This window comes from Triticum aestivum, chromosome 2A (assembly GCF_018294505.1).
Source record: "Triticum aestivum cultivar Chinese Spring chromosome 2A, IWGSC CS RefSeq v2.1, whole genome shotgun sequence".
Lineage (NCBI taxonomy): Eukaryota > Viridiplantae > Streptophyta > Magnoliopsida > Poales > Poaceae > Triticum > Triticum aestivum.
In genome coordinates, this window is record NC_057797.1 from 693,256,831 (window position 1) to 693,328,919 (window position 72,089).

General features: G+C 46.0%; 1 protein-coding gene across 1 annotated transcript; it reads left to right on the forward strand.

Annotated features, from left to right (window-relative positions):
* Positions 1-25,362: 25,362 nt before the first annotated feature.
* On the forward strand, positions 25,363-31,113 carry LOC123190295 (F-box protein SKIP28). Its single transcript, XM_044602909.1, has 3 exons — positions 25,363-25,798; positions 29,782-30,098; positions 30,535-31,113. Exons 1-3 carry the CDS (start codon positions 25,451-25,453, stop codon positions 30,824-30,826), a joined length of 957 nt encoding a protein of 318 aa, XP_044458844.1. The 5' UTR covers positions 25,363-25,450; the 3' UTR covers positions 30,827-31,113.
* Positions 31,114-72,089: the final 40,976 nt, after the last annotated feature.

A 72,089-nucleotide genomic window follows, 5' to 3' on the forward strand; every position in this document is an offset into this window, starting at 1 on the left:
CCATGTCCGGATCCAACCTTCAAGGTCGGTGGGTACCTTCCTCTGTCACAGAGGAAGACATCAAGAAGCTAAGAGAGGCCAGGTATTTGACCGGCGAAATCTCGCACAGGTTGCCTGCTCGGGGGCAGGTCATTCCCACTCCCGAACCCGGCGAGAGTGTTGTATTCATCTCTCACTTCCTCCGAGGGCTAGGCCTTGCTCTAGATCCCTTTGTCAGAGGGCTCATGTTCTATTATGGGCTGGATTTCCATGACCTGGCCCCGGATTCCATCCTTCACATCTCGTCGTTCATCGCCGTGTGTGAGGCCTTCCTCCGCATTACCCCACACTTCGGCCTGTGGCTCAAAACTTTCAATGTGAAGCCGAAGATGATTGAGGGGCGACACGCAGAGTGAGGAGGTGCCATAATAAGCAAAGGCGTCGATGTTCCATGGCCAAAGGGTTCCTTCCCGGAGGTGTCCAGTTTATGGCAACAGGAGTGGTTTTATATCACAACTCCCTGGGGTACCAAGTGGGTGGCCGCCCCTGCCTTTCGCTCGGGCCCCCCACCACAACTGGCGTCAGGGATCAACAAGGGGCTGGACTGGAGGCCAGTAAATGATGTGCCGATATTGCAAAGTCGCATCCGAGATCTCCTCGAGAGAGATGTCGGCCTGGTCACGGTAATGCAAGTCATGCTAGTTCGTCGAGTCCTGCCTTGCAAACGCCGACCCCTCCGTATGTGGGAGTTCAACCCGGAAGGACCGCGAGCCATTCAGCACTTCCTCAGCATGATGCTCAAAGAGATGTACAAATTGTTCTTCGGACCACAGGTAAGGTGTCTGGACACCACCGAGGATGCGGGTCTGAGCTGCAATCATCCAGATACCCAAGTAAGTAATCCCGTGGCCGAATACGTTGTCTTTTTATTTATCACAACATCATTCTGAAAAGTCGCTCTTTGGCCAGGACTGGGTAACAAAGGCAAACATGATCAGGTGTTCGGCCCCCCTTCCCGAAGGCTCAGCAGATCCAGTACTGGCCAGAATGCTCGAGCCGGCGCCTTATCAGGCGCCCTCAGGGGAAGATAAAGGGGGGAATAAGGAGGATGAAAGTGGGCCTTGTTCATTATTCATCCAAACCGGGGGAATTAGCGCCTCCGCGAAGGAGGGTAACCGGGAAGAAGAATCTGAAATTCCCTCTCCCCAGGGAAGGAAGAGGACCACCTCTGAAGACTTGGAAACAATGGTTTCCAAACGAGGGAAGAAATCTTCGCCAGAGGGTCCTGCCCCGGAGGGTACCCTTGCTGCACAGTGTCCGCAAGGGGATCAGCCCTCCACCGAGCTGTAAGTAAACAAGAAGTACTTAATAGTAAAAATATCCTGCTTTACCTCTGAGGACAATAACCGAAGCATATATCTTGTAGTTCGGATCGTAGCCCTTCTCGACAGAGTTCGTCTTCGGGGGATCTTCTTCCGGGGATGATGGAGAGCGAAACACCTCCCCATGCCTCCCCGCCTCATGAGGCGGGCGACCCTGAGGTGTCGTCACGGAGGATTTCTCCTGATCCTCCAAAGCCAGAGGGTAATTCTTCGACCACCTGAAGTCCGGAGTATTCGGCTCCTAAGGAGAGCAACAGAAAGAGTCCGGGACCGTCCGGTGCGTGACCCGACGCACTGAAGGATCTTCTGGAGCAAGCGGCTATCTCAGAAGCGCATCGTACGCTAATGGGTACAGTGGTTGAGAGGATTTCATCCGCCGAAAGCGGGCTGCATGAAGCTTTTATGAGCCTGCTGAGAGGCTTTGAGGTACGCAAAGTAGTATATGTTTTTGATGGTACCGCAGACGCTAAGTGTGCCATATGCAGATAGTAGCCCCTGAGACATTGGTTGCTGAAATCGGTGGCAAACAGAGGATCATAGTCCCAGGTAATAATCATGTCGCCTTCATGTGCAGGTGGCTGAAGGTCCGGTGGCTAGCCGGACTGGTGAGTTTGCCGAGCTGAAGTGGCAACTTGATGCGGCAGATGCCGACATCGTGCTTGTCAACAAGCGGCTCGACGAGGCACGGGGTATGTGATTTCTCCGGTGATCAACACATAGTAAGAGGAGCATGATGCTAGTATTTTTACTATGTTGTGACTGCAGATGGAGCTGCCGTCGTGAAGACCCTTCGGGCGGAACTTGCCCGAGCTAAGGAACAAGCCATGAATAGTGATGCGGCCGCTCTGAAGGCGGTCGAAGAGCTGAGAGCCGAACAGGCTGCGCATTGCCAAAGCAAGGAAAAAATAGCCAAGATGGCCGTTGAGTTGAAAGATGCCGCCGACCATTACCAGCTTCTTGAAAAAGAAAACCGAGTGAAGGCGACGGACCTGGAGAAGGCCATGGTAGTAGCCAAGGAAGCCCGCTCTAAAATCAGAGCGGCGAAGGAGGAGCTGCGTCAAGCTGGAGATATCGCGGCTGGGAAGCCCTTTTTGTTGCAGACAAAGTTCGGAGATCCGAAGTATGCCCCTCTTGATCAACTATGGAGTTCTGCAGACGCATACGTGGATTTGGCAGCCAGTGCTACTGATGCGGCCGAGTACTTCAAGGATCAAAAAGATCGTGAAGTGGAAAAGTTGTTCTGGTCACAGTTCAATGTTCCAGTGTGTTCGCCGCTGTTGAATGAGCAAATGGCCGAGTGGGCCGAGCTCCATAGATTGTCCGGGCTTGCCATGAGGTCTGTTGTGGATCATTTGTGGCCGGAAGGGCCAAGGCCGAATAGTTATTTTAGTGTGGTGCAACAATTCCTTGGTGCTGTGCCGCACATCGATGCTATGAAGAGGTCGGCGTGCATAGAGGGTGCGCGGATGGCACTTGCCCATGTCAAGACATACTGGGCAGAGATGGAGGCCACCGCTATTGCAACCCAGAGTTCGGCCGTGGGCCGAGTATCTGCCGAGCACTACTTTGAAGAAGTCCTTGAAGGCGCTCGTTCAATAGAGGCTCAGTGCTCGAAGAATATTATGTTCTAGTGACATGTATTCCCATTGTAAAAACAATGTTTTATTGAATTATAAAGGTTGTGTTTATACTTTTGCCTAAAAGTATTATGATGCCTCATGTGCGGCCGTTTATGTATATATATATGTATATAACCTAAAAGTTTGTAGTCATCGGCTTCAGCCCCCACGCATATAATGCGGGGGTGTTCGCAAAAAACGCGTATTCACACTTGATCCAACGTCTTGTTCCATTAAGGAGGTGGTAGCGCAGCGAACGAGGCAATCGGACTATATTGCTTTAACACTTTCACTTAGTCATAGGAGTTTGACGGTGGGACTACTATATAGCCCCTGGTACCTCCGCGCTCGTCCGAATATGGGGCGCGTACGTACATGACCGGAAAACGACCCTTCGTTAATGCGGAGGAATCCCGAAGATTCCGCTAAGTCATTGAGTGGTTGACCAGTCTCGCACTTTACAGTCAGTTTTTAGCTTTCTCTACTGAGGTGCTCATCCGGATGAACCAGGGCACAATCGCAGTAGTTCTCTCGGTGCCACCTTAGCTGATAGAGCGGAACGTAAGGTAGCAAAACACGGGAGCCGGGCAAACCCAACATTTGACCAACGACATGATTTGGAGCTGATGCATATAAGGCCAAACTCGCGACACCGAACACTCCCTAAGGTATTCGGTCTTTATAACATATGCCGGGCTGAGCGATGCCCTTCATAATGAACCCCGAGTGTCCAGGTACGTGCAATGCTCTAACGTGGCGAAATGCCAATAGCGTCAACATCCTTCTCGGTTATACTAAGTATCCGGAGGATGTGAACAACAAGAGACAGTAAAAAAAGTTTATGCAGGGTCTTATCTTAAAAGAAACCTTTGAGCGGGTCCCTGCTGCACGTATGCGCCTGTGTCTCCATTGTGCCGTATCCTGGACGGGTGTGGCACGATTGTCATCTGTAAAAGAGAAGAACTTAGGTGCACTAGTGCAGAACCGGGCAATAGCACCGGTTCGTAAGGCCCTTTAGTGCCGGTTCAGGAACCGGCACTAAAGCCCCCCCCCCCTTTAGTACCGGTTCAACACGAACCGGTGCTAAAGGGGAACCACGTGGCACGAGCCAGCTCCGGGGGCCGGGAGCCCTTTAGTACCGGTTGGTAACACCAACCGGTACTAAATGGTTGTGGGTTTTTGTTTTATTTTGTATTTTTCAATTAAATTTGTGTTATCAATTTAATTTAGGATTGTTTTACGTTATAATGAGTTGTAGTCGTCATCATCATCATCATCATCATCATCATCGCATATTAATAAATAAATAAACTCTAGCTAGCTAAAAATCATCATAGTCGTCTAATTACCACTATTTAATCATCATAGTCATTACCGCTAGCTATCTAATCATCATCAACGCTGGCTAGCTTAAAGAGGAAACATTCACTTTGTAACAAAAGCAAAGATATCATCAAGTTCAACATAATCATCACCAACATCGAAGTTCAGGACACGGACATGAGACAAGTACTAATTAAGAGCATGAACTAGTAGCTACTGATCATGCTGCTCCCTCTCAGGTAGAATAGCATAGAACATGTATAGCTCTCCTGATTCATCATACTGGAGCATGCAGATGAATCTGTCTCCTAATCTTGGGTTGCGCTTCTCCTTACTGCCCCCTAGTACTTCTCTGCGATCGTTAACAATTTTGCTCCAATCTTTCACTATTAAGCATTCTTCGCTTTTAGAAATCCTGAATGCACTCATGTGCAATGTAGGAAATCTTGGTAGTAAGCTAACCATTGACATGCGACCTTTTGTCTCGATCCACTGAGGCACAACTATCATTGGAAGTCCCTGTTGAAGAACATCGTATAGTAATTAATATACTAAGCAATGAAAGTTTAGCTTCAAAAATAATGTATGCAAAAGATGCACTAATTAAGGACAAATATTTAAAATCTTACCATCTTTCAATTATAGATGTGACCGTAGTTCAATACGATCACCATTGGTCGCACGTTTTGAGTACTAACATTTCTAAGTTTAGGAAAAAAAATGTCTTGACAGTATTAAGATCCTCAAGCCATAAAACATAATGACTTATCTCCTCGCAGTTTAGTTGAGCCCCGGAGTAGTAGTAGGTCCTGTCTACCAAGCGCCGGACATGTTTGCTTGAACCGAAATAAGCTGACAATACAAATTAGTTGTCAACTATTTTTGAATAAACTGTATGAAAGACATAAACATATGCATGCATGGTTGAGAAAAACTCACTAAATGGTAGAACTGGAGGCGTTTGCACATCGACCCAGATGTCTATATTACCTTCAATATCATCTTCCGGACGAATATCAAAAGTGATAACCATATCAGGCTCAAATGCATAAGCCTTGCATAGTGCTTGCCAAGTTTTGCATTCAAAATGGGTGTATTTGTCTCCATTATATAATTTGACGTTGAAAGTATACCCATGCTCCGTCTTCAAGTAAACTCTCTTTACCTCCATATCATCTATAGCACTAAAACATATCTTATCCAAGACAAAAATTCTTGCATGGCAGGGGATGCGCTAGTAGAATAGTGAAAATTTAAAATTATAAGTTAAAGCAATTGAAGCATAAGTTTTGCATTCAAATAATAATTGACAAAGTGACTTACTGTATCAACTTCGAATGTCTCATCCAGCTTGATGCTGAAGCGCCTACCATCAACAAGGAAATTTTGGTCGCACAGGCCGCGCTGGTCTTCACAGTGTTCGCACATAATGAAATCTTTTTCGTCGTCAAATGACATTTCCTATGTTCATATAGGTGAAACATTAAACACCTATATCTAGCCAAATATATATTCATCTAACATTTGACATTAATATATCTAACTATATATTCAATTAAAATTACTATATATTTAACTTTTCTATCTAATTCATTTAACATTCGACATTAATCTAACATTTATATAAACTCAAAATATATAAAAAATTAAATAAACAGAAAAACTCATTAACAAATAATATTTTAATTAGATCATCAAATCTCAGATACCTAAATTTTTCTTACTAAAAATAAACTAGTTATATTAATTATTGAACTAGTTCAAATCTCATATACCTAAATTTTCTTACTAAAAATAAACTAGTTATATTAATTATTCAACTAGTTCAAATCTCATATACCTAAATTTTCTTACTAAAAATAAACTAGTTATATTAATTATTCAACTAGTTCAAATCTCATATACCTAAATTTTCTTGCTAAAAATAAACTAGTTATATTAATTATTGAACTAGTTCAAATCTCATATACCTAAATTTTCTTACTAAAAATAAACTAGTTATATTAATTATTCAACTAGTTCTAATCTCATATACCTAAATTTTCTTACTAAAAATAAACTAGTTATATTAATTATTCAACTAGTTCTAATCTCTAGTTCGACAATTTTTCTATCTAACTAGCTAATTCATCTAACATTCGACATTAATCTAACATTCGATCATCTAATTAACTTTTCTAAAAAACAAAAAATAAGAAAAAAAATGTGTGTGTGTGTGTATGTGTGTGTATACGTATATGTGTGTACGTATGTGTGTATGTGTGTGTGTATGCGTGTGTGTGTGTGCGGCCCCGTACGCCGCCGCCCCGTACGTACGAGCGGGGGCGGCGGCGTACGGGGCGGGGGCGCCGGTGTGTGTGTGTGTATGTGTGTGTATGTATGTGTGTGTATGTGTGTGCGGGTGCGAGAGAGACGTACGGCCGCGGCGATGACGACGGACGACGACAGCGTTCGGGGCGGCAGCGCGAGACGACGACGACGACGGGCGGCGGCGGGGACAGTGACGATGACGACGGATGACGGGCGACGGGCGGCGACGGGCGGCGACGACGGGATCGAGCGGCGCGCGCGGCGATGTCTCGCGAGAGGTTGGAGACGAAGTGGGGAGATGAAACTGAAATTTTCGTAAGTGCTATATATATAGGATGGGCATTTAGTACCGGTTCGTGGCTCCAACCGGTACTAAAGGCCTATTTTCGCCAGGCCAAGCGGCGGGAAACGAAGGTTTTTAGTACCGGTTGGAGCCACCAACCAGTACTAAAGGGGGGGCCTTTAGTACCGGTTGGAGCCACCAACCGGTACTAAAGGCCTTGCGCTGCCACCCCAAAGTTTAGTCCCACCTCGCCCGGCGAAGGGCAGCCGCACTGGTTTATAAACCCAGCCGCGGCTACCTCTTCGAACTCCTCTATATAGCAGGCTTCTCGGCCTAATTAATTAGGTCGCGCTGCCCTGTGAGCCTGCTGGCCCTTCTGGGCCTGCATTAGCACACCCTAGGTCTGGCAGGCCCACTGGACAGCGCGCCAACAAATTTTTTTATATAGTTTTTTCTTTTCTGCATTACTTATTTTCTTCTATTTATTTTTGAGTAGTTTTTTATATAGTTTTTTCTTTTCTGCATTATTTATTTTCTTCTATTTATTTTTGAGTAATTTTTTGTATAGTTTTTTTATTTTCTGCATTATTTATTTTCTTCTATTTATTTTCTTCTGGAAATTGAATGTTGCATACTGAACAATTAGGTAAATGATCGAAAAACAACAAATGATGTCAGAACATGTTGGAAATTGATGACATCGCTTTAAATGCTGGATACTGAACACAAAAGAAGTCTTGAGTTCAAATAAGTTTAAAAAACATTGAAGTGGCCATGTAACAGATGAAGTGCGTCCAGTTTTTGCCGTGACTCTCTCTACTCTTTCGCGCATGCTATGCGGGTGATATGATGATACCATGCCAAGTTTCAACATTTTCAGGATTCATTTTGTAGTGATTTTCAATTTCACGGTCATTTAGCTCTCTAAACAATTAGGTAAATGACTGAAAAACAACAAATGATGTCAGAACATGTTGGAAATTGATGACGTCGCTTTAAATGCTGCATACTGAACACAAAAGAAGTCCGGAGTTCAAATAAGTTTAAAAAACATTGAAGTGGCCATGTAACATATGAGTTCTCGTCTGAAACCCTGATACTCGGAAAGGGTATGTCCAGTTTGTACACGAAGTGCGTCCAATTTTTGCCGTGACCCTCTCTACTCTTTCGCGCATGCTATGCGGGTGATATGATGATACCATGCCAAGTTTCAACATTTTCAGCATTCATTTTGTAGTGATTTTCAATTTCACGGTCATTTAGCTCTCTAAACAATTAGGTAAATGACCGAAAAACAATAAATGATGTCAGAACATGTTGGAAATTGATGACGTTGCTTTAAATGCTGCATACTGAACACAAAAGAAGTCCGGAGTTCAAATAAGTTATTAAAAATAAAAAAGAGGTGCAATGCTGGTTAATTTGCTTTAAGCCATTCGGAATAGTATAGACTGCACTGCACATAGCTCAGTGCAATCTATGCTATTCCGCAAGGCTTGAAGCTAATCAACATGTAGGTGAGCATTGCAACTCTTCGTCATTGTCTGTGCACTCACGGCTTATAAACCGCTCATACTGCCTCTCTCTTGGCGAAGATCACAAGATAGTTTGGTTAAATTGCATTACTTGTAAGTCCAGTTAACATGGATACTTATGATGCAAGAGCAACAGCAAAAGTGAAAATTTGGCACAAATAGGTAGTTGTGTAACTAAAACAGGTAGGAGGAGAGATAGCTCTTATGTCACAGAAAAGAAGTTGTATCAAACCTTTTATGTCGGATCTAGAACAAACCAATCGGTATCGCCATCATACAGCCCAACCATGGCTCGTGATGCATATATATGCATATCAAATGCACGGTTGGACGTATGATGGCGAATCCGAATGATTTGCATTCAGTCGATGAACTGGTAGATATATGCAGTCGATGAACTGGTAGATGTATGTAGTCGATGAACTGAAAGACTTATGCAGGGAAGGTCAGAGGTGGGCTATATATAGGGTCGTCTGGCTCACAAAGTGATTGTGGTAGTTTCGATCCAACGACTCACATGAGCTAGGAAGAAACACACCCTTGATCCAACGACTCGCAAGAGCTAGAAAGAAACACACGATCCATGCGATTCTTCCTGATTGGTGGGATGCACATTAGTACCCACTCCGGACTCCGAAACCCTGATACTCGGAAAGAGTTTGTCCAGTTTGTACACGAAGTGCGTCCAATTTTTGTCGTGACCCTCTCTACTCTTTCGCGCATGCTATGCGGGTGATATGATGATACCATGCCAAGTTTCAACATTTTCAGGATTCATTTTGTAGTGATTTTCAAATTCACGGTCATTTAGCTCTCTAAACAATTAGGTAAATGACCGAAAAACAACAAATGATGTCAGAACATGTTAGAAATTGATGACGTCGCTTTAAATGCTGCATACTGAACACAAAAGAAGTCCGGAGTTTAAATAAATTATTAAAAATAAAAAAGAGGTGCAATGCTGGTTAATTTGCTTCAAGCCATTCGGAATAGTGTAGACTGCACTGCACATAGCTCAGTGCAATCTATGCTATTCCGCAAGGCTTGAAGCTAATCAACATGTAGGTGAGCATTGCAACTCTTCATCATTGTCTGTGCACTCACGACTTATAAACCGCTCATACTGCCTCTCTCTTGGCGAGGTGAGACTAAAAACAGCTTGCCATAACCTCATTAGTACCGGTTCGTGGTACGAACCGGCACTAAATGGTGATGGTGGGGCCATAGCCTGACCGCAGGCTGACACAGCCTCTTTAGTACCAGTTCGTGGCATGAACCGGTACTAAAGGTTCGCCACGAACTGGTACTATTGACCGCCGCCACGGACCGGCACTAATGTACACATTAGTGCCGGCTCTAATTCAAACCGGCACTAATGTGCTTCACGTTTGACCCTTTTTCTACTAGTGGTGAAAGTTGTCGTGCCAAAAAATTGGTTATTCTCAATAAACCATTAAAATTCAAGATAAGTCAAGTTGAGCCAAACTAGCCCTGATTACACGCGGGAAGCCCCTGGTGCCGTCTATGGGGGTATAACCATCAAACCAATCTCAGGTTTATCTAAGCTGTTATAGCTAGTAATGCGCCGGACTCGTCTAGACGTGTCCGCGGTCTTGACGACCGATCCTTTATTCTGATTGGAGGGGCCATTTAGTGTTCGGCTATTAAAGCCGTCGCACATTCTTCCGCTCGTAAGGAACGTTCAATGTTTCCGCTAATGGTGATGATGCCACGTGGACCGGGCATCTTAAGCTTGAGAGAAGTGTAATGAGGTACTGCATTAAAACGAGCGAAAGCTGCTCTTCCGAGTAGTGCTTGATAGCCACTTCGGAATGGAGCGATGTCGAAGGTTAACTTTTTGCTTCGGAAGTTGTCGGGAGAACCGAATACAACCTCTAGTAATAGAGAGCCCGTGCAGCGGGCCTCTGGGCCTGGTATTACTCCCTTGAAGGTAGTATTACTGTGGCTGATTTTTGTCGGGTCTATCCCCGTTTTGCGGACTGTGTCCTGATATATCAGATTTAGACTACTGTCGCCATCCATAAGGACTCGTGTGAGATGGTTGAAGGAAATATGCCCTAGAGGCAATAATAAAGTTATTATTTATTTCCTTATATCATGATAAATGTTTATTATTCATGCTAGAATTGTATTAACCGGAAACATAATACATGTGTGAATACATAGACAAACAGAGTGTCACTAGTATGCCTCTAATTGACTAGCTCGTTAATCAAAGATGGTTATGTTTCCTGACCATGAACAATGAGTTGTTATTTGATAACGAGGTCACATCATTAGTTGAATGATCTGATTGACATGACCCATTCCATTAGCTTAGCACCTGATCGTTTAGTATGTTGTTATTGCTTTCTTCATGACTTATACATGTTCCTATGACTATGAGATTATGCAACTCCCGTTTGCCGGAGGAACACTTTGGGTGCTACCAAATGTCACAACGTAACTGGGTGATTATAAAGGAGCATTACAGGTGTCTCCAAAGGTAGATGTTGGGTTGGCGTATTTCGAGATTAGGATTTGTCACTCCGATTGTCGGAGAGGTATCTCTGGGCCCTCTCGGTAATGCACATCACATAAGCCTTGCAAGCACTGCAACTAATATGTTAGTTGTGAGATGATGTATTACGGAACGAGTAAAGAGACTTGCCAGTAATGAGATTGAACTAGGTATTGGATACCGACGATCGAATCTCGGGCAAGTAACGTACCGATGACAAAGGGAACAACGTATGTTGTTATGCGGTCTGACCGATAAAGATCTTCGTAGAATATGTAGGAGCCAATATGGGCATCCAGGTCCCGCTATTGGTTATTGATCGGAGACGTGTCTCGGTCATGTCTACATTGTTCTCGAACCCGTAGGGTCCGCACGCTTAAGGTTACGATGATAGTTATATTATGAGTTTATGCATTTTGATGTACCGAAGGTTGTTCGGAGTCCCGGATATGATCACGGACATGACGAGGAGTCTCTAAATGGTCGAGACATAAAGATTGATATATTGGAAGCCTATGTTTGGACATTGGAAGTGTTCCGGGTGAAATCGTGATTTTACCGGGTTACCGGGAGGTTACCGGAACCCCCCGGGAGCCATATGGGCTTACATGGGCCTTAGTGGAAAGGAGAAAGGGGCAGGCCAAGGAGGCTGCGCGCCTCCCCCCTTCCCCTAGTCCTATTAGGACTAGGAGAGGTGGCCGGCCACCCCTCTCCCTCTTTCCCCCTTGGGAATCCTAGTTGGAATAGGATTGGGGGGGGGAGTCCTACTCCCGGTAGGAGTAGGACTCCTCCTGCGCCTCTCTCTCTTGGCCGGCGCCCCCTCCCCCCTTGGCTCCTTTATATACTGAGGTAGAGGCACCCCAAAGACACACAAGTTGACACAAGTTGATCCACGTGATCTATTCCTTAGCCGTGTGCGGTGCCCCCTGCCACCATATTCCTCGATAATACTGTAGCGGAGTTTAGGCGAAGCCCTGCTGCTGTAGTTCATCAAGATCGTCACCACGCCGTCGTGCTGACAAAACTCTTCCCCGACACTTTGCTGGATCGGAGTCCGGGGATCGTCATCGAGCTGAACGTGTGCTCGAACTCGGAGGTGCCGTAGTTTCGGTGCTTGATCGGTTGGATCGAGAAGACGTATGACTACTTCCTCTACGTCGTGTCATCGCTTCCGCAGTCGGTCTGCGTTGGGTACGTAGACAATACTCTCTCCTTGTTGCTATGCATCACATGATCCTGTGTGTGCGTAGGAAATTTTTTGAAATTACTACGAAACCCAACAGTGGCATCAGAGCCTAGGTTACTTATGTTGATGTTATATGCACGAGTAGAACACAAGTGAGTTGTGGACGATACAAGTCATACTACCTACCAGCATGTCATACTTTGTTTCGGCGGTATTGTTGGACGAGACGACCCGGACCAACCTTACGCGTACGCTTACGCGAGACCGGTTCCCTCGACGTGCTTTGCACATAGATGGCTTGCGGGCGACTGTCTCTCCAACTTTAGTTGAACCAAGTATGGCTACGCCCGGTCCTTGAGAAGGTTAAAACGGAGTCTATTTGACAAACTATCGTTGTGGTTTTGATGCGTAGGTGAGATTGGTTCTTACTTAAGCCCGTAGCAGCCACGTAAAACATGCAACAACAAAGTAGAGGACGTCTAACTTGTTTTTGCAGGGCATGTTGTGATGTGATATGGTCAAGGCATGATGCTGAATTTTATTGTATGAGATGATCATGTTTTGTAACCGAGTTATCGGCAACTGGCAGGAGCCATATGGTTGTCGCTTTATTGTATGCAATGCAATCGCGATGTAATGCTTTACTTTATTACTAAACGGTAGTGATAGTCGTGGAAGCATAAGATTGGCGAGACGACAACGATGCTACGATGGAGATCAAGGTGTCGCGCCGGTGACGATGGTGATCATGACGGTGCTTCGGAGATGGAGATCACAAGCACAAGATGATGATGGCCATATCATATCACTTATATTGATTGCATGTGATGTTTATCCTTTTATGCATCTTATCTTGCTTTGATTGACGGTAGCATTATAAGATGATCTCTCACTAAATTATCAAGAAGTGTTCTCCCTGAGTATGCACCGTTGCCAAAGTTCGTCGTGCCCAGACACCACGTGATGATCGGGTGTGATAAGCTCTACGTCCATCTACAACGGGTACAAGCCAGTTTTGCACACGCAGAATACTCAGGTTAAACTTGACGAGCCTAGCATATGCAGATATGGCCTCGGAACACGGAGACCGAAAGGTCGAGCGTGAATCATATAGTAGATATGATCAACATAATGATGTTCACCGATGAAACTACTCCATCTCACGTGATGATCGGACATGGTTTAGTTGATTTGGATCACGTGATCACTTAGAGGATTAGAGGGATGTCTATCTAAGTGGGAGTTCTTACGTAATATGATTAAATTGAACTTAAATTTATCATGAACTTAGTCCTGGTAGTATTTTGCAAATCATGTTGTAGATCAATAGCTCGCGTTGTTGCTTCCCTGTGTTTATTTTGATATGTTCCTAGAGAAAATTGTGTTGAAAAATGTTAGTAGCAATGTTGCGGATTTGATCCGTGATCTGAGGTTAAATCCTCATTGCTGCACAGAAGAATTATGTCCTTAATGCACCGCTAGGTGACGGGCCTATTGCAGGAGCAAATGCAGACGTTATGAACGTTTGGCTAGCTCAATATGATGACTACTTGATAGTTTAAGTGCACCATGCTTAACGGCTTAGAATCGGGACTTCAAAGACGTTTTGAATGTCATGGACCATATGAGATGTTCCAGGAGTTGAAGCTAATATTTCAAGCAAATACCCGAGTTGAGAGATATGAAGTCTCCAACAAGTTCTATAGCTAAAAGATGGAGGAGAATCGCTCAACTAGTGAGCATGTGCTCAGATTGTCTGAGTACTACAATCGCTTGAATCAAGTGGGAGTTAATCTTCCAGATAAGATAGTGATTGACAGAATTCTCTAGTCACCATCACCAAGTTAGTAGAACTTCGTGATGAACTATGACATGCAAGGGATAACGGAAACGATTCCCAAGCTCTTCGTAATGCGGAAATTGACGAAGGTAGAAATCGAGAAAAACATCAAGTGTTGATGGTAGACAAGACCACTAGTTTCAAGAAAAGGGGCAGAAGGAAGAAGGGGAACTTCAAGAAGAACAGCAAGCAAGTTGCTGCTCAAGTGAAGAAGCCCAAGTCTGATCCTAAGCCTGAGACTAAGTGTTTCTACTGCAAAGGGACTGGTCACTGGAAGCGGATCTACCCCAAGTGATTGGCGGATAAGAAGGATGGCAAAGTGAACATAAGTATATTTGATATACATGTTATTGATGTGTACTTTACTAGTGTTTATCGCAAACCCTCAGTATTTGATACTAGTTCAGTTGCTAAGATTAGTAACTCGAAACGGGAGTTGCAGAATAAACAGACACTAGTTAAGGGTGAAGTGACGATGTGTGTTGGAAGTGGTTCCAAGATTGATATGATCATCGTCACACACTCCCTATACTTTCGGGATTAGTGTTGAACCTAAATAAGTGTTATTTGGTGTTTGCGTTGAGCATGAATATGATTTGATCATGTTTATTGTAATACGATTATTCATTTAAGTAAGAGAATAAATTGTTGTCCTGTTTACATGAATAGAACCTTATATGGTTACACACCCAATGAAAATAGTTTGTTGGATCTCGATCGTAGTGATACACATAATCATAATATTGAAACCAAAAGATGCAAAGTTAATAATGATAAGTGCAACTTGTTTGTAGCACTGCCGTTTAGGTCATATTGGTGTAAAGCGCATGAAGAAACTCCATACTGATGGAATTTTGGAATCGCTTGATTATGAATCACTTGATGCTTGCGAACTGTGCCTTTTGGGCAAGATGACTAAAACTCCGTTCTCCGGAACAATGGAACGAGCTACTGACTTATTGGAAATAATACATACCGATGTATGCGATCCAATGAGTGCTGATGCTCGTGGCAAGCATCGTTGTTTTCTGACCTTCACAAGATGATTTGAGCAGATATGGGTATATCTACTTGATGAAACATAAGTCTGAAATAGTTGAAAGGTTCAAAGAATTTCAGAGTGAAGTGGAAAAATCATCGTAACAAGAAAATAAAGTTTCTGCGATCTGATCGCGGAGACAAATATTTGAGTTACGAGTTTGGTCTTCAATTAAAACAATGTGGAATAGTTTCACAGCTCACGCCACCTGGAACACCACATCGTTATGGTGTGTCCGAACGTCGTAACCGCACTTTATTTGATATGGTGCGATCTATGATATCTCTTTACCACTATCGTTTTGGGGTTATGCATTAGAGACAGCTGCATTCACGTTTTAAAATAGGGCACCATCTAAATCCGTTGAGACGACACTGTATGAACTATGGTTTAGCAGTAAACCTAAGCTGTTGTTTCTTAAAGTTTGGGGCTGCGATGCTTATGTGAAAAAGTTTCATCCTGATAAGCTCGAACCCAAATCGGAGAAGTGCGTCTTCATAGAATACCCAAAGGAAATTGTTGGGTACACCTTCTATCACAGATCCGAAGGCAAGACATTCGTTGCTAAAATGGATCCTTTCCACAGAAGGAGTTTCTCTCGAAAGAAGTGAGTGGGAGGAGAGTAGAACTTGATGAGGTAATTATACCTTCTCCCTTATTGGAAAGTAGTTCATCACAGAAATCAGTTCCAGTGATTCCTACACCAATAAGTGAGGAAGTTAATGATGATGATCATCAAACTTCAGATCAAGTTACTACCAAACCTCGTAGGTCTTCCAGAGTAAGATCCGCACCAGAGTGGTTCGGTAATCATGTTCTGGAAGTCATGTTACTAGACCATGATGAACCTACGAACTATGAGGAAGCAATTATGAGCCCAGATTCCACGAAATGGCTTGAGGCCATGAAATCTGAGATATGATCCATGTATGAGAACAAAGTGTAGACTTTGATTGACTTGCCCGATGATCGGTGAGTCATTAAGAATAAATGGATCTTCAAGAGGAAGACGGACGTTGATAGTAGTGTTACTATCTACAAAGCTAGACTTGTCGAAAAAGGTTTTTGACAAAGTTCAAGGTGTTGAATACGATGAGATTTTCTTACTCGTATCGATGCTTAAAAGTCTGTCCGAATCATGTTAGCAATTGCCGCATTTTATGATTATGAAATTTGGCAGATGGATGTCAAAACTGCATTCCTGAATGGATTTCTGGAAGAAGAGTTGTATATGATGCAACCGGAAGGTTTTGTCGATCCAAAGGGAGCTAACAAAGTGTGCAAGCTCCAGCGATCCATTTATGGACTGGTGCAAGAATCTCGGAGTTGGAATATACGCTTTGATAAGTTGATCAAAGCATATAGTTTTTGTACAGACTTACGGTGAAGCCTGTATTTACAAGAAAGTGAGTGGGAGCACTACAACATTTCTGATAAGTATATGTGAATGACATATTGTTGATCGGAAATAATGTAGAATTATTCTGCAAAGCATGAAAGGATACTTGAATACAAGTTTTTCAAAGAAAGACCTTGGTGAAGCTGCTTACACATTGAGCATCAAGATCTATATAGATAGATGAAGACGCTTGATAAGATTTTTCAATGAATACATACCTTGATAAATTTTTGAAATAGTTCAAAATGGAACAGTCAAAGAAGGAGTTCTTGCCTGTGTTGCAAGGTGTGAAGTTGAGTAAGACTCAAAGCCCGACCACGGCAGAAAATAGAAAGAGAATGAAAGTCATTCCCTATGCCGCAGTCATAGGTTCTATAAAGTATGCCATGCTGTATACCAGATCTATTGTATGCCATACCACTGAGTTTGGCAAGGGAGTACAATAGTGATCTAGGAGTAGATCACTGGAGAGCGGTCAAAATTGTCCTTAGTGGAATAAGGATATGTTTCTCGATTATGGAAAAAGGTTCGTCGTAAAGGGTTACGCCGATGCAAGTTTGACACTAATCTAGATGACTCTAAGTCTCGATCTAGATACATATTGAAAGTGGGAGCAATTAGCTAGAGTAGCTCCATGCAGAGCATTGTTGACATATAAATTTGCAAAATACATGAGGATCTGAATGTGGCAGACCCGTTGACTAAGATTCTCTCACAAGCAAAACATGATCACACCTTAGTACTCCTTGGGTGTTAATCACATAGCGATGTGAACTAGATTACTGAATCTAGTAAACCCTTTGGGTGTTGGTCACATAGCGATGTGAACTATGGGTGTTAATCACATGGTGATGTGAACTATTGCTGTTAAATCACATGGCGATGTGAACTAGATTATTGACTCTAGTGCAAGTGGGAGACTGAAGGAAATATGCCCTAGAGGCAATAATAAAGTTATTATTTATTTCCTTATATCATGATAAATGTTTATTATTCATGCTAGAATTGTATTAACCGGAAACATAATACATGTGTGAATACATAGACAAACAGAGTGTCACTAGTATGCCTCTAATTGACTAGCTCGTTAATCAAAGATGGTTATGTTTCCTGACCATGAACAATGAGTTGTTATTTGATTAACGAGGTCACATCATTAGTTGAATGATCTGATTGACATGACCCATTCCATTAGCTTAGCACCTGATCGTTTAGTATGTTGCTATTGCTTTCTTCATGACTTATACATGTTCCTATGACTATGAGATTATGCAACTCCCGTTTGCCGGAGGAACACTTTGGGTGCTACCAAACGTCACAACGTAACTGGGTGATTATAAAGGAGCATTACAGGTGTCTCCAAAGGTAGATGTTGGGTTGGCGTATTTCGAGATTAGGATTTGTCACTCCGATTGTCGGAGAGGTATCTTTGGGCCCTCTCGGTAATGCACATCACATAAGCCTTGCAAGCACTGCAACTAATATGTTAGTTGTGAGATGATGTATTACGGAACGAGTAAAGAGACTTGCCAGTAACGAGATTGAACTAGGTATTGGATACCGACGATCGAATCTCGGGCAAGTAACGTACCGATGACAAAGGGAACAACGTATGTTGTTATGCGGTCTGACCGATAAAGTTCTTCGTAGAATATGTAGGAGCCAATATGGGCATCCAGGTCCCGCTATTGGTTATTGACCGGAGACGTGTCTTGGTCATGTCTACATTGTTCTCGAACCCGTAGGGTCCGCACGCTTAAGGTTACGATGACAGTTATATTATGAGTTTATGCATTTTGATGTACCGAAGGTTGTTCGGAGTCCCGGATATGATCACGGACATGACGAGGAGTCTCGAAATGGTCGAGACATAAAGATTGATATATTGGAAGCCTATGTTTGGACATCAGAAGTGTTCCGGGTGAAATCGTGATTTTACCGGGTTACCGGGAGGTTACCGGAACCCCCCGGGAGCCATATGGGCTTACATGGGCCTTAGTGGAAAGGAGAAAGGGGCAGCCCAAGGAGGCTGCGCGCCTCCCCCCTTCCCCTAGTCCTATTAGGACTAGGAGAGGTGGCCGGCCACCCCTCTCCCTCTTTCCCCCTTGGGAATCCTAGTTGGAATAGGATTGGGGGGGGGGAGTCCTACTCCCGGTAGGAGTAGGACTCCTCCTGCGCCTCTCTCTCTTGGCCGGCGCCCCCTCCCCCCTTGGCTCCTTTATATACTGAGGTAGAGGCACCCCAAAGACACACAAGTTGACACAAGTTGATCCACGTGATCTATTCCTTAGCCGTGTGCGGTGCCCCCTGCCACCATATTCCTCGATAATACTGTAGCGGAGTTTAGGCGAAGCCCTGCTTCTGTAGTTCATCAAGATCGTCACCACGCCGTCGTGCTGACAAAACTCTTCCCCGACACTTTGCTGGATCGGAGTCCAGGGATCGTCATCGAGCTGAACGTGTGCTCGAACTCGGAGGTGCCGTAGTTTCGGTGCTTGATCGGTTGGATCGAGAAGACGTACGACTACTTCCTCTACGTCGTGTCATCGCTTCCGCAGTCGGTCTGCGTTGGGTACGTAGACAATACTCTCCCCTCGTTGCTATGCATCACATGATCCTGTGTGTGCGTAGGAAAATTTTTGAAATTACTACGAAACCCAACAATGGTATCATTGGGTCTAAAACCAAGGCAACCAATCCTTTGTGCCGGATGCTTGTCGGGTGATCCCTGCGATCAAAAGTGATCGGGCAGGCCAACCAGGGGTTGAACTTAGGGGTGACGGGCTCTACGGCGCGTGTGTCTCAGAGTACATGTTTGCTTCTCCTCTTCGTCACGTGGATCATGTTTACTGTTTTAACCTTTGGTGGGAATTTTTTCTGTCCCCCAGTGCTTTGCTGGCGAGGTTCGTCCTCGTCTTCGCTTGATGTCTCCCTCCCCTTGTGTTCGGCGTTTAGCTTACCGGCCTGCTTGAAGACCCAGCATTCTCTATGGGTGTGATTTGCAGGTTTGTCGGGGGTGCCATGAATCTGACATAGTTTGTCTAGAATCTTGTTTAGGCTGGACGGTCCATCTCTGCTGCCTTTGAAAGGCTTTTTCCGCTGACCCGGTCGAGAGCCCCTGAATCCGGCGTTTACCGCCGTGCTATCTGGGTTGTCTTCTTATTTCGATGCTTGCTTTTACTGCGTCGTGGTTTTCCATTGCCATCCCTGACTTTGGATGTGCCTGGGTCGCTGGTGCTACTACGGGCTAGCCAGCTATCTTCGCCCGCGCAAAAGTGGGCCATGAGGCTTGTCAGGGCTGCCATTGTTCTCGGTTTTGGCCGAGATGTCTGGCGAGCCATTCGTCTCGGACGTTGTGCTTGAAAGCTGCTAAGGCTTCTGCGTCCGGACAGTTGACGATTTGGTTCTTCTTAGTGAGAAACCTGTTCCAAAGCTTTCGAGCTGACTCTCCGGGCTGTTGTATTATATGACTTAAATCGTCTGCATCCGGAGGTCGGACATAGGTCCCTTAAAAATTAGCCCGAAAAGCATCCTCGAGCTCCTCCCAACTTCCAATTGAGTTTTCGGGGAGGCTTTTCAGCCAGTGCCGAGCTGGTCCTTTAAGCTTGAGGGGCAAGTACTTGATGGCGTGGAGATCGTCTCCGCGAGCCATATGGATATGGAGGATAAAGTCCTGAATCCAGACTCCAGGGTCTGTGTTCCGTCGTATGCCTCTATGTTCACTGGTTTGAATCCTTCTGGAAATTCGTGGTCCAGCACCTCATTGGTGAAACATAGGGGGTGTGCGGCACCCCTGTATTTGGATGTGTCATGGCATTCGGACGGTTGTAGTATTCGGTTTTGATTTTGTGCCGGAGCGCGCTTCCTAGATCCATAGATGGATCTGGTCGCGCCGGTCTTCTGATGCAAGTCGTCATGTGAAGCGTGTGTTGACTTATGTGCGGCCTTGTTAGCCGCTCTATCGCGGCCACAAGGTGGTTGATCCAACCGGTCGGCCGTTTTATTTTTCGGCTGTGTGGGCTCTAAGGCCTAATCATCAAATTCAGGCAACAGCTTGCGCTTTGGATAGCTCTTTGTGTGGTAACTACCACCATACTTTTCTTCATTGTCGAGCACTTTGTTCCATCTATTGTTGAGCGTATTCTGCGTGGCCTTAATCCTTTGCTTCTGCTTCTTCAGACTCCTCGCGGTGGCAATAAGCCTTCTGCGGAGGTTCGCTTGTTCCAAGTGCCTTTCCGGGATGATGTGTGCATCTTCGTCCGGACTGTTTTCCTCTCCGGAGGGAGGTTGATGAGCTTTATCCTCGGCGTCGCCATGTTCGGACAGCGGATCCATACTATGTTCGCCGTTTGCTGGTTCATCCTGCTCTGCCGCTGGGTCAATGTGGTCGTCGTTTCCTCTGGAGTCAACTGGGGTGTTATTTTCTCTTTCGCTGTTATCACTGTTTTTGCCGAGGCGGGATTTGGAGCGGCGCCTACGCCAACATTTTGTTTGCTTCTTGATGGAGCTGTTCTTCGCTGCTTCCTTCCGTTCCTCGTCATTGTTTTATTTGGGTGTATCCACCATGTATATGTCATGTGATGAAGTGGCTGTCCAGCGCCCTGTGGGCGATGGTTCCTGTTCTTCTCCTGCATCGTCGTCCATGCCGTCGATGTCTTCTGAGTCGAAATCGAGCATGTCGGTTAAATCGTCGACAGTGGCTACTAAGTGGGTGGTGGGTGGGCAGCGAATTTCTTCGTCGTCCGCATCCCATTCTAGCCGGACATAGTTCGGCCAAGGTTCTCCTGACAAGGAGAGAGACCTTAACGAATTCAGCATGTCACCGAAAGACGAGTGCTGAAAGATATCCGCGGAGGTAAACTCCATGGTCGGATTCGATAGGCACGGACGCAGGAGGCTCGGAGTCCGTGGCCGGAGACGAATCCAGTGATTCGGCAACACGGCTCTCGTAAGGGGTGAAGTCAGTATCCGGCTCTATCGCCACTGAGAGTGCGGCCTCCATGGCGGGGTCTATCCACCCGTCCTCGGATGGCGCAATTTGCTCCGGATTGAGGGCCGGAGTAGTTGCAGGTGTGATCTTCCGAACACTGTCCGACGACAGAGCTAAATCATGCTCGTCGTGATCGTGCGGCGCACCTGACATGGGCTCGAATCCGTCGAAGATCAAATCTCCGCGGATGTCGGCAGTGTAGTTCAAGTTTCCGAACCTGACCTGGTGGCCAGTGGCGTAGCTCTCGATCTGCTCCAGATGGCCAAGCGAGTTAGCCCGCAGTGCGAAGCCGCCGAATACGAAGATCTGTTCGGGGAGGAAAACCTCACCCTGAACCGCATCGTTACCGATGATCGAAGGAGCCATCAAGCCTTATGGTGGCGGCACAGTGGAACTCTCAATGAAAGTACCAATTTCGGTGTCAAAATCGGCGGATCTCTGGTAGGGGGTCCCGAACTGTGCGTCTAAGGCGGATGGTAACAGGAGGCGGGGGACACGATGTTTACCCAGGTTCGAACCCTCTCGGTGGAGGTAATACCCTACTTCCTACTTGATTGATCTTGATGATATGAGTATTACAAGACTTGATCTACCACGAGATGGTAGAGGCTAAACCATAGAAGCTTGCCTATGGTATGATTGTTGTTGTCCTACGGACTAAACCCTCCGGTTTATATAGACACCGGAGGGGGATAGGGTTACACAGAGTCGGTTACAAGGGAGGAGATCTACATATCCGTATTGCCAAGCTTGCCTTCCACACCAAAGAGAGTCTCATCCGGACACGAGACGAAGTCTTCAATCTTGTATCTTCATAGTCCAACAGTCCGGCCAAAGGATATAGTTCGGCTGTCCGGAGACCCCCTAATCCAGGACTCCCTCAAAGGGTTAATTAGATAAATGCCACTCCAATTCTGATGATTTAAAAAAATGGCACTGTAATTTACAAACTCCAAAAAATGCCACTCCCAAGTATTTTATAGTACATTGAAGTGGCATTTTTAGAAGTTTGTAAATTACAGTGGCATTTTTCTGAATCACCAGAATTGAAGTGGCATTTATCTATTAACCCTTTTATGAAATGTAATACATATCTTCTTAGTCAATTGAAGACCTAAAAATCCGTGTCCGATTTATAAACCCAACCGGAAAGAGATAAAAAGTCTGTACTACTTATGGCTTTTCCCTTTGAATTGACTACTCTTTATGACATGCTTAGTGCCTACCTCGACCCCTCTAGTAAATCTACTTGCACTGTTTCCTTGTAATCCGTCTAAACAACTAATCACATCTTTAGTACCATTGTTGCTCTATGGACTAATTTTCATTTTTGTCTTCACCCAAAAGAAAAAGCAGAATATTGTGTGCATGCAAAAAATAATATGGTCAACTCCCCAATATCTCCGCAGTTCGTGCCTCTGGCACCACATGGCGATCCGAGAGGGGTTAGTCTTCCTAACCTTCAGGAAGTGCCGCATTTATCTTTTTGCGTTTCTGAAAAGGGGGTTAATGCCAAAAAAATGGCAAGTTAATCTTTAGTGAGGCCAAAATGTTGACTATTGATTGGTTGATTGCTAAGGTGTGTTGGATTCACCGGCTATCCCTTGGCGGGATAGGATTAGTCAGTTTTTGGATGGTCGCTCCACATTTGATTCAAAATACGAGAGGGGTGAGCAATCACATTCCCATCTATTCCAAACCTAATTGAACTCATTCCATAAAATCTACCCCACAGGGCAACCACCCTAGTATCGCTCCACTTTTCTCATCCTATAAATGTTCCGCTCACTCCCGCGCATCCTCCTGACCCCCTGTTGCCCTCCTCCTCCGACGTCATCGGGGGAGGGCATTTTGTCATGCAAGTTCGTTCCCCCGCTCTCCGTCATCTCTGACTTGGAGTTCGACTAGGCGCTAGATCCATGTGGAAACAGAGGTTAGATCCACTCGAGCCCCGCATTACTCGGTTAGTCATCCTTTGTCGGAGAGCCAACATCGTTAGCGGTTGGGGCGCAAAGATGAATGTGAGCAACCAAATTCTCAACCTATTCCCTCTACCCCTGGTTGATCTCATTCAATAAAATCTACCTAATAGGGGCAACCACCCTAAGTTTGCTTGGCTCGTCTCGCCCTAGAATTTTTTCGCTCACCCCCCGAGCGAACCAAATCTATCACCAGCACTGCCCCCTTGCCCCTCTTACCACTCCCCGGATGAAGGTATCGACGATGATGGTTGAAACAGGGGGCAGCGGTGGCTAAACTCATCTTCCAGTCACATCCCTCCGCGTCCTAAGTCACCCCTCTCCTCCCGCTATATCCTCTGGAGCTGCAGTTCAAGCTACCATGCATGTGATTGATTCGGACAGGGAGCCCCCCACCATGTCATCTATTTGTGAGGAGAGCCTGAATATGGCATCGGTAGTCGGCGGCGGCTCATTGGTGTTCTGGTCCAATGTATGCTCATTGAACGAGCACACCACTAGTGGACTCTATGGCGTCCATCGATCGTCAGCCCATTCGACCTCATGCAATATCATTGAGGGCATGTCATTGGGGTACCAGCTGAAGAAGGATGTAGTTATTGAGCTGGCATGATCCTGAACACCTTCAGAAGCAAACTGATGTTTAAATTTTCTGACAACCTGTGTGAGCTTTGAAGGGTAGCATGTTAGACAAAGATTTTTTTGGCTTCTTGACCATAAGCTAGAGATGACAATGAGAAAGCACATCGAAGAAGAAGATGAGATGAGAAGATTGGATGACTAATCACTAAACTTATTGACATATTCGTTATTTCTCTTTGATTTGCAAATATGTTGAATCAATCAGGACTATAATGAAAAATGCACGATTATTCAAGTTCCTAGTATTTCCTAATATGAACACCACAAAACATTCATGAGATGGGACACCACAAACGATGTGCGGGTCTTAGAAGTGTACATCTCGTTGGTGAATGTTCATGCTTCTCCCCTTAGGTCGGTTCCTTTTGCATGCTCAGGCCGGATCAACTTGAGCTACACAACAATAACAAAATCACAAATACACCAATGGATTGTAACAAACCTTCTTCATGCTTGGGTTTTATTGCTATGAACGCGGTGTTGAGTATATGAGAATACATACGATTATATAGTAACCTACCGAACCTATAGAGTCCTAAGCAATGATTAGTTTTGGTCTGAATCGGAAAAAATCGGGGACACTAGATGAAGAAGATGAATATGACATGCAGGGTAGGGACGTCATTGAAAGTAGCTTATTGAACAGGCTCAGGGTCAGGATTGATCGGGATTGGCAAGCACATGGTGTCAATTTCAGGGATTATAAAGTCATGGTTTGATTCCGATGGACTGTACAAATTTAAGGTTTTTTTGGGCACATTTGCTATCGATAAGTTGCCTAGAAACGAACGGGTGAAAGTCTGAGAGAAGAAAGGGAGGTGAGGCGTAGCTCCATGGCCGAGCCGAGGGCGCCCCGATGAGCGACAAGGCGTGGTGTCACTAACTCGGTTGAGCTCGAAGCGAACTGGATCCGGGGAAGACACATCGGCGATGACACAAGTGGAGGGGAGTCTAAGACTTGATGGTTTGGGGGTGCGCGGTGGGCTGTCGATGCTGAGAAAAGGATGAAGGCGGCGTTGGTGGTGGGGGAGAGGGGGCCTATAGGAAAGCTCGGGTAATAGCAACATGGCGTGGCGCTAGTCACGGGCGAGAGCACCGGTCGCGAGTGACGGCAACAGGCGGGTCGACCAACATTAGATTGGATGGTTGGAAGAAGGGCTAGTGGAGGAAGAAGTTACAGGAGCCCTTGAATTTAAATCAAACGGCTAAAAATTCAGCTTACATTTTTTTCAAGCAACTTAACTATAGTTGAGTCTTTTTTCCAGACTTCACTCCCGTGGATGCAATCTACCCGACCAAACGGACAAATTCGGACGAACCAAACTCACATTTGATTTCCTCTTCTGCCGGTGTTTCCTCCTCGTCATGCCACGGCAGTCGGCAGCCAGTGAGTGAAGTCAGTAAGTCACCACAGACCACACAAATGCTTCCGACCACGGCGACCGCCTCAACGCCTCCGCCGCCACCGGCCCCGCCGCCTGGCGAGCCGCACGCTGCCCTGTTCCTCGCCCTGGGCTACATGCGGCTGCCTGAGCTGCTAGCCTGCTGGCGCGTATGCCGCCTCCTCGGCGAGGCCGTCGCGGGGGACCCCCTCCTGTGGCGCCGCCTCGCGGTAGAGCCGCCGCTCAGCGGCCGGGTGACCGACCAAGTCCTCCTCAAGCTGACTGCGAGGGCGGAGGGGACGCTGCGGTCTCTCCGCCTGTTCGGGTGCCTCCACGTTTCCGACACCGGCCTGCTCCGCGTCGTCGAGCACAATCCCTGCGTCACCGAGGTATTGGGAGGTTTCCGGCGCGTGGTTGTTTCCTCTAATTGAAGTGTCTGAGGTTGTGAATTGGTGAATGAGTTGCATTCTTGGGTGTGGAGTCGGTGGCGCGCGCGCAGTGTTTGTTGTTATGCCTGGCGTGGTGGTTGCATAGGTTCAACAACTCAGCTCATGTTTCCATGACTAGGATGCAATCATTCTTTATTTATTCTAGAACTGGAATTGACCCGACTGCAGAATCCTCATCAAACCGCATCACTTGCTGAATTACAGCTATTGGATCATTTAGTGGAACAATTTAGGCTATGAGATGTGAATGCTATGACAAATAAACCATTGCCAGTCGATGTGTGCTTTTCTCCTGGTGTTGTACGGTTTGTTCACCGGAGGCTGGGGCCGGCAAGTTGAGTAGGCGTCGTGGTCTGTGTGGGTAGGCAGCAGGAGATCGAGAAACTAGAGAACTAGATTGGGTTGAGAAAGCATATGAGAAGAGAGACTTCTCTCACTGCTTGTCCTCAATGATACAATGGGTATGCTTTTATAGCATATATGCCTAGGACTCAAATCAATTAACTAGTAGTACAAGTACTTTATCTAAACTGGGCAGGACATGGATTGATTTTCTATTTAACCTCTGTTTCCTACGCCTCAGCTGCTGCTTGCTGAATCGGAGTTGATCTCTGCTTGTGTAGAGTTGTGATCAGACTCATCAAGCTGCTCCTGATCCTGTCTTGCCTGCAGGTCGGGCACAATTTACCTGCTGTTCCTGGACTACTTGTGTGACTCCTCATACTCTGTGAACTAGTTTGACTCAACAACATAGATAGATAAGCTCATATGAGCTTCGTGAACCAGAGAGACAGAGCCCATGCTGTGTATGTATCAACTATGAAGAAACACATACCACTTTTTGCAAGGAATAAATCTGCTACATTTTACTGGTACGAACTTGGACGTGATGTTGTCTAAGAAACTAAGCCTTTTCTTTGCTGTATATGATTAATTTAGGCTGGTTGGGATGCCCGTACAAACCTTTTCACATGCACCATAGAAAAGATGGCAGTTCAGTTGATTAATTGCTGCTACTTGCGCTAGGCAAAACGTTGTACCTATCGACAATAAAAGAACACATAGCTAGGCACCCCCTGATATATATGCTATTAATGCTTTGGTAGTGTAGAACACGGCACTAATTAGTACTCAGTCACTTCAACTTCAGAACTATCATGGCCTAATGACGTGGCGTCTCGACCCCGCGCCGCCTCCTCTGAGGCGACTCGGGGGCAAATCCTAATCGCCTCGACCCGCTCCTCCCTGCGCGTCCCCCCTCTCCGCCGCCGCCCGAGGTACTCACCGGCGCCGCCGCGTGGTACTGGTGAAGGTGGCGGCGGGGATCCAGGCGTCTCCTCCTCGGGCGGGGAGCCTCGGATCCATGGCGGCGGCCCTGGCTGGTGACACGCGGCGCAGCTTGGCGGCGGGCGGCGCCGGCGTGGACAGGTGGGCCACTTCCCTGGCCATGTGGATGGCGTGGAGGTGGTGGGCTTCGGCTGCGGCGGCGGTTCCTCGCTGGATATTGGTGGCCATGGTGATGTTCGTCCTCGACCCCGATCTACTCCAATCTGCAGCGGATCCGGCTCTTCGTGGCTTCGGTCACCGTTCTTGGGTGCTCGCCTTGCAGATCCGGTGGCTGGAAGGGTTCCGGGGGAATCTCTTGGCCGGCGTGGCGGCCACTCCGATGGCAGTGCCTTTGGGTGTTGCTTCCCTCGTTGGAGGCTTCGGAGAGGACCTCCTTCCTTCCACCCCTCCCAGGAGCTCAGGTGAAAACCTCAGACCCCCCTGTTCCAAGCGACGACGACACCACGGTGGCGTGCTCCTTCCTGAAGGCGTTGCTTGGGGGCTGCTCAAGCGGCGGTGGAAGTGGCGGCGGTTCGGTGTCGACACATGCATTCTGGTCAGCTTCATCTTGGAGGCTGCGACGACGTAGGCGACGCTCGTCTGGTGGAGCTACTGCCGATGGTCGAGGCATCGTCGGCAGTCTGCGCCATCAGGCTCAGGGTGCTCAGGGGGAAACCCCAGATCTGGGTCTTCTGGATTGGATGATGATGGCGTTCTATCGCTTTCCCTTCTGGGGGCATCGTTTTGGAGCAAGTGCTGGCTGGAGGGATGGTGGAGCGGTGCTTCATCTCACACATTGATGGCGGCGGAGATCGATGGCATGGCGCTGTGGAGACTCGGCGTCCGATGCACGGAGATGGGCTCGCGCAGGAGGAGGTTGCTGTCTGGCGTCATGGTGACGTTGATGGCAGAGTGGCCAGACAAAGTAGAAGCCTCAACATGATCTGAAGACCTATGGAAGATGGCGGCGACGACACACGAGTGCGTCTGACCGGATTGTGCCCCAGACCCGGTATGTGGCTCGGCTGGGGCTTCCGAATGAGTTTCGGCTTCCGGCTTTTGATGTTAGGCTTAGGTGAGTGGTTTGGGTAGTGGCCCAGCTAGCACCCCTTCATCATATTGGATAGGAGTAGCGGCATATGTTGCCAAGATGGTGGATTCAGGCACATTGTTGTAATACTTTGTAAGGTCCTCGAGAATAATCAATAAAGTGGCCGTATGCATCTCCCAGATGCAGAGGCCGGGGGTCATCCTCCTTTTCTAAAAAAAAATGGCCTAATGACGTGAAGAAATTCCAAATACCGGCAATGTCTAGCTAATGTGATTTTTTCTTAATGCCGGCATTGACAAGAAGACTTCACGTGAATAAAACAGATCATCAGTCGGATTAGCGGATCGAGAGAGAACAGATTGGGGCGGCACTGGATTGTAGAGTTAGGATGCGGCGCTGGTACTTAGTCATTTCCTTTTGGCATTTCTTAAATCACACAACTTCATTGTTGTGAAACAGCTGCGGATGCAGAATCACTGCAGGGTTCGGTATAGTGAGGTTACAGATCTGGTTGGATCTCTCTCCCTCGCTTTCCCTGGAGTGGAATTTCTAAATGCTTCATATTATTTTGCTTGCCTTTGCTCATGGTGATAGTGACTGGGGTTAGGGCCTTAGGGGTAGAATCAATATTGGCATTAGTACGTATAAATGTATGGAGTGATTGGATGCTTGATAGATATCCTGGGATATGTATTTTCTTACACAGTACATTGCACTGGAATTTTTTTGTTTACTCTTGGCTACAAATTTCGGTAGCACTTAGACCACTGCAATGTTTGCAAATTATATCTGATGCTACCTTCAATTTGGCTGCTTTGATATTAAATTGTTAACCTGCTTGGCTGTTTTGCCTTTTTTAAGGACAAATCATCAGTTCAGAAACTTGTGGATTACGTAAGTGTAGCATTATCGATCCAGGGGTAAAATTAGCATGGTCAGTTTGCCAATTGCCACATCTAACTTCCAAAATGGAGAGGGTTGGCCAGTCAGGCATACATGAAATTTATTTTTGTTTTTCAACTACATAATCCTGAAACTATCCATTACTGGTATACATTGCTTTCCTTTCCAAAGCAAACTGTAAGCACTCCCCAAATACCAAAAGTGCCTTCAGAAAAAGATTCTCCCTAGACATGCTGGGAAAGTTTTGAGTTACTAATGTGAAGCATTTTTATTTCGGAATCATGGTAATTGATCCCAACTTCATATGGAACACTAATGGCTTGTTTAGTTGCCCCTTTTGATTTTGTGCAGTGATTCTGGGTTTCTAGCAAAGTAAAAATGGCAAATTCTTTTCTGAATTGATTACTAATATGGAACCTTCATGCCATCTTAACCTCTGGTTATTGATCTTGATGAACTCCAGCATTTACAGTTCTTCTATATTTGCTTGATTGCTAATTTGTTATCAGAATCGTGGTTATATGCACGTGATAGAAACTCTATGATGATTATACTATTACCAAGGGTTTTAGCTCACTTCCTCCTGTGCAGTAGCTGCATGTACCTCTAAATGCATTTAATCTAACTTACTCTTAACTTGCAGATTTATGTTCCTGGATGTACAGGCTTGACTGGTGATGGGGTGGTGAACATTGTTCAGCTTCTGCACGAACACAAGGGAAATATAAGTCGTCTCCGACTCGATGGCATTAGCAGGATGAGTAAGCATCATCTTGATATTATCATGTCTCTCATGTGCAAAGGAAACCCACAAGGGCAACAAGATGGAATCCCACTTTTCTACAACCATAGAGCCCGTGAAGCGCTGAACACCAATGATGAACGCCCTATTGATGTTGATGTTTGCTCAGTGTGTGCGAATGTCAGGCTTGTGTTTGATTGTACGAGGGATGACTGTAGGTATGCAACCTCTGATCCTCTAAATTCCCACGAGATCTTCTCTTTGGGAATAGCCTTAGTAGTGTATATTGGACTAATTGTGATTGCTTGATTCCTTATCCGTTCTGCTAGTTCAAGATTCATCTTTGATTTGTGATGGTCAGTGCTCATAGACATTGCTCGCCATTTTGCTCTCTCCTGTGGTTGTGGAACAGCTGACTTGGTTTTTTTTAATGAATGGCCTTTTAAGTGATGGCCCTGAAGCTCATTTATTTGCACTATGGGGCTATGGGCTACATGAAATCAACTTAGTTCTGTTACCTGTTTTGTTGCTCTTGTCTCGAGAATAACTGATGCAGACATTTAGGCATCCTTGTATTTCTACAGCTCTAATGAGTTCGACACGAATCAGTTAAGGTTTGTACACCTCCATATTGACAGTTTGGTTATATTTCAGGAAAGTGAGGGACAGCTTGTGGCGGTGCCGAGGCTGCTACTTCTGCTTTCCTAGATGCGAAAAATGTGGTGGCTGTATCAGTCCGGAGGATCTAGTCGAGGCTGATCTTGCTTGTTCAGATCTTATGTGCTTGGATTGTTGGCTTACGGTCCCTAAATGCAGCACATGCAATCGGCCTTACTGTGAGAGGCATGAAAATTTGATGGTGTCCTTGTCGATGGCTGGCCAGTTTTCATGCCAGCGTTGCAAGGAGCTCGGCTCATCACACGAGAGTCAGGAAGATGACTATTAGAAGTGAGCTTTCCACCCCTCTTCTGTTACTGCAAACACTTGAGGTACTTACTAAGAATTCTGTACTAGCATTTGCTATTGGATTTTACCGACGCTTCGAGCTTACAATGCTAGCTGAACATATCATGATGCTGAATTATATACCGATGTTTGTCAAATGAAGCAGATACATATTTCATGGACCAGTTAAACTGATTGTTTGAATGACAGTCCAATGGTCACAACTGGTGTACGCATGCCAGTGGACGCCTTAATTTTGCTGGCATTTTGAACATTATTATAATCGAATCATGACAGCATATCATTCACCTTCACTGAGCATTTAGCCCATTGGAATATGTATGCACACGTGCATCAAGTTTCACAAGGTTAATGCTATTGACTAAGATGCATCTACGGTACTTAGACTTGTCTCGTGAGTGAGTAAATAGCATAAAACCACTACAATTGTGGTTAGGGTTCTAAAGGACCACCACTATACAAATTTTCGTTCATAACTACTACTACTAGAGATTTCATCGAACTGCTCGTGTGCACAGTAAGTGGCATGGCGGCATATGCCTCGCCGGAGTCAAAGAAGGAGGCTTGCCGGGGAGGAGGCGGAGGTCTTCGGGCACGGTTGGGGTGCAGGCGGAGCGAGAGGAAGCTGCAGGCGAGCTCGGGGTGCTCAACTGCTCATGCGTTAGCTGCCCACATGGCCAGTCGCGGCGGTCGTCGGAGCTCGGCACCGTGGCGAGGCAGGCACGTGGACGCACGGGGAGGAACGGACGACACCAATGCCTGCAGGAGGCCAACGCGAGCCCGTGGGTGTCGACAAGGGGAACCGGAGCTTGTCGAAGAGGAGACCGCACCGCACGGAGGCGGAGAAGATGACGGCCAAGGCGACGATCAAGCGCGCCCTGGACCGATTCCTTTGGCGGGAGGGTAACTTGGGGCGAGGCAGAGCGCTAGGACATGGCGGCTGGGCTCGGGGAAGCCGTTGGCCACGAGGACGAAGGACGCCGCCGTCGGCGTGCTCTCGTGGTGACGCCTGTGAGTCGGGAGATACGAGTTCACAGACAGACATCCTGTGCATCCTTCTTCACCTCCACATCCTGTGCGTGTCGTCGATACCGCCCATGTCCAGCTCTAGAGCGATACAGGACGGGCTCGGCATCCTGGCCTTCGAGGTGTCGGCGGCCATGTCGCGATTGATCAGGAGTCGACGTGGTGGTCAGGAGTCTCTGCGCCTTTGTCCTGCGTGCCTCACGTCCACGGACCCTACAAACAACAAAGTACTACACATTTTGACGTGGAAGCACTCGTGCACAGCTACTTAAAGAAATCATAGTAAATGAATTATGCTGTATCTTTTATTACCCTACGTGCGCATAGCACAACGTAGCCACAGCGATCGATGTTACTGTAAGCGCATCCAGAGCTGCTTCAACAGTAAACATCATCTTGAAACGTACTAGTAATACAGAGAAGTGTAAAGACCTCGTCACGTGTGACTCTACAAGACTACAAACAAAGGATTAATTTGCCCTCGCTACAATCCGGTCGACTACACCGGCTATGCAGATCCATCTCGACGAAACTTATCACGTCGATGAAGCCAGCACCTTCTCCCCGGCCACGTTCTTGGACCAGCCGGTCGGACACCATGCCGCCGCTTGCGCTTGGCTTGGTACGCGCCCATCTTGGAAGCTACCACTGGTTCTTCTTCTTGCAGATCCGCTCGTGCGCCACGCCATGCATGTCTTCGAGCGCCTTCTCCCACACGGCGTGCGGCACGATCCCGCTCCTCCACACCCCCGGTCGCTGGTATGCTTCTTTGCACAGGACGTGGGCGACCTGGTTGCCCTCGCGGTATATGTGCTGCAGCTCGTACGTCGAGAAGTGCGCAAGCAGAGTCTTGATCTCCTGTTGCATGGACAGCGGTATGCGGGTCTGCATCTCCTTGCCGGTCAGGAGGTCCACCAGCACCTGGTCGTCGCCTTCCACCACAAGCCCGCCACGGAAGAAACTCATCGCGAGCCGCAGCCCGCGGATCAGTGCTCGCGCCTCCACTATGCCCACCGTGGAGTGCTCCGTCGGCTCGGCGAAGGCGACGAGGACGTGGCCGTTGCAGTCGCGGATGGAGCCGCCGATGCTCGCCCGGCCGGACCCGTCGTGATAGACAGATCCATCGAAATTCAGCTTCAACCATTCCCGGGGAGGAGGTTCCCACCTGACCAGAACGCGGCTCGGATGGAACGAAGGGGACGAGGCCGACAACGAGGTCGAGGTAAATGGTGTCCTGCAGAAAGGAGCAAAGGGAACTGGGGCTGCAATGCACGCCATGTCTAGCGCAAGCTAGATCTCTTCGCTTTCTCTTGCGTACTGCAAATGAGGAAGAAAGCCTAGCTGCTGGTCTATTTATTATTGATTTCGTGGTCCGCCAGTCGGATTCAAAATCCAATCCGTTTTCGGCTTGGAAAAGGCTCGTATTCGGTCGGCTAACTTTATCGCTTTGCGTCGACCGCGCTCACTATGCCATCCGATCGCCCGATCACATTTTTCTAAAAAAAACTTCCGATCTACTCGTCTTAAATCAAGACAATACAACGAACACCAAAAAATTACACAAATCCATAGACTATCTACCGACGACTATAAACACTGAAGCAAGATGAAGACGTGACGCCATCATCGTCGCGGGAGCCGAACAGAACTTGTTGTAGTAGACAATCAGAAAGTCGTCATGCTAAGGCCCCATAAGACCAGCGCATCAGAACAACAAACGCCACTTATGAAGAGTAGCGTAGATCAAAATGATCTAATCTGAAGACACACAAACGACAACCAGATCTGAGCAAATCAACCAAAGACATATTCACCGGAGACACACCTGCACATGTCCACCGATGATGCGACGCACCATGGAAATGAAGGCTAGACGGAGAGAACCTTATTCCATCTTCAAGGAGCCATCGTTGTCTCGCCTTCCTGAGCAGGACAAAAACCCTAACAAAACTCGAAAAAAAAAATCCAAAAACATAGCCCTCCCACCAGCAAGGTGTCGGTGTTAAACCCGACAGATCTCGGGTAGGGGGTCCCAAGCTTGGTGATATGAGCTAGATGTAACATGAGACAAAACGGACACAATATTAACCCAGGTACGGACCCTCTTGATGAGATAAAAATCTACATCCTGCTTCTGATATATTGATTGTGATGGGGTATAGTGTATAGTATGATCTACCGCAAGATCGTATGAAGGAGTTCTAAGCTCTAAACCTTGCAATAGTGCCTCTACAGACTAAACCGTACGGCTTATATAGACGTTCAGGGTGCCTAGGGTTTACAAATTAGGGTTTACAAATGGTCAGTTACAATCTAGGGATAAGCATGCTGATCGTTCAAATATGCTTGAAGTGTACGTCAAGTCCTCAGAAGATCTTCATCTTGATTACTCCAAGGGCCAGGGCCTGCATGGCCCATTCATCAATCTTTGGTGGGTCCTTGGTCCGGCCCATAAACAGGAGACTGACGTTGCTAGCACCCCCTAATCCAGGACCCCAACAGTGCCCCTGAACTAGTCTTCAAGCCGAGGACATCGGGTATCTTCTTTGGGATAACTTTACAAGCCTGAGTCTTCGGCTTCGTAGACGAGTTCCATCCTTCATGTTAGCTCCCACTTCCGAGGACATGCTCGGCTCTGAGGTCTTCTTGGCTTTCCCTATCACAACCAGGCATCAAATAAGAGGAAATATCTTTTAACAAGACCTTCTCCTTGGCGTGCTTTATTAATTCAGCAAGGCCGAGTAAAAATCAGACCTCTTTGAATTTTTTTGTGCTGTTATCAAGTTTGGACCATCTTCAAAACATTTCTTCTAGACTTTGTGATGAAATTGACCTCACCCTAAATTATCACTGGATCACAGCACAACCCAGAGCACACCAACTCAACTCTCAGTCAACTGACAGTTGAAACTCTAGCTCTGAATTGCACAAAGGAAACTACACTTCCTCTGTTGAGCTAGATCACCCCTCCCAAACATCTCAAGAGACTCTCCTAACCCTGGGGATCAAAGGAGTGACACCACATTGGAAAATCTCATGCAATATTTCTCTCACAGAAACTATTTTAGTTTCTGCTAGAAGGGGAAAAATAAATCCAGAGAACACTCAGGCTCATCAAAAATTAGTGAAATTAATTGGAGATGACCTTGATGCCTAGTGTGAGCTCTGGTAAAAATGTGAGAACAATTAGGACATGGCAAAGTCTCCAAATAATTGACAGAACCATGATGCCCTAAAGTGTTGTGAAGGAACTACCCTCTAGGTAGTTTTGGAAATTCCCAAATATTTTGGGCAGCACCTAGTAGTTGCACATGACCAAATTATATCACAATATTGATCATTCACAAAGCACACAAAATCACAGTACCCACTTAAGCTTTCTCCCCTGTTTTTCAGGTTGTGAAGGAAGTGCTAGCTAAGAGTGTTTGTTTGAGCTGAAATTTTGTAGAGTGTTGCACCCTAGTTTTAGATCACTACTAGACATAGCTTCCTAGCTTGGATCACAACAAACTGACCTGCACAAGCCCCAGCATGTTGCTGTCCGAACTGAACATGGTGAAGCAATCTAGCACTGATTCACGCCAGGACAGAACCAATAACACACACACACACCCAAAACACGGCCCCTCACACCCTAGATAAGGTTTGGCCGCCTGGAGGCCACTGGCATGCCCAATGCCAGTGGTGACCACCTCCAGAGCACGCTAACTGTGTGCTCTACTGCACGTTCGTGACCAAACCCTCGCTCCACCCTGCCCCGTGCCAGACCATTGTGTCCGCCGCAGAGCCCCGTCCCCGCTCACCTTCTAGAAGCCATGTAAGCAGCCAAACCGCTCAAACGCTCGAGACCAATATTCAATATATTTTAGCGTAGTTTGAATTTTACCGTTTCATTCGATTTGGCATTTCGAAAAAGTGGATGTAACTAATTTCAAAAAACTCGTTTCACTTTATTTAAAAAACTGATTTCACAATTAAGAAAAAACAGATTTAACTCATTTTAGAAGACTAATTTTATTCATTTTAAAACACTGATTTCACTCGTATCAAAACACATATTTAAGTCATTTCAAAGAATTGGTTTCGCCCATTTTGAAAAGGTGATTTCACTTATTTCAGAAAACTAAATTCACTCATTTTGAAACACTGATCTCAGTTATTCCGAAAAATGTATTTCACTCATTTACAGAAACAATTTTACTCATTTCAGAAAACGTATTACGGTTGTGTAAAAAGACAAATTTAGTTATGTGTACGGAAAACGTATCTCCTCATTTTAGAAAATTGGTCTCACCCAATTCAAAGATCATATTTCACTATTTTTAGATAGCTAATATCACTCATCTGAAACGTTGAAATTTATGCGTGTTTGAATGTATTCAAGATTGATTCTTGTTCTAAAGGTCTTGGCTCCAGGAGTTCAAATATACACAAGGTTTCGAGAACAAAAATTTTGTTTTGAAGATATGAACAATCTAAATAGTAAAAATGGAATTAAAAGTGATGGATTTAGAAATGAAGAGAGGAGAGATAATGTTGGAGAAAAGAGAAAAGAAGGATCATGCATGTGTCCTTTGCATGTGTATGGTAGGCCCAGTCTAATGAAACACGGAGACTTAAATAAGGAAAAAAGGGAAATACAAATGTACATCTTTTGAGCTGACAGCATGCTATTGGTGAGAGAACCACCGGTACATCTCGGCACCGGTAAAAAACACTGCGGCCATGATGTAGACAGGGTTCGCCGGACAGAAAGTCCATAGTATGATGAAGTGTACAGCCTATTCGAATAGCCGCGTTCACGATCCATTGGTCTTATCTCCCTTCTCCATCTCCACATCCTCTGTGTGTAGTCGACACCGCCCATGGCGATCTCCAGAGCGAGACAGGACGGCTCGGTATCCTGGTCTTCGAGGTGGCGGTGGCCATGTCGTGATTGATCAGGAGTCCGACGTGGTGGTCAGGAGTCTCTGCGCGTTCGTCCTGCGTGCTCCGGCTCAGTCTCGCCTGCTCCGGCTCACGTGCGGCGAGCTCGTGGCGGATCTTGGCCGCGCGTTGCCGACACCGCTGCATTGCCAACACCGCCGCGTCGCCTCGGGACGCCATGCCATGGACTGCCGGACGCGCCATTCCTCCACGACTTTTTTTTTTTTTGAAACGGAGGCAAAAGTTTTGCCTCATCGATTAATTAAGCAGAAGAGAGTTGCTCGGTTAATTAGGGAAAACCGAGCGAAAACCAGATTGCCCAGTTAATTATGGAGAACCGGGCTAAAACCCTCACAACCGCTGAGCGGCACACATAGAAAGCCCCACGCACACCACTCCAAAGAGGGCCTCACGAGACCGCACGCAGGCGTCATCGTCATCACTTCTCCCCTAGAGGCGTCATCGCCATCCCTACACTCTGAGCAAACGACTCCCACTTCGCCGTAGGCGATCGTCGACTCAACCCACACTGTAGCGGACACGTGAAGCTGCATGAAGATCGATGCCAAAACCTCAGCCTCCTGCGGCCAGCCAGCGCAACTCCAACTCTGACGGAGAACTCAGAAGGACAAAACCAGGCACGGCTGGCGCCACGGGAGATCGCCGAACGGGCAACCTGCAGCCAGTCATCGTATACCACAGGGCCTCGCCGCCGCAGCTTCGACTCCATAGCAACAAGCAAACCGAGGCAATACCGTGGACACGCCGAAGAAGAGCCGACTACCGCAACCATTGCCGCGTCGCCGACATCACTCCCACCATCATCGTTGCCACAGAAGCCTGGACGCCACCAACCACCGGTCCCGCTTGCCGATGCCGAGCTCCAAGACGAAGCCCCCAAGAGGGAAAACGACACCAAGGCGCCGTCATCGTCCGATCATAAGATCTAGGGTTTCCCCTGAAGAGGCCGAGATGGCCGGATCCGTGCGAGAGGAGTGCGGCAGCAGATCAGCGATGCCTCCAGGAAGGTCACGACGGCCACAGCCGCCGCCATCGCTGGTCACGACACAGGGCCGAGACAGAGTCTTCACCCGAGCTCCCACACCACCTCGGTTGCACATCATCCCGCACCGGCACCGACAAGCCCACCAATCATCCTCGCAGCCGAAGCCGCCGCCCGAGCGCCAAACAGGCAGCCCGAGCCCCTCCACCACGCGCCCCGCCAGAGCAGCAGCACCAAGACGGGCCTCCACCACGCCGGAGCAGGTGGCCACCCAGCCACAGATCCGTGCTGCCCGGACCTCCTCCGCACATCCGCCGAGCCTCCCTGCCCGGCCTCGCCTGAGCCGCAGCCCCTCACGCCCGCCTGCCGAGCTTCCCTGTCGCGGCCGCCCTGTCGCCTCAGTGCGACCCACACACGGCACATCCGCGCCGGCTGGGCCACCCCACGCCGCCGCCGTGCCTCTGCACGGTCCCCTTGCGCTGCTGCCGTGCCTCTGCACGGCCCCTTGCGCGCCGGAGCACCCGCGGCATGGAGCCGCCCCTGCACGTCACCCACTGCAGCGCGACTACTGCACCGTCGATCCCCTCGCACTCCCTTTGCACCGGCGCCCTTGCCGCGACGCGCAGGCAGCAGATCCGCGCCGCAGGACCCACTGCACGCACAAGACGCCCTCGCCCCGACGCGCAGATCCACGCCCAGCCCGCCGAGCCCCTACGCCATGGCCGTGCACCGGCGGGCGCACGCAGCACCCCACCAAGGCCGCCACGTCGTGGCCGCCAGCCTTGAACTCGACTCGCCGGCGTGCACAGCCCCTGGACCACCAGCGCCGCCGGACACCAAGAGCGGCAGATCCGCCCCCACTGCGCCGAGAAATGGCCCCACCGCCGCCGACGCCGCCCGGGCTTTGCCCGGCGACGCCCTCCGGCGGCGGTGAGGGGAGAGGAGGAGGAGGGCGTGCCTTAGGTGGCCGGATCTGGGGCGCCTCGGTGCGGCCCGTGGAGCCGCACGGGAGCGAGAGCCTGTCTGAGTAGTTTGCAAAAGTCCTCCACGACTTAGACCGCGTCTACGTTGAGGAGAAGTGGGGAATCAGCCTCGCGCGCCTGGACGCCACGATCGTCTTCTTGGTTGCAGCGGCACGCAGCGCTCTGGGGCGAGAGGAAGCTGTTACAAACAGCTAAGAACTACACATTTTGAAGTGGAAAGACTACTAGCACTCGTGCACAGCTACTTAAAGAAATCAGAGTGAATGAATTATATCTTTTACCCTACGTGCGCATAGCACAACGTAGCCACAGCAATAGATGTTACTGTAAGCGCTTCCAGAGCTGCTTCAACAGTAAACATCGTCTTGAAACGTACTACCAGGTAATACAGAGAAGTGTAAAGACCTCGTCACGTATGATTCTACAAGACTATTACAAAGGATTAATCTGCCCTCACTACAATCCGGTCGACTCCACGGGCTATGCAGATCCATCTCGACGAAGCTTATCACGTCGATGAAGCCAGCGCCTTCTCCCCGGCCACGTTCTTGGACCAGCTTCCGCTTGGCTTGGTACGTGCGCGCCCATCTCCGAACCTACCACAGCTTCTTCTTCTTCTTGCAGATCCGCTCGTGAGCCACGCCATGCATGTCTTCGAGCGCCTTCTCCCACACGGCGTGCGGCACGATCCCGCTCCTCCACACCCCCGGTCGCTGGTATGCTTCTTTGCACAGGACGTGGGCGACCTGGTTTCCCTCGCGGTATATGTGTTGCAGCTGGTACGTCGAGAAGTGCTTAAGCAGAGTGTTGATCTCCTGTTGCATGGACAGCGGTATGCGGGTCTGCATCTCCTTGCCGGTCAGGATCGAGGTCCACCAGCACCTGGTCGTCGCCTTCCACCACCAGCCCGCCACGGAAGCAACTCATCGCCAGCAGCAGCCCGCGGATCAGTGCCCGCGCCTCCACTATCCCCACCGTGGAGTGCTCCGTCGGCTCGGCGAAGGCGACGAGGACGGCCGTTGTAGTCACGGATGGCGCCGCCGATGCTCGCCCGGCTGGACCCGTCGTGGTAGACGGATCCGTCGAAATTCAGCTTCAACCATCCCCGGGGAGGAGCCTCCCACCTGACCAGAACGCGGCTCGGATGGAAGGGAGGGGAGGAGGCCGACAACGAAGTGGAGGTAAATGGCGTTCTGCAGAAAGGAGCAAAGGGAACTGGGGCTGCGATGCACGCCATGTCTAGCTAGGTAGTAATAGGGCTTTTCCTTGATCTCTTCAGTTTATCTCTCGTACTGCAAATGAGGAAGAAGTACTGCAAATGAGGAAGAAAGCCTAGCTGCTGGTCTATTTATTAACTTTGGAGTGCCGGTGCTGGTCGCCGGATTCTAACTTTCTTTCGGATTTGCGGAGGAACCATCACCCCTGATCCACCTCGGATTGATGATTTCGCGTGTCCGTCGCAACGATGGACAGAATTTGCACCACACAAAAAGGCCTGCGTCATGGAACCATACTAGGCTCGGACACCAATCCTATTAGCCTTGCTCCGTTTAACTTATTCGGACTCTAATATGGAATTATTTTTGCAGTGCACACAGAAAAAAAGATGCGAGCTCGAGCATCTACAACCGGACCCATATCCGCCCAAACGCCCCGGCGGGCTGCCCGGTCACTGTCCGGACGAAAAATTGCTACCCAACCAGATGCCTTATATTCAGCCCAAATACCCGCACTGACCGGCAACCCTTATATCCACTCCATATCTGGGTGGATATGGGACGCCCTGGCGCGCCCGCGACTTCGGATCCAGCCGATTCTGGCTCACCCAACCTCACATGAGTTGGAACCTATCCGCACCCCGGACAAACCCTACACGCATTCAACTCCACTTCACCCCCCCCCCCCCCCCTCACTCACAAGTCCTGTTTGGCGCTCTCCCACCTTCTCCGGCATGGCGGGCAGTGGATTCGAGTCCTACACCTCCCTATCACTTGACCCGGAGCTCGTTCCACACGGTCTCGAGAAGGAGATGTCTGTTCGCCTTACGCTCTACCGCTCCCAGGAGGAGTCCGCTCAGCTCCTTCCGACGGGAGTCCATTGCATCCGCCCAAATGACGCATGGATCCGGCGCGAGGCGTGTTGCTGCTGCCTCGCCGAAGGCGGTGCGGTCGCCTAGTATCTGAACGCTGTGGCGGACGTGCAACCCTTTCGTTGGCTCGCCCAGGCGGAGGTGAATGCATGGGCCTTGTCCGACGCAAATATAGCGCGGCGTGCCCGCCGTGCGAGGCAGCAAGCATGGGGCAACCCTCGCGGCAGATGTTAGCGAGGCGGAGTCGCACTCTCTAGCGCCGTGTATGGTGCCAACAACCCCTCGCACCCCAACCACGTCGTGGTGGCCGACTACGACCACGACAGATCCATCATCGATCTCAAATCCACCTGCGACGGGCTCCAATAGGGAAGAGTAGTGCATGAGAGACGGCGACGACTCGAGTCCCATGAGCCTGTGTGTGTTCCATGTCCTAATCTACCTCGCTGATGACCGCACTAACACTTTGAGGGGCGCAGCCTGCCGCCAGACATGGACATGGCAGAGGCGGACGAGCTCGGCTCAAGATTAGTTTTACGTTGTATTTGATGATTCGATGATGAAGAGTGGGAAATTTGATGATTTGAAAATGGGGTATCCGGTTGTGGAAACGGTTTTCTGTGTGTTGTTCGTTAGCTGTCCATGGACGTGTCCGCGGGCATTTGGGTGGCGGATTTTGTGACTTGCGGTTGTAGATGATGTAAGAGCCTTGAACTATAACTTTCTCTAGAAACAGGCCCACATCCCACTTTAGAGATAAAGCACAAATCAAAGTACACGGACGAGCGATACAAGGTGGAGAGTAGACCATGGGATAACCAGACCATGGATAACGCATGTGACTACGCTACTGAAAGATAACACACAAAGGTAGAAGAACAACGCCACGCTATGCCCTAGAACATCTGAGCTCCATAACAACACCCTCGGGAGGGAGAAAGACGTCAAGTGTCACCGCTGTCGTGTACAAAATGGATAAGGGTCTGCACCCCGAACCCTGACGCAGAGACGAGAACCGCAACGATGTCTTCAAGAAGAGAATGGCGTCCACGAGTGTCGCCTTCATCGAGGCGGAGCTTTCGCTTGGCACCTGATCACCTGTGTCACCATGAGGTCTCCTAGGAAAACCATTATGAAATCAGACCCGTAGATCCTAATTTTGGCGTCGTCACTGCCAATGACGGAGAACGAGCCCATGCCACCTAGAACTACACCCCTTGCTGTCCACATGAACAAAAGGGGAAGCGAGCTCCACCGCCATGATGCCCATCGGAGAGCGAACCACATGGACCACCATACGGGATCGCCGCCCCGGCATCCCTGCCCCGATACACCGCCACCCATTCACTTTACGACACCCAACCATGGTAGGAGAAATGAAAGACACCTTCTTTCATCCTAGCCCGACATCAACCATCGGGACTGGGTCGACGCCTCCACGGTAGGTGAAGGAAATATGCCCTAGAGGCAATAATAAAGTTATTATTTATTTCCTTATATCATGATAAATGTTTATTATTCATGCTAGAATTGTATTAACCGGAAACATAATATATGTGTGAATACATAGACAAACAGAGTGTCACTAGTATGCCTCTACTTGACTAGCTTGTTAATCAAAGATGGTTATGTTTCCTAACCATGGACAAAGAGTTGTTATTTGATTAACGGGATCACATCATTAGTTGAATGATCTGATTGACATGACCCATTCCATTAGCTTAGCACCCGATCGTTTAGTATGTTGCTATTGCTTTCTTCATGACTTATACATGTTCCTATGACTATGAGATTATGCAACTCCCGTTTACCGGAGGAACGCTTTGTGTGCTACCAAACGTCACAACGTAACTGGGTGATTATAAATGAGCTCTACAGGTGTCTCCAAAGGTAGATGTTGGGTTGGCGTATTTCGAGATTAGGATTTGTCACTCCGATTGTCGAAGAGGTATCTCTGGGCCCTCTCGGTAATGCACATCACATAAGCCTTGCAAGCATTACAACTAATATGTTAGTTGTGAGATGATGTATTACGGAACGAGTAAAGAGACTTGCCGGTAACAAGATTGAACTAGGTATTGGATACCGACGATCGAATCTTGGTCAAGTAACATACCGATGACAAAGGGAACAACGTATGTTGTTATGCGGTCTGACCGATAAAGATCTTCGTAGAATATGTAGGAGCCAATATGGGCATCCAGGTCCCGCTATTGGTTATTGACCGGAGACGTGTCTTGGTCATGTCTACATTGTTCTCGAACCGTAGGGTCCGCACGCTTAACGTTATGATGACAATTATTATGAGTTTACGCATTTTGATGTACCGAAGTTAGTTTGGAGTCCCGGATGTGATCACGGACATGACGAGGAGTCTCGAAATGGTCGAGACATAAAGATTGATATATTGGAAGCCTATGTTTGGATATCGGAAGTGTTCCGGATGAAATCGAGATTTTACCGGAGTACCGGGAGGTTACCGGAACCCCCCGGGAGCTATATGGGCCTTAGTGGGCTTTAGTGGAAAGGAGAAAGGGGCAGCCCAAGGTAGCCGCGCGCCTCCCCCCTTCCCTAGTCCTATTAGGACTAGGAGAGGTGGCCGGCCCCCCTCTCTCTCTCCCCCCCCTCAAGGAGTCCTATTCCAACTAGGATTGGGGGGGGGGGGAATCCTACTCCCAGAGGGAGTAGGACTCTCCTGGCGCGCCCCCCTTGGCCGGCTAGCCCCTCCCCTTGGATCCTTTATATACGGGGGCAGGGGGGCACCTCTAGACACACAAGTTGATCCTTGAGATCGTTCCTTAGCCGTGTGCGGTGCCCCCTGCCACCATATTCCACCTCGATCATATTGTAGCGGTGCTTAGGCGAAGCCCTGCGACAGTAGAACATCAAGATCGTCACCACGCCGTCGTGCTGACGGAACTCCTCCCCGACGCTTTGCTGGATCGGAGCCCGGAGATCGTCATCGAGCTGTACGTGTGCTAAGAACTCGGAGGTGCCGGAGTAACGGTGCTTGGATCGGTCGGATCAGGAAGACGTACGACTATTTCCTCTACGTTGCGTCAACGCTTCCGCAGTCGGTCTGCGTGGATACGTAGACAACACTCTCCCCTCTCATTGCTATGCATCACCATGATCTTGCGTGTGCGTAGGAATTTTTTTGAAATTACAGCGTTCCCCAACAATGGCATCCGAGCCTAGGTTTTATGGTTATAATGTTATATGCACGAGTAGAACACAAGTGAGTTGTGGGCGATATAAGTCATACTGCCTACCAGCATGTCATACTTTGGTTCGGCGGTATTGTTGGACGAGACGACCCGGACCGACATTACGCTTACGCTTACGCGAGACCGGTTCTGCCGACGTGCTTTGCACATAGGTGGCTTGCGGGCGACTGTCTCTCCAACTTTAGTTGAACCGAGTATGGCTATGCCCGGTCCTTGCGAAGGTTAAAACGGAGTCTATTTGACAAACTATCGTTGTGGTTTTGATGCGTAGGTGAGATTGGTTCTTGCTTAAGCCTGTAGCAGCCACGTAAAACTTGTAACAACAAAGTAGAGGACGTCTAACTTGTTTTTGCAGGGCATGTTGTGATATGGTCAAGGCATGATACTGAATTTTATTGTATGAGATGATCATGTTTTGTAACCGAGTTATCGGCAACTGGCAGGAGCCATATGGTTGTCGCTTTATTGTATGCAATGCAATCGCGATGTAATGCTTTACTTTATCACTAAACGGTAGCGATAGTCGTAGAAGCATAAGATTGGCGAGACGACAACGATGCTACGATGGAGATCAAGGTGTCGCGCCGGTGACGATGGTGATCATGACGGTGCTCCGGAGATGGAGATCACAAGCACAAGATGATGATGGCCATATCATATCACTTACATTGATTACATGTGATGTTTATCTTTTTATGCATCTTATCTTGCTTTGATTGACGGTAGCATTATAAGATGATCTCTCACTAAATTATCAAGAAGTGTTCTCCCTGAGTATGCACCGTTGCCAAAGTTCGTCGTGCCCAGACACCACGTGATGATCGGGTGTGATAAGCTCTACGTCCATCTACAACGGGTGCAAGCCAGTTTTGCACACGCAGAATACTCAAGTTAAACTTGACGAGCCTAGCATATGCAGATATGGCCTCGGAACACAAAGACCGAAAGGTCGAGCGTGAATCATATAGTAGATATGATCAACATAGTGATGTTCACCATTGAAAACTACTCCATCTCACGTGATGATCGGTTATGGTTTAGTTGATTTGGATCACGTATCACTTAGAAGATTAGAGGGATGTCTATCTAAGTGGGAGTTCTTAAGTAATATGATTAATTGAACTTAAATTTATCATGAACTTAGTCCTGGTAGTATTTTGCAAATTATGTTGTAGATCAATAGCTCGCGTTGTTGCTTTCATATGTTTATTTTGATATGTTCCTAGAGAAAATTGTGTTGAAAGATGTTAGTAGCAATGATGCGGATTGGATCCGTGATCTGAGGTTTATCCTCATTGCTGCACAGAAGAATTATGTCCTTGATGCACCGCTAGGTGACAGACCTATTGCAGGAGCAGATGCAGACGTTATGAACGTTTGGCTAGCTCAATATGATGACTACTTGATAGTTTAGTGCACCATGCTTAACGGCTTAGAATCGGGACTTCAAAGACGTTTTGAACGTCATGGACCATATGAGATGTTCCAGGAATTGAAGTTAATATTTCAAGCAAATACCCGAGTTGAGAGATATGAAGTCTCCAACAAGTTCTATAGCTAAAAGATGGAGGAGAATCGCTCAACTAGTGAGCATGTGCTCAGATTGTCTGGGTACTACAATCGCTTGAATCAAGTGGGAGTTAATCTTCCAGATAAAATAGTGATTGACAGAATTCTCTAGTCACCATCACCAAGTTAGTAGAACTTCGTGATGAACTATAATATGCAAGGGATGACTAAAGTGATTCCCAAGCTCTTCGTGATGTTGAAATCGACGAAGGTAGAAATCAAGAAAGAGCATCAAGTGTTGATGGTAGACAAGACCACTAGTTTCAATAAAAGGGCAAAGGGAAGAAGGGGAACTTCAAGAAGAACGGCAAGCAAGTTGCTGCTCAAGTGAAGAAGCCCAAGTCTGGTCCTAAGCCTGAGACTAAGTGTTTCTACTGCAAAGGGACTGGTCACTGGAAGCGGAACTACCCCAAGTGATTGGTGGATAAGAAGGATGGCAAACTGAACATAAGTATATTTGATATACATGTTATTGATGTGTACTTTACTAGTGTTTATAGCAACCCCTCAGTATTTGATACTAGTTCAGTTGCTAAGATTAGTAACTCGAAACGGGAGTTGCAGAATAAACAGAGACTAATTAAGGGTGAAATGACAATGTGTGTTGAAAATGGTTCCAAGATTGATATGATCATCATCGCACACTCCCTATACTTTCGGGATTAGTGTTGAACCTAAATAAGTGTTATTTGGTTTTTGCGTTGAGCATGAATATGATTTGATCATGTTTATTGCAATTCGGTTATTCATTTAAGTCAGAGAATAATTGTTGTTCTGTTTACATGAATAAAACCTTCGATGGTCATACACCCAATGAAACAAGTTCATTGGATCTCGATCGTAGTGATACACATATTCATAATATTGAAACCAAAAGATGCGAAGTTAATAATGATAGTGCAACTTATTTGTAGCACTGCCGTTTAGGTCATATTGGTGTAAAGCGCATGAAGAAACTCCATGCTGATGGAATTTTGGAATCACTTGATTATGAATCACTTGATGCTTGCGAACCATGCCTCATGGGCAAGATGACTAAGACTCCGTTCTCCGGAGCGAGCAACTGACTTATTGGAAATAATACATACTGATGTATGCGGTCTGATGAGTGTTAAGGCTCATGGCAAGTATCATTATTTTCTGAACTTCACAGATGATTTGAGCAGATATGGGTATATCTACTTGATGAAACATAAGTCTGAAACATTTGAAAAGTTCAAAGAATTCAGAGTGAAGTGGAAAATCATCGTGACAAGAAAATAAAGTTTCTACGATCTGATCGCGGAGACAAATATTTGAGTTATGAGTTTGGTCTTCAATTAAAACAATATGGAATAGTTTCACAAACTCATGCCACATGGAACACCACAGCATAATGGTGTGTCCGAACGTCATAACCGTACTTTATTGGATATAGTGCAATCTATGATGTCTCTTACCGATCTACCACTATCGTTTTGGGGTTATGCATTAGAGACAGCTACATTCACGTTAAATAGGGCACCATCTAAATCCGTTGAGACGACACCATGTGAACTATGGTTTGGCAAGAAACCTGAGCTGTCGTTTCTTAAAGTTTGGGGTTGCGATGCTTATATGAAAAAGTTTCATCCTGATAAGCTCAAACTCAAATCAGAGAAGTGCGTCTTCATAGGATACCCAAAGGAGACTGTTGGGTACACCTTCTATCACAGATCCGAAGGCAAGACATTCGTCGCTAAGAATGGATCCTTTCTAGAGAAGGAGTTTCTCTCGAAAGAAGTGAGTGGGAGGAAAGTAGAAAACTTGATAAGGTAATTGTACCTTCTCCCTTATTGGAAAGTAGTTCATCACAGAAATATGTTCTTGTGACTACTACACCAATTAGTGAGGAAGCTAATGATGATGATCATGTAACTTCAGATCAAGTTACTACTGAATCTCGTAGGTAAACCAGAGTGAGATCCGCACCAGAGTGGTACAGTAATCCTGTTCTGGAAGTCATGTTACTAGACCATGACGAACTTGCGAACTATGAGGAAGCGATGATGAGCCCAGATTCCGCGAAATGGTTTGAGGCCATGAAATCTGAGATATGATCCATGTATGAGAACAAAGTATGGACTTTGATGGATTTGCCCGATGATCGGCAAGCCATAGAAAATAAATGGATCTTCAAGAGGAAGACGGACACTGATAGTAGTGTTACTATCTACAAAGCTAGAATTGTCGCAAAATGTTTTCGACAAGTTCAAGGTGTTGACTACGATGAGAGTTTATCACTCGTATCTATGCTTGAGTCTGTCCGAATCATGTTAGTAATTGCCGCATTTTATGAAATCTGGCAAATGGATAAACAAAACTGCATTCCTGAATGGATTTATTAAAGAAGAGTTGTATATGATGCAACCAGAAGGTTTTGTCAATCCGAAAGGTGCTAACAAAATGTGCAAACTCCAGTGATCCATCTGTGGACTGGTGCAAGCATCTCGGAGTTGAAATATACGCTTTGATGAGTTGATCAAAGCATATAGTTTTATACAGACTTGCGGTGAAGCCTGTATTTACGAGAAAGTGAGTGGGAGCACTACAACATTTTTGATAAGTATATGTGAATGACATATTGTTGATCGGAAATAATGTAGAATTATTCTATAAGCATAAAGAAGTGTTTGAAAGGAGTTTTTCAAAGAAAGACTTCGGTGAAGCCGCTTACATATTGAGCTTCAAGATCTATAGGGATAGATCAAGACGCTTGATAAGTTTTTTCAATGAGTACATACCTTGACAAGATTTTGAAGTAGTTCAAAATGGAGCAGTCAAAGAAAGAGTTCTTGCCTGTATTACAAGGTGTGAAGTTGAGTAAGACTCAAAGCCCGACCACGGCAGAAGATAGAAAGAGAATGAAAGTCATTTCCCTATGCCTTGGCCATAGGTTCTATAAAGTATGTCATGCTGTATACCAGATCTATTGTATACCCTGCACTGATTTGGCAAGGGAGTACAATAGTGATCTAGGAGTAGATCACTGGACATCGGTCAGAATTATCCTTAGTGAAATAAGGATATGTTTCTCGATTATGGACGTGACAAAAAGGTTCGTCGTAAAGGGTTACGTCGATGCAAGTTTTTTAACACTGATCCAGATGATTCTAAGTCTCAATCTGAATACATATTGAAAGTGGGAGTAATTAGCTAGAGTAGCTCCATGCAGAGCATTGTAGACATAGAATTTTGCAAAATACATAACGGATCTGAATGTGAAAGACCGTTGACTAAGATTCTCTCACAAGCAAAACATGATCACACCTTAGTACTCTTTGGGTGTTAATCACATAGCGATGTGAACTAGATTACCGAATCTAGTAAACCCTTTGGGTGATGGTCACATGACGATGTGAACTATGGGTGTTAATCACATGATGATGTGAACTATCGATGTTAATCACATGGTGATGTGATCTAGATTATTGACTCTAGTGCAAGTGGGAGACTGAAGGAAATATGCCCTAGAGGCAATAATAAAGTTATTATTTATTTCCTTATATCATGATAAATGTTTATTATTCATGCTAGAATTGTATTAACCGGAAACATAATACATGTGTGAATACATAGACAAACAGAGTGTCACTAGTATGCCTCTACTTGACTAGCTCGTTAATCAAAGATGGTTATGTTTCCTAACCATGGACAAAGAGTTGTTATTTGATTAACGGGATCACATCATTAGTTGAATGATCTGATTGACATGACCCATTCCATTAGCTTAGCACCCGATCGTTTAGTATGTTGCTATTGCTTTCTTCATGACTTATACATGTTCCTATGACTATGAGATTATGCAACTCCCGTTTACCGGAGGAACGCTTTGTGTGCTACCAAACGTCACAACGTAACTGGGTGATTATAAAGGAGCTCTACAGGTGTCTCCAAAGGTAGATGTTGGGTTGGCGTATTTCGAGATTAGGATTTGTCACTCCGATTGTCGGAGAGGTATCTCTGGGCCCTCTCGGTAATGCACATCACATAAGCCTTGCAAGCATTACAACTAATATGTTAGTTGTGAGATGATGTATTACGGAACGAGTAAAGAGACTTGCCGGTAACAAGATTGAACTAGGTATTGGATACCGACGATCGAATCTTGGGCAAGTAACATACCGATGACAAAGGGAACAATGTATGTTGTTATGCGGTCTGACTGATAAAGATCTTCGTAGAATATGTAGGAGCCAATATGGGCATCCAGGTCCCGCTATTGGTTATTGACCGGAGACGTGTCTCGGTCATGTCTACATTGTTCTCGAACCGTAGGGTCTGCACGCTTAACGTTACGATGACAGTTATTACGAGTTTATGCATTTTGATGTACCGAAGTTAGTTCGGAGTCTCGGATGTGATCACGGACATGACGAGGAGTCTCGAAATGGTCGAGACATAAAGATTGATATATTGGAAGCCTATGTTTGGATATCGGAAGTGTTCCGGGTGAAATCGAGATTTTACCGGAGTACCGTGAGGTTACCGGAACCCCCCGGGAGCTATACGGGCCTTAGTGGGCTTTAGTGGAAAGGAGAAAGGGGCAGCCCAAGGTGGCCGCGCGCCTCCCCCCTTCCCTAGTCCTATTAGGACTAGGAGAGGTGGCCGGCCCCCCTCTCTCTCTTTCCCCCCCTCAAGGAGTCCTATTCCAACTAGGATTGGGGGGGGGGGGATCCTACTCCCAGAGGGAGTAGGACTCTCCTGGAGCGCCCCCCTTGGCCGGCCAGCCCCTCCCCTTGGATCCTTTATATACGGGGGCAGGGGGGCACCTCTAGACACACAAGTTGATCCTTGAGATCATTCCTTAGCCGTGTGCGGTGCCTCCTGCCACCATATTCCACCTCGATCATATTGTAGCGGTGCTTAGGCGAAGCCCTGCGACAGTAGAACATCAAGATCGTCACCACGCCGTCGTGCTGACGGAACTCCTCCCCGATGCTTTGCTGGATCGGAGCCCGGAGATCGTCATCGAGCTGTACGTGTGCTAAGAACTCGGAGGTGCCGGAGTAACAGTGCTTGGATCGGTCGGATCGGGAAGACGTACGACTGCTTCCTCTACGTTGCGTCAACGCTTTCGCAGTCGGTCTGCGTGGGTACGTAGACAACACTCTCCCCTCTCGTTGCTATGCATCACCATGATCTTGCGTGTGCGTAGGAATTTTTTTGAAATTACTGCGTTCCCCAACAGTAGGAAGCGTCCACACCTGCCTCCCTAGCCGGTCTCGGTGGACGGGTGAGGGGGAGGATACATCCAATGACTGCTGAGGCTGCTCCCCCCCCTAAAACCCCTTTCGGACCCGTGCATTCATCTTATCATCTTTCTCTGCATCCGTTTTCTCTCTCGACTCCACCGCCGCTCCACCACCCCGACCGCCCCGCGACACCCTTGCCGGAACTCGACGACTTTGTTTCCTCCGGCGCTACACCTGGGCTCCAGGCCGCTTCTCCTTCGCCGCTGTTTCATACCTCTCCTCCGTCCATCGTACAGGTACCATCCGCCCCTGAGGCACTCACCATGCTCATCGACTGTTCGGTGAAATGCCCGTGCTAATTTTTTTGCCGCTTCTTCTTTAAAGCAATGTATTCGGATATGGAGTACATACACGAGCACTTTGATGAGTCGTACGATGGCTCGTCCGACGAGGACTATACGGATGAGACGGTGATGATGCAAGCGGTCCTTGCAGTCGCGGAGCATGCATAAGAGCATGTGGTCAGTTTGAAGGGATCGATGAAGGGTCATCGAGTGTTCAACCGCAATAGGGCACGTGGCCATTTGACGCTGATGAACGATTACTTTGCCCCGGATGCCCTATTCGCTGACAATTTTCGCCGCCGCTTTCAGATGAAAAAAAAATCATATCTGACCCAGTTGGCCAGAAAAAGTCTCGCTTTGCTAAAAAATAAGAAGCAACAAGAAAGGATGTCGATTGGACATTTGGAGTTTTGAGTCACGTTTTGCTGTTGTTCATGGACCTGCTAAACAGTGGAATCCGGACACCTTGTGGGAGGTGATGACATGGTGTATGATCATTCACAACATGATCGTCGAGGATGAGGGTGAGGATGCTGTCGTAGGTCATGAGTCTAAGAACATGACTGATCCTACCAAACTTCCAAACCAAAATCCGATCACTCTTAACGAGTTTGTTCAAATACATCAACAAATTCAACATCAAGCAACGGATGAGCAAATGAAGGAAGATATGATTGAGCATATGTGGGTGGTTAAAGCGAACAACGTTGTTTGAGTATAATATTTAAATTAGAACTATTGTTGCATTTGAACATTTTTTAACTAAACTGAAACTAGATATGCGGCTATTTTGAGCGTGCGGATGTGTGCGGAATTTAGAAAGGGCGGATGTATCCAAATTACATTAGATGGTCGGCTCCCGCAACAGTGTCCGCTGACTGGCCACCCCCTAGTCCGTGAATGGATATTGTGTCCAGTTTACAGGTCAGTGTTGGACATGCCCTAAGAACAACAACAATCGAGACCTCTCAAATCTCCTCCATACAGCCGTCTGGACGGCCCGGTCATCAAATTGGCCCCAACCGGACCCCTCAAATCGGCTCTATACGTTTGGGATGTCTGGCACCCCTCAAAACCAACCCATATGTAAGGCGGATATGACCATGTTGATTGACAGAAGGGCCCTCGTTAAAACCCATCGGTCCGTCGGGCGCCTCCTTGGTCTGGCGAGGACATATTCATGGCGCTGCTTCAGTGCGCTACCCGAGAGGCCAAACCCGACTATTTAATTATTCGTTTAATTATTTCTATCAAGGTTCTTGACTTGATTCAGAGATTACTTGATGTTTCTGTCGATGCTCGGATGTTCCATGGTTCTTGTATTCGGAAAACCAGGACGGTGAGGACTTCACACATGTTCAATCCGAAAACGTCGGTGGTTTAAGGCGTGGTGTGAATAAACCGGTGGGCTTGAACTAGGTCTGTGAGGACGCCCACGTGTTCAATCCGATATTGTCGGTGGTACAAAAAATTGTGTGGATAATCTGGAATGCTCACTACATGAAAGTGTTCAAAGTTGTTTAAAGTCATGGTTGCTTATTGAGACAATTGGTTTCAGTCTTTCGATTATCTATTCATCTTTCGGTTATTGATTCAATTTTCAGAAACAAAAAACTTCTGTTCAAGCAATGTTCTAGCACTTCTAGTTGAGTAAGATTCTTATGGTTCCATAATGTACTCTCTAAGTATTTCTGTACTAACCTTGCGTTTTATTTGGTTTTCGGATACTAAGTAAGCAACATGCATGAGAGACGGGAGTAGCATCACTGCGTCACTTGAGCACCTACATAATTTCACTAATACTTACAAGATACTCATACCTTTATCTACTTGTCCTAGTATAAAAATTGGTTAATACTCACCTGCTTGGCGTGAGCTTATGGTCGCCTTGGTCGATGTAGTTTGTGTCTCGAAAGAACTATTCAGATTTATTTGCTGCATGGATACTGTTGAAGATATACTGTTGTGTATTTCTCTTCTCGTATGTTGTGGATATCAGTGGAGGTAAATACACTAGAAGTTACAGAACTTGCACGCAACGTTCAGTTTAGTGCATAAACTTGTAAAATATGTGTTTCTAGTCATCTAACTTGTCATCTCGTTCATATACGGTGCTTCCAACCGTATCCCTACGGGTACCAATGTGGCAGGGCCACCGTCAGTGGCTGAGGCTGTTTTTTTTGTAAGAAAGGACCCATATATTCTATTTATTTTTACACAAAAAATCCTCAAATAAAATGAAAGAAGCTGCAGCGCATGATGGGATTCAAACCGAGGAGCTAGCATGATCCGCCTAGCATAGAGAGACACTAGACCAACTAACAGTTGACGCTTCCTCAAAAAAAATCTAACAGTTGACGCTAAAATGCACAGTTAAAGCTATTTAACACATACTACATAAATAAAAATAGAAATTAAAATGACAAAAGGGTTTGCTGAAAAGGGAAAGCCCCAGTTAGATACTATGGCATCGTGTACAAGTGCCAACCATCAGGCCACAACGACACTTAGTAACATAAACAAATTTTATCTTGTGTATTGTTTTTTCTATGTAAGATAGATTTGATTTTAGTTTATCAGTGATAAATAGAGATAAAAATGATAAAAGTGCTATGTATTGTATAGTATAAAATTTATGTATTCCAATGGCAGCGAGCTATGTTTAATTTTTTTACGCAAAGATAGATCTTTTTTTGCACATAGTACCTAACTTTAAATATATATTCCCACAAAACATAGTGCAGAATGAATGAATGCAAATTCTTTTGCACAAACCAACGAAATTTTAGGTTGATTTTTTAAAATTCTAAAATCTGGATAAAGGAAATAAAATGTAGAATGAATATACGTAAATTCTTTTGGACAAATCAACAATTTGTTTGAATTCGAATAATTCTAAATTTAAATATTTATATAAAAGGAAATATAGTGCACAGTGAATGCACGTATGTTTTCGGACAAATAAACTCAATTTATGTTTGAATTCGAATAAATGTAAATTTAAAAATCTAGATAAAAGAACATACAGTGCAGAATGGATGTACATAAATTATTCTGGACAAATCAAATATTTTTTGTTTGAATTTGAAAAAATTTAAATTTAAATCTAGATAAAAGGAGATATAGTGTAGAATGAATGTATGTCCTCGAGCCCGAGGTCTGAACTTTTTCATAATAGTAGTCCAGGTAATTTTGGTTTTAGTAATGAAAAAATTCAGACAAATCAACGGAAATTTTGTCTGAATTCAAATAATTTTAAATTGGGAGATTTACATTTTTACCCCTAACTTTGTCCCGACCTCATCTTTACCCCTAAATAAAAACAGTGCTCAACTTTGCCCCTCTTCCATTAAGTGTGCTTATAGAAATGCCCTTCCGTACATTTTCCGTCCAGTCAAAGGCCTTTGACCGTTAAGTGCGCCTATATAAAAATCTAACGGTCAAAGGTCTTTGACTGGACGGAAAATGTACGGAAGGGCATTTCTATAAGCACACCTAACGGAAGAGGGGCAAAGTTGAGCACTATTTTTATTTAGGAGTAAAGATGAGGTCGGGACAAAGTTAGGAGGAAAAATGGAATTGGCCCTTTTAAATTAATAATCTAGATAAGAGAAAATATAGTTCAGAATGTGTACTTTTACACTTTCATATATATCTTAGTAGTCTCAAATAAACATGAAGTAACATTAGGTGGTTGGTTAGGACGCCTGCTTTAGTGCAACAGGTCGCCGGTTTGAAGTGGGGTTTCCCTTTTTCCTGGTTTGATTTTTTACTTTAATTCGTATGGTCTATGTTATATAAAGCAAATTGTATAAATTTAATGTAAAACTTTAGCTGGTCGAGTGGCTGTCTATCCTGGGCGAATCACAGCAGGTCGTTGGGTTTCAAATCCCACAAACGTTCCAACGTTTTCCATTTATTTTATAATTTTTTGCGTAAATAAATAAAATACAAGGGTGCTATCTAAAAAAGTGCATGCGGATTACCACCATCTCAGCCACTGACAGTGGCCCCCTCCATGTGGGCATAGGGATACGACTGAATACCATAGAAAGCACCGTATATAAACAAGAGGACAAGTTAGATGACCAAAAACACGTATTTTACAAGTTTATGCACTAAACTGAACGTTGCGTGCAAGTTCTATGACTTTTAGTGTATTTACCTCTGTAAACAAGGGAAACTCTGTTGAAATTTATAATTATTAATGTGGTTGAGATTAGAGTAGTTGGGTAACAACGTCAGGTTGGTTTGAAATCTGAAGTGTTACAACAGCCAACACTCCCACACACTGCACCTCCACAAACCCACACACCTCTAACGAAGCCACCACGCCAATAGCATCGAGATCCGTCAAAGAATCAAGTTCTGATAGTATTATTTTGTGAATTTGATAACATATTGAAATGTTTTTAAAATCTAAATTTTTTGTGAATGTCGGCAAGACACCTATCTACATTTAGAAAAAAATACAAATTCAGCATGAATAGTGTCACAAAAAGCCAAAAACCAAAATGGTATTATTCACATCTAGATTTGTACAATTTTGTTTTCTCCATGTTTATTTGAAATTTTCATTTGAATGTTGCCAGATTGTAGACACTGCTATTAACTATCTCTGTTATACTGTTAGTAACGATGCATAAGTTATTGCTAGGATTTCTCCCCCTATTTCTCTGCTCGTATGTGGATATCAGTATAAACAAGGGAAACTTTGTCGTAATTTATAATTATTCTAAAGTGGTTGAGATTAGAGTAGTTGGGTAACAACGTCAGGTTGGTCTGAAATCCGAAGTGTTACAACAGCCAACACTCCCACACATTGCACCTCCACAAATCCACACACCTCTAACGAAGGCACCACACCAACAACATCGAGATCTGTCAAAGAATCAAATTCTGATAGTATTATTTTGTGAATTTGATAACATATTAAAATGTTGTTAAAAACTATTTTTTGTGAATGTCGGCAAGACACCTATCTACATTTAAAAAAATACAAATTCAGCATGAATAGTGTCACAAAAAGACAAAAGCCAAAATGATATTATTCACATCTAGATTTGTACAATTTTGTTTTCTCCATGTTTATTTGAAATTTCCATTTGAATGTTGCCAGATCGTAGACACTGCTATTAACTATCTCTATTATACTGTTAGTAACGAAGTATAAGTTATTGCTAGGGTTTCTCCCCCCCCCCCTTCTTTCCTTGGCGTGCGGCTAGGGCAGACTCTCCCCTCCAGGCTTCGCCGGCGAGCCCGTGGATTTGCCTCCCCTCTGGATGGCTCTCCGGTGGCCTGTGGCAGGGAGGGAAATCCGGTGCTTCTGGCTCGGTTAGTAGTTTAGGTTAGAGTTTTTTACTCCTTGTGGGTGCGGCGCTCAGACGGATGGCGCTTCTTCTTCGAATTTGTCTTCCGGCTCCGATCCTCCTCGAGTCCTTCCATCTGGACATAGTCGACTAAGCTCCGACGTAGATTCCTGTCATCTCCTCAAGGCAGTGAGGTTAGGGGTTCTCGTCGTGGGGGTGAGATTTGGTGTTAGGTGATTCAGCTATTCAAGAGTTCAAAGACGATGACTGCAGTTCCGGGGCGCCGGCCCTTGGAGGAACATGCATGAAGACTTCCCAGCTGTCATTGACAAGGTCAAGCCGGCTCGGGTAGGGGAGCGGCGACAACAACGCGTCAACAGCTTGTTCTGACGGTGTTAGTGGTTGTTCGGTGGTCTTAGAATCTCGATGTGATTTTCATTATGTTCGAGCTACTTCGTACTTCCGGTGAACTTTGAGAATAGATCAGGATCATTTTTGCAAAAAATATAATTTCAAATTATACTCTAGAAGTTTCTATGAATGTGCTTAGATAATATTACACTAGAACCGGTATTAACTATCTCTTGGATAAAACGCTTTAGATATCTCTACTATGATATTCAAAATATATGAAAGCATGCATATACACACAAATAATATGTGTCTACTGCATTATGTAGTCAGTAAAAGTTAATTCAAGAATTTTTTTTGTGAAGTATAATTTAAATTTACCATAATCAGTATTTAATATAAATTCAAATGTATAGAAATAACACTATAATTACTACTCCCTCCGTCCAAAAATACTTGTCATCTAAATGGATAAAAAGAGATGTATCTAGAACTAAAATATGTCTAGATACATCCCCTTTTATCCATTTTGATGACAAGTATTTCCGTACAGAGGAAGTATTTAGTAATATTTTTATGTGGTTAACTATGACATCTAATTAATAAAAATATTATATTGGTTAAGGTTAAAGTATGATAAAAAAAGTTGAAGGAAATAAAAAAATAGTATAAATGTTCTTGCTTGTATTTGCCACTCAAAGAAATGGATCCGTCGAAGTTGAGCTTCAACCAACCTGCGGGAGCAGCTTCCCGATTTAGCTTCAACCAGCCCATCGGAGGAGCCTCCCACCTCACCATGAGGCGGCTGGGATGGAAGGGAGGGGAGGAGGCCGACAACGAGGTGGAGCTGAGCGGAGGCGCAAACGGGATCCTGCTGTAGAGAGGAGCAAAGGAGGGAGCAAACGAGGCAGGGGCAGCGATGCACGCCATGCCACAAGCGATCTCTTCTGTTTTTCTTGCGTCCTGCAAATGAGGAAGAAAGCCCTAGCTTATGGGAGAGTGAATTTATGGTGCTCGAGGTGGTCGGCCAGTCGGATTCGAATTCGGTTTTGGTTTTACCGCGTGCGTCAACTAGCTCGCTTTGCCGTCCGATCGCCCGAGCGTGATTCGGCGTCTCGTGGGTCGTGGCGCACAATGTGCCCAGTCTTTTTTTGAACTTCACAACGTGCCCATGTTTATTAGAGCATCTCTAGCAGATCCGTATAACCTCGCCAGGTGCGTTTTCCGGTGGTTTGTGGGGTGCATTTTTCCGGCGGTTTGTGGGGTACGTTTTTCCGGCGGTTTTACGAGACGGCAAAAAAAGATACGGTAAAAGCTGGCTCCGCCGATTTATCATTTGTGTTGACAAGATATTTGGCCAGTCATCGATAAATATTCCAATAAGATGACGGGATGGAAACCAAACTTGATGGCACCAATTGGATGCCTGACTCTCAGAGGGTGCTTGGATCCAAGGGACTATTTTTAGTCTGACTAAAAATAGTCTCTTTTAGAGGCCAAAGTTCCAAGCACCCCTGACTAAAGAGAGGCTAGGACTAGTCTTGAGGCTAAAAATTTTTAGTCATAGGAAACCTACTAAAATATGTATTAGCTCTCTCTTTCCTCATTTAATTCATCTCCTTTAACACATGTGAGTTCTGTATTGGAGGATTTGAAGGATAATAAATGCTCAATAACTTGATTTTAGTCTCTTTAGTATTTGGATCCAAGCATGAATGAGGCTAGCAAATTTTAGTCCCACTACTTTTAGTCATGGGACTAAAACGTATCCAAGCACCCTCTCACCCACTCGGTCCTCATGACCCTTCCTATACACTTCCTATTGGTTATGCAGTTGCCGGCATGGGCGCTGAAGATTATTACCAGAAGATGTCAGGGCTTCTTAGGCTGGCCATAGTGGGGGTACCATAACTAGTATCATGCACTTGGGACTCACAAATATGCTTATGTGACAGACAATTAAAAAAGAGAGAGAGGGTTATAGTAACATACTCCCTCCGTCCGGGTTTATTAGGCCTCTCAGCATTACAAGCATGTCCCTTTTTATAAGTCCTCGCTTTGGAAAGGTGCATGCATGCAACCATTTCATTGGTTGCATTAAAGTCATTGTTGTTGGTACCATGGCTGGAAAATTAATACACTTGATGCGTGCTTTTTTATTGGCTGCATGCATGTGAGAGAGTGCATTGAGAATGTAATGAAAGAATTAATGTAAATAAATTATCATGTGTCTTGGTCTAAGAGAAGTTGTTTTTAGGCCTAATAAACCCGGACGAAGGCGTAGATACCGTATCATAATAAATGTTAGAATACTATGTGTCTTGCATGGCAATAAATAAGACCACCTATAATACTAATCTATGATACTATGCACTATGACTATTATATAATACACTAGTATCATGTATATGATACTAGTGTATGATACTCCCCACTATGGCCAGCCTTATGGAAGGGTGGCAATGATATTAATGGGGGCCACTGTCTTTTGCCATGGCAAGGGTGTGCATTGGTGAATCCAAATTATTAGACTCTTTTCACCGTTATTTTTGTGCCTACTAGGTAGGTTTTATGGAATTTTACCTCGTTCGTGCACTTCTTTTTGCTGATAATCCCTCAGGTTAAGATTTATTTAGCAATATTTATTTATTGGAGAAAATCCCAAAAAATGGCAGTGAATCACGTGTTAAAGGTGATAAACACTTTCCATAAAATAATCAAGCAAAAAGGCTAAACAAACCATCGTCGCCGCGTTTCCAGAACAAATGACGGTGTTCCATGCAACCTCAAGCGCTTCCAGAACAAAGGTGATAAACCATGTCCGGACTCTTCTCCGTCGCCATGTCCGTGTTGGGGAACGTTGCAGAAAACAAAAATTTTCTATGGTTTCACCAAGATCCATGTATGAGTTCATCTAGCAACGAGTGATCGGATGCATCTACATACCTTTGTAGATCGCGAGCGGAAGCGTTCAAAGAACGGGGATGAGGGAGTCGTACTCGACGTGATCCAAATCACCGGAGATCCCAGCGCCGAACGGACGGCACCTCCGCATTCAACACACGTACGGTCAGCGTGACGTCTCCTCCTTCTTGATCCAGCAAGGGGGAAAGGAGAGGTTGATGAAGATCCAGCAGCACGACGGCGTGGTGGTGGACGCAGCAGTCACCGCAGCAGGGCTTCACCGTTCTTCTGCGAGAGGGAGAGGTGTAGCAGGGGAGAGGGAGGCGCCAAGACTCAAAGGTGCGGCTGCCCCTCGCTCCCCCTCTTTATATAGGCTCCCCAAAGGGGGGCGCCGGCCCTAGGAGATGGGATCTCCTAGGGGGGGGCAAGGGTGGAGTAGCCCCCAAGGCAAGTGGGGCGCCCCCCCCCCCCACCCTAGGGTTTCCAACCCTAGGCACAGGGGGTGGGCCAAGGGGGGCGCACCAGCCCACTATGGGCTGGTTCCCTTCCCGACTTCAGCCCATGGGGCCCTCCGGGATGGGTGGCCCCACCCGGTGGACCCTCGGGACCCATCCGGTGGTCCCGGTACAATACCGGTGACCCCCGAAACTCTCCCGATGGCCGAAACTGCACTTCCTATATATAATTCTTCACCTCCGGACCATTCCGGAACTCCTCGTGACGTCCGGGATCTCATCCGGGACTCCGAACAACTTTTGGGTTACTACACATTCATATCTCTACAACCCTAGCGTCACCGAACCTTAAGTGTGTAGACCCTACGGGTTCGGGAGACATGTAGACATGACCGAGACGGTTCTCTAGTCAATAACCAACAGCGGGATCTGGATACCCATGTTGGCTCCCACATGCTCCTCAATGATCTCATCGGATGAACCACGATGTCGAGGATTCAAGCAACCCCGTACACAATTCCCTTTGTCAATCGATACGTTACTTGCCCGAGATTCGATCGTCGGTATCCCAATACCTCGTTCAATCTCGTTACCGGCAAGTCACTTTACTCGTACCATAATGCATGATCCTGTGACCAGACACTTGGTCACTTTGAGCTCATTATGATGATGCATTACCGAGTGGGCCCAGAGATACCTCTCCGTCATACGGAGTGACAAATCCCAGTCTTGATCCGTGTCAACCCAACAGACACTTTCGGAGATACCCGTAGTATACATTTATAGTCACCCAGTTACGTTGTGACATTTGGTACACCCAAAGCACTCCTACGGTATCCGGGAGTTACACGATCTCATGTTCTAAGGAAAAGATACTTGACATTGGAAAAAAAATCTAGCAAACGAACTATACGATCTTGTGCTATGTTTAGGATTGGGTCTTGTCCATCACATCATTCTCCTAATGATGTGATCTCGTTATCAATGACATCCAATGTCCATAGTCAGGAAACCATGACTATATGTTGATCAACGAGCTAGTCAACTAGAGGCTTACTAGGGACATGTTGGTGTCTATGTATTCACACATGTATTACAATTTCCGGATAACACAATTATAGCATGAATAAAAGACAATTATCATGAAAAAGGAAATACAATAATAATCCTTTTATTATTGCCTCTAGGGCATATTTCCAACAGTCTCCCACTTGCACTAGAGTCAATAATCTAGTTACATTGTGATGAATCGAACACCCATAGAGTTCTGGTGTTGATCATGTTTTTCCCTAGGGAGAGGTTTAGTCAATGGATCTGCGACATTCAGATCCGTATGTACTTTACAAATATCTATGTCTCCATTTTGAACATTTTCACGAATGGAGTTGAAGCGACGCTTGATGTGCCTGGTCTTCTTGTGAAACCTGGGCTCCTTGGCAAGTGCAATAGCTCCAGTGTTGTCACAGAAGAGTTTGATCGCCCCCGACGCATTGGGTATGACTCCTAGGTCGGTGATGAACTCCTTCACCCAGATTGCTTCATGTGCTACCTCCGAGGCTGCCATGTACTCTGCTTCACATGTAGATCCCGCCATGACGCTCTGCTTGCAGCTGCACCAGCTTACTCCTCCACCATTCAACATATACACGTATCCGGTTTGTGACTTAGAGTCATCCAGATCTGTGTCGAAGCTAGCGTCGACGTAACCCTTTACGACGAGCTCTTCATCACCTCCATAAACGAGAAACATGTCCTTAGTCCTTTTCAGGTACTTCAGGATATTCTTGACCATTGTCCAGTGTTCCTTGCCAGGATTACTTTGGTATCTTCCTACCAAACTTACGGCAAGGTTTACATCAGATCTGGTACACAGCATGGCATACATAATAGACCCTATGGCTGAGGCATAGGGGATGACACTCATCTCTTCTATATCTTCTGCCGTGGTCGGACATTGAGCTGAGCTCAATTTCATACCTTGTAACACAGGTAAGAACCCCTTCTTAGACTGATCCATATTGAACTTCTTCAATATCTTATCAAGGTATGTGCTTTGTGAAAGACCTATGAGGCGTCTTGATCTATCTCTATATATCTTGATGCCTAATATATAAGCAGCTTCTCCAAGGTCCTTCATTGAAAAAATCTTATTCAAGTAGGCCTTAATACTGTCCAAAAGTTCTATATCATTTCCCATCAAAAGTATGTCATCTACATATAATATGAGAAATGCTACAGAGCTCCCACTCACTTTCTTATAAATGCAGGCTTCTCCATAAGTCTACATAAACCCAAACGCTTTGATCATCTCATCAAAGCGAATGTTCCAACTCCGAGATGCTTGCACCAGCCCATAAATGGATCGCTGGAGCTTACACACCTTGTTAGCATTCTTAGGGTCGACAAAACCTTCCGGCTGCATCATATACAGTTCTTCCTTAAGATAACCGTTAAGGAATGCCGTTTTGACGTCCATTTGCCATATCTCATAATCATAGTATGCGGCAATTGCTAACATGATTCGGACGGACTTCAGCTTCGCTACGGGAGAGAAAGTCTCATCGTAGTCAACCTCTTGAACTTGTCGATAACCCTTAGCGACAAGTCGAGCTTTATAGATGGTAACATTACCATCCGCGTTCGTCTTCTTCTTAAAGATTCATTTGTTTTCTATCGCTCGCCGATCATCGGGCAAGTCAGTCAAAATCCATACTTCATTTTCATACATGGATCCTATCTCGGATTTCATGGCTTCCAGCCATTTGTCGGAATCCGGGCCCGCCATCGCTTCTTCATAGTTCGAAGGTTCACCGTTGTCCAACAACATAATTTCTAAGACAGGGTTGCCGTATCACTCTCGTGCGGAACGTGTCCTAGTGGACCTACAAAGTTCAGTAGCAACTTGATCTGAAGTTTCATGATCATCATCATTAACTTCCTTTCGAGTCGGTGCAGGCACCTCAGGAACATTTTCTTGAGCTGCGCTACTTACCGGTTCAAGAGGTAATACTTCATCAAGTTCTACTTTCCTCCCACTTACTTCTTTCGAGAGAAACTCTTTCTCTAGAAAGGATCCATTCTTGGCAACAAAGATCTTGCCTTCGGATCTGAGGTAGAAGGTATACCCAATAGTTTCTTTAGGGTATCCTATGAAGACGCATTTTTCCGACTTGGGTTCGAGCTTTTCAGGTTGAAGTTTCTTGACATAAGCATCGGATCCCCAAACTTTTAGAAACGACAGCTTAGGTTTCTTCCCAAACCATAATTCATACGGTGTCGTCTCAACGGATTTCGACGGAGCCCTATTTAAAGTGAATGCGGCAGTCTCTAAAGCATAGCCCCGAAATGACAGTGGTAAATCGGTAAGAGACATCATAGATCGCACCATATCCAATAGAGTGCGATTACGACGTTCAGACACACCATTAAGCTGAGGTGTTCCAGGCGGCGTGAGTTGTGAAACTATTCCACATTTTCTTAAGTGTGTGCCAAATTCGTGACTCAAGTATTCTCCTCCACGATCTGATTGCAAAAACTTGATTTTTCTGTCACGTTGATTCTCAACCTCACTCTAAAATTCCTTGAACTTTTCAAAGGTTTCAGACTTGTGTTTCATTAAGTAGACATACCCATATCTACTCAAGTCATCAGTGAGGGTGAGAACATAACGATAACCACCGCGAGCCTCAACACTCATTGGACCGCACACATCAGTATGTATGATTTCCAATAAGTTGGTTGCTCGCTCCATTGTTTCTGAGAACGGAGTCTTGGTCATTTTTCCCATGAGGCATGGTTCGCACGTGTCAAATGATTCGTAATCAAGAGACTCCAAAAGTCCATCTGCATGGAGCTTCTTCACGCGTTTGACACCTATGTGACCAAGGAGGCAGTGCCACAAGTATGTGGGACTATCATTATCAACCTTACATCTTTTGGTACTCACACTATGAATATGTGTAGCATTACGCTCGAGATTCATTAAGAATAAACCATTCACCATCGGAGCATGACCATAAAACATATCTCTCATATAAATAGAACAACCATTATTTTCGGATTTAAATGAGTAGCTATCTCGAATTAAATGAGATCCTGATACAATGTTCATGCTCAAACTTGGCACTAAATAACAATTATTGAGGTTTAAAACTAATCCCGTAGTTAAATGTAGAAGTAGCGTGCCGACGGCTATCACATCGACCTTGGAACCATTCCCGACGCGCATCGTCACCTCGTCCTTCGCCAGTCTCCGTTTATTCCGCAGCTCCTGCTTTGAGTTACAAATGTGAGCAACTGCACCGGTATCAAATACCCAGGAGCTACTACGAGTACTGATAAGGTACACATCAATTACATGTATATCACATATACCTTTCGTTTCGCCGGCCTTCTTGTCAGCTAAGTATTTGGGGCAGTTCCGCTTCCAATGACCACTTCACTTGCAATAAAAGCACTCAGTCTCGGGCTTGGGTCCATTCTTTGGCTTCTTCCCGGCAGCTTGCTTACCGGGCGCGGCAACTCCCTTGCCGTCCTTCTTGAAGTTCTTTTTACCCTTGCCTTTCTTGAACTTAGTGGTTTTATTGACCATCAACACTTGATGTTCCTTTTTGACTTCTACCTCTGCTGATTTCAGCATTGAAAATACCTCAGGAATGGTCTTTTCCATCCCCTGCATATTGAAGTTCATCACAAAGCTCTTGTAGCTCGGTGGAAGCAACTGAAGGATTCTGTCAATGACCGCGTCATCCGGGAGATTAACTCCGAGCTGAGTTACGTGGTTATGTAATCCAGACATAGTGAGTATGTGCTCACTGACAGAACTATTTTCCTCCATCTTACAGCTGAAGAACTTGTCGGAGACTTCATATCTCTCGACCCGGGCATGAGCTTGAAAAACCATTTTCATCTCTTCGAACATCTCATATGCTCCGTGTCTCTCAAAACTCTTTTGGAGCCCCGGTTCTAAGCTGTAAAGCATGCCGCACTGAACGAGGGAGTAATCATCAGCACGCTGCTGCCAGGCGTTCATAACGTCTTGGTTCTCTGGGATGGGTGCGTCACCTAGCAGTGCTTCTAGGACATAATCTTTCTTGGAAACTATGAGGATGATCCTCAGGTTCCGGACCCAGTCCGTATAGTTGCTGCCATCATCTTTCAGCTTGATTTTCTCTAGGAATGCGTTGAAGTTGAGGACAACATTGGCCATTTGATCTACAAGACATATTGTAAAGATTTTAGATTAAGTTGATGATAATTAAGTTCATCTAATCAAATTATATAATGAACTCCCACTCAGATAGACATCCCTCCAGTCATCTAAGTATAACATGATCCGAGTTAACTAGGCCGTGTCCGATCATCACGTGAGACGGACTAGTCAACATCGGTGAACATCTTCATGTTGATCGTATCTTCTATACGACTCATGCTCGACCTTTCGGTCTTCTGTGTTCCGAGGCCATGTCTATACATGCTAGGCTCGTCAAGTCAACCTAAGTGTTTGCATGTGTAAATCTGTCTTACACCCGTTGTATGTGAACGTTGGAATCTATCACACCCGATCATCACGTGGTGCTTCAAAGCAACGAACTGTCGCAACGGTGCACAGTTAGGGGGAACACTTTCTTGAAATTATTATGAGGGATCATCTTATTTACTACCGTCGTTCTAAGTAAACAAGATGCAAAAACATGATAAATATCACATGCAATCAAATAATAATAGTGACATGATATGGCCAATATCACATAGCTCCTTTGATCTCCATCTTGGGGCTCCATGATCATCTTGTCACCGGCATGACACCATGATCTCCATCATCGTGTCTCCATGAAGTTGCTCGCCAACTATTACTTCTACTACTATGGCTAACACGTTTAGCAATAAAGTAAAGTAATTTACATGGCGTTTCTCAATGACACGCAGGTCTACAAAAAATAAAGACAACTCCTATGGCTCCTGCCGGTTGTCATACTCATCGACATGCAAGTCGTGATTCCTATTACAATAGCGAACATCTCATACATCACATATATATCATTCATCATTCATCACAACTTTGGCCATATCACATCACAAAACACTTGCTGCAAAAACAAGTTAGACGTCCTCTAATTGTTGTTGCAAGTTTTACGTGGCTGCAAAAGGGTTCTAGCAAGAACGTTTTCTTACCTACGTGAAAGCCACAACGTGATTTGTCAACTTCTATTTACCCTTCATAAGGACCCTTTTCATCGAATCCGCTCCAACTAAAGTGGGAGAGACAGACACCCGCTAGCCACCTTATGCAACTAGTGCATGTCAGTCGGTGGAACCAGTCTCACGTAAGCGTACGTGTAAGGTCGGTCCGGGCCGCTTCATCCCACAATATCGCTGAAGCAAAATAAGACTAGTAGCGGCAAGAAAGTTTGACAACATCTACGCCCACAACAAATTGTGTTCTACTCGTGCAAAGAGAACTACGCATAGACCTAGCTCATGATGCCACTGTTGGGGAACGTTGCAGAAAACAAAAATTTTCTACGGTTTCACCAAGATCCATGTATGAGTTCATCTAGCAACGAGTGATCGGATGCATCTACATACCTTTGTAGATCGCGAGCGGAAGCGTTCAAAGAACGAGGATGAGGGAGTCGTACTCGACGTGATCCAAATCACCGGAGATCCTAGCGCCGAACAGACGGCACCTCCGCGTTCAACACACGTATGGTCAGCGTGACGTCTCCTTCTTCTTGATCCAGCAAGGGGGAAAGGAGAGGTTGATGAAGATCCAGCAGCACGACGGCGTGGTGGTGGATGCAGCAGTCACCGCAGCAGGGCTTCGCCGTTCTTCTGTGAGAGGGAGAGGTGTAGCAGGGGAGAGGGAGGCGCCAAGACTCAAAGGTGCGGCTGCCCCTCCCTCCCCTCCTTTATATAGGCTCCCCAAAGGGGGCGCCGGCCCTAGGAGATGGGATCTCCTAGGGGGGGGGCGGCCAAGGGTGGAGTAGCCCCCAAGGCAAGTGGGGCGCCCCCCCACCCTAGGGTTTCCAACCCTAGGCGCAGGGGGTGGGCCAAGGGGGGCGCACCAGCCCACTATGGGCTGGTTCCCTTCCCCACTTCAGCCCATGGGGCCCTCCGGGATGGGTGGCCCCACCCGGTGGACCCCCGGGACCCATCCGGTGGTCCCGGTACAATACCGGTGACCCCCGAAACTCTCCCGATGGCCGAAACTGCACTTCCTATATATAATTCTTCACCTCCGGACCATTCCGGAACTCCTCGTGACGTCCGGGATCTCATTCGGGACTCCGAACAACTTTTGGGTTACTGCACATTCATATCTCTACAATCCTAACGTCACCGAACCTTAAGTGTGTAGACCCTACGGGTTCGGGAGACATGTAGACATGACCGAGACGGTTCTCCGGTCAATAACCAACAGCGGGATCTGGATACCCTTGTTGGCTCCCACATGCTCCTCGATGATCTTATCGGATGAACCACGATGTCGAGGATTCAAGCAACCCCGTATACAATTCCCTTTGTCAATCGGTACGTTACTTGCCCGAGATTCGATCGTCGGTATCCCAATACCTCGTTCAATCTTATTACCGGCAAGTCACTTTACTCGTACCGTAATGCATGATCCCATGACCAGACACTTGGTCACTTTGAGCTCATTATGATGATGCATTACCAAGTGGACCCAGAGATACCTCTCCGTCATACGGAGTGACAAATCCCAGTCTTGATCCGTGTCAACCCAACAGACACTTTCGGAGATACCCGTAGTATACCTTTATAGTCACCCAGTTAAGTTGTGACGTTTGGTACACCCAAAGCACTCCTATGGTATCCGGGAGTTACACGATCTCATGGTCTAAGGAAAAGATACTTGACATTGAAAAAAAACTCTAGCAAATGAACTATACGATCTTGTGCTACGTTTAGGATTGAGTCTTGTCCATCACATCATTCTCCTAATGATGTGATCTCGTTATCAATGACATCCAATGTCCATAGTCAGGAAACCATGACTATCTGTTGATGAACGAGCTAGTCAACTAGAGGCTTACTAGGGACATGTTGGTGTCTATGTATTCACACATGTATTACGATTTCCGGATAACACAATTATAGCATGAATAAAAGACAATTATCATGAATAAGGAAATATAATAATAATCCTTTTATTATTGCCTCTAGGGCATATTTCCAATAGTCCGGCGCCCTCGTCTTCGCGTCCATCGTCGGTCATCTCTTCGTCTAGCCCCGCGTCGTTATTGCTTGCCATGTGGAAGTCCTCAACATCATTTTCACTTATCCATCGAGTATAACCATCCATGAAACCATGTATGAACAGGTGCCCCTTCAAACTGCCACTCTCAAAGGGGTTCGACATGACGATTTCTTTGCATCTTCTACGTAGACACAAAATCCCAGTCCGGTTATTTGCATATATGTCCATGCACCGCAGATCGCAAGCATCTTTGCACCACCCTTTCACCAACCTTCATGATCGCTTGCGCAGTATAATAAGCAAAATGATTATTACCAGTCATGCATATGCATACACCAAAGTCATATAAAAATTCGGCATGACCTTCCCTAAAAATATGACATATAGAGTTTGCCCGAAATTCACTGAAACGAAAAATGAATCAACATTTCGGCAAAACATAAGCAACTCATGTCACGCACAATTCGAAAAATACATATAGGCGGCAATACATGCCACACGCACAATTCCCATCATAACGCAAACACACATGCATATTTCCATTCTTACAAAGCACACCTTTTTACGGAGGGGAACTTTTGGTCTATGGGGACATGCACCCTATATGGAAAAAAATTTAATAATTCAACAAAAAGTCAAAAATTCCTGAAAATATTTTTGAAATAAAATTGACCTTCTATTGTACTCGTGAGAAATAAAATCCACAATAAAATCCTTTTGGCTTCTTTTCAAAAAAGACAAATTTTTGGCTAAAATAGTGTGAATAGTGACCTATAATAGCAAATAAATTTTGTCTTTTTTGCTGTGAGGTCAACTTTTTTTGTCGACATTTATATATCAGTGCAAAAGTAAGTCAAGTGTTTTGTCAAAATAGTTCTTACCTATTTTGACTTTTTATTAAGATATTAAAAAAATCCCCATATAGGATGCATATACAACCAGGAACCAAAGTGTATTTCCCACCTTTTTACTCACCTATCCCGTGAAAGAGAGATCGAGCACACACGGTACCGGTGTCGCTACCTATATATAGGGATCATCCAAAGTGGACAAGGATGGCTTAGTTCTAAAATGGGTAGATCTAGTTGGGAGGAGATGCTCTACCTAATTAACTAGTGGAGAGGGAGAGAGAGAGAGCTAACTAGTGAGACAAAGATAGGAGTGAGAAAAGGGAAGGAGGGAGAGATAAAGAAAGTGAGGAAGAGCGAAAGAGGTCATTAATGGAGGAGATAGTGAATGTGGACATTAATGAGGAGAGAAGAGGGGTAGGAGAAGGAAGAGAAATAATGGGGAAGAACTAAGTGATGGAGGTAGAGGAGGGAGAGGGGAAAGGGGGAGGGGGAGGGGTGGGAAAAGGTGGCAGTTGCGCCTAGCAGTAGCGCGGGATAGGGGCCAACGCTACTGCTATAGATTGGCAGTAGCGCTGCTTTATATCAAACGTTGCTACTACGGATAGCCCCAGTGGGTGAGGATGGGACTACTTAGCAATAGCGCGGGGTCGTGGGCCAGCGCTGCTGCTACAGACTTACATGTAGCGCTGGTTCAGGCCCCACGCTACTGCTATATAGCAGTAGCGTTGCACCGTTACCCCGTGCTACTGTTAAGGTTTCTCCTAGTAGTGAATGAAGACCACTTTGGCTATGCCCACGGAGACCTTTTTCCCTTTAATCCCCGTTTGATAACCAGAGTGGGGAAGAATGGTGGTGGCGTATGGGATATGAAGATACCACGAGTATAAACGTATATGTACCGGCTCCGCCCACAAATAGAAACATGTAAAGTGGCTTAGGATTCCGAAATAGCACTTTTAATTATTTGTCTCAAGTCTAGTTATTTGACCTGTCATTTATTTCGGCTTATTTATTCACCTTTACACTTGCAACTTTATTATTATTTTTGTTCTGGATCGCTTACAATTTATAGGCGCATCATTTGTACCTTGCAAAGGGCTAAAGACTAATTCCTGTGCTTCCTGTGGGATCGATACTTTTATTTTGCAAAGACTACAACTAAACCTTGTGCACTTGCAGACTACCATGCATGCCCAAAGAATGTGACGGTCTGGGAATCCTGAACCTCAAATGGTTTGGTTACGCCCTTCGATGTCGTTGGCCATGCATGCGATGGGGAGATGAGGAGAGACCCTGGAGCCTGCATCCAGATAAGATGGAGGAGGTTGCTGCCTTGTTTACATCAGCGACTGTAGTTCGGCTAGGAGACAGACAAATGGCTAAGTTTTGGACTGACCAGTGGCTGCCAGGTGGGTGTTCCATTGAGGAGTTGGACCATGCCCTGTTATCCTTTGTCAAGGATAAGGGTGACACGGTGAAAGATGTACTTGCTAATAGGGTTGGATAAGGAAGATCTCGGTAGGCATTTCTGCCCAGGCCATGGCTCAATATCTTCAGATTTGGGACATTGTTGAATGTACTATTCTTTCTGTGGAGGTCCCAGATAGATTGATTTGGAAGTGGATGGGAGATCTTAGTTTCTCAGTCAGCAGTGTTTATGGTATGTTTTTCGCTGCAAACATGCGTTTTGCCTGCCATAAACCAATTTGGAGATCCAAAGCTCCACCCAGATGCAAATTCTTCCTGTGGCTGGTCATTCACAAGCGTTGCTTAACTGTTGACAATGTCGAGCGAAAGGGTTGGCCATCAAATGGACCATGCCCGCTCTGCCGTTCGACACACGAAGATTGCACACATATGTTTTTATGCTGCCGCTTCTCACAACAGGTGTGGTCCAGCTTTAGGGACTGGACTCGGGTGCCGTTCCCTATCCCAGATGATAGCTTTGGTAGCTCCGAGACCTGGTGGATCAACGTGTGGAGGGAGATTCCCAAGACGGCCTGACGGAACTTCGACACGATAACCATCCCAATCCACTGGAGGATATGGACGGATTTTTGAACAGGTGGACAACAATGTTGATAGGGTGCTGGAGCTCATCAAGGAAAATATTGCAGTTTCGCGATAGGCTGGTTGTGTAGGCGACCTCTACTACTAACTCCGTCTTGGTATATTGGTCCCCATCGTAATCTGTGCCAAATTTTGACCATAAATTTAACTAACAAAATGTTTATGCATGTCATAAAAAATTATATTACTAAAAATTATGTTTAAATACGAATCCAACAATATAATTTTTTTTGATATGCACTACATTTTGTCAGTTAAATCTTTAGTCAAAATTTAGCACAAATTACAAAAAGAACTAATAAACCAGGACGGAGGTAGTAATACACTTGGTGTTTATCTTGTTGCCCACCTCTGGCTTCAGTCGGGCCTCTTCTCTTCTTGTTTTGGGCTTAGGCTCGGATGGCTGACAGTTTTAGATCGCCTACATGGCCGGCCTTGTTGTACTCTTTTTCTTTCTATCTAATAGTAAAGATCGGCCGACGGCCCTTCAACGAAAAATGGTCCGGCCCGTAAAACATTTGCGGGAGGCCCGTAAAGCGCCCGTGATTTTGGTATATATGCCTGCTTCGGGTCGATTCAGGGTTCGCATCCGACTTTTCCCCATCTGCCTCCGTCGCGTTTCCTCTCCTCCGGCAAGAAATCTCGTGAACTTCAACCTCGATTTGCGGCACGTTTACCCACCCGAACTTGCGGCAGATGTCG

Coding starts and splice junctions, on each gene's coding strand:
- LOC123190295 (XM_044602909.1), top strand. CDS start 25,451: ATGCTTCCGACCACGGCGACCGCCTCAACGCCTCCGCCGCCACCGGCC. Junction 25,799..29,781: donor ACAATCCCTGCGTCACCGAG/GTATTGGGAGGT, acceptor CTTAACTTGCAG/ATTTATGTTCCTGGATGTAC. Junction 30,099..30,534: donor TGTACGAGGGATGACTGTAG/GTATGCAACCTC, acceptor GTTATATTTCAG/GAAAGTGAGGGACAGCTTGT.